This window comes from Melitaea cinxia, chromosome 14, assembly GCF_905220565.1.
Source record: "Melitaea cinxia chromosome 14, ilMelCinx1.1, whole genome shotgun sequence".
Lineage (NCBI taxonomy): Eukaryota > Metazoa > Arthropoda > Insecta > Lepidoptera > Nymphalidae > Melitaea > Melitaea cinxia.
This window is the reverse complement of record NC_059407.1, coordinates 9649683-9721771: the sequence shown is the minus strand read 5'-3', so window position 1 is coordinate 9721771 and position 72089 is coordinate 9649683. Positions and strand designations below refer to the sequence as shown.

The window sequence follows — 72089 nt, the reverse complement described above, 5'->3', positions numbered from 1 at the left end:
CAAGCTCGGCATATGTTTGGAGTTGCATCTTTTATTCTATGTTTTCAGTAGTTATTCGTCTTAATAACTTCGTCCATAATTGCACAGACAAAACCTTCGGTTTCTACAAAGAGGTTCGCGTGTTGTAACCAGGATATTGAGCTAGGCTGGTCTACATCTGGGTCTGTCAGAACTTTGTAGAACCGACCATCTATGTGCATATCGATTTTAATATTTAAGAAGTACTCTCTGAGATTATACACTTCACGATTGTGAGATTTGTACTGTTTAAAAAGCCACGACCTCCACATTTTCGTGTGATGTATAATCTCATCAGAGACGATCGATTATAATTATCATTATTAATATTTTAAATAAGCTTTTGAGATTTGTAACATAGTATTACAAATACTCTCTAATGTATGTGTACTGTTAATTCAGCTTAAAGTCTATTGATTGACAGAAAATAAATCAAGCCTTAATTTATTGATATAGGATATATCCTCTAACTTTATAACGTTAGAGGCTAGAGTTCTTTGTACAACAATCGGTGATAATTCCTTTTTTTTAATTTATCTTTTACATATGAAAGTTCGTATTTTTTTATACAACTCGACCGGCTAACAAGCGTAAGCTCACCTGATGGTAAGCGATCACCTGAGCTACACCAGAAGCCTGCAAGACCAGGATCGCAAGCGTGTTGCCGATCCTACACCCAATCCAGGTCACCTGAGCTAGCGCGGTCAACAGTCGCGTACTCCTGGATCGTGATGGTCAGCGTGGTGGCTTGTCATCAAGTAGTCTCCATACCCTGGAGACACACGCGCGAGACACTCTGCAGGGGTCTTGGCTTCGGAGGAAACCTGTATGTTTGTTGCGAGACAAGACTCCAGCAGAGCAAAAGGGGAGTTCACGACCACCGACTCCTGCGGGGGAGTTCTGCATTTTGGGATACAGGGCCGCCGTGAACTACAAAGGGTCTTTAGACTGATCGATTCGTGTCGAAGAAGCGGAAAGTGAATGAATGGTCCTGGATCAGAAAGGCAGGCAATTATGCTATTTTTATATCATTAGTATATAAAACAATAGCATAGGATAAGGATAGGTTAAGGTTATACAATTAAGATCCGATTGAATAATAGTAGAACCTAAGATCAAAAATTGGAATAATTACTAAGTTAAACGTCCTTATCATTTAACTTAGTAATTATAAGTATTAAGTATTAATGTTAATATTAAGCTAAAATACATAGAATACCTCAAAATTGTTTAGACAGAATAAAGAAACCTATCAATGTTAGCATTAAGTTAGAATAAGACCCTGTCAAAGTAGATTAAGACCCTTTATAGTATTAAGGATGAAATAAGATTTGTGGTTATAAAATAGAATATAGAAAAATTGTAATAATAATAATAATAATGAATATCATTAAGACACTATTTAGCAGTATTTATTAAGAATTAAGAAAAAAAATCATTGTAAAACAAAACTGTTACAAAGCCAAATGTGTAAAATTATTTACCCAACCACATAAATAAGCTAAGATAGCCAAAGCAGACAATTAGGACTCAAAGTAGAGGGAACCCACCCCGTGTGCGAAAGGCGATGAATGCAAGAAAGATTAAGTATGAGGCATGAAAGTACGCATAAAAGCGAGAAGTGATATGAAAGAGAAACTAGAAAACACAGACTCGCATCATTTGCGGGGACGAGAAAAAAAAAAAGAAAAAATAAATCCATGTCACCTTATTCACCACAAGAACAAAACACTGCTTGAAAACAAGTATTATTTAGCTGTGATCTTCTGTAAGGTCGAGGTACTTCCTTAGTCGGGCTGCTCAAGATTTTGAACAGGAAATTTCCTGCTGTGTCCTATCTCAGTTAAAATGGATGCATGCATGCATTCAGCCTGTATCATCATTCCACTGCTTGGCATACACCTCTTTCTGCACGTAGGAGAATGATTAGAGCTTAATCCACCACTCTGCTCACTGCGGGTTGGCGAATATATTCCCTACTATGAGTAACGATCGTTATTATGTATTTATGATAACAACCGGGACTGACTGCGCGTAGCGTGCTCTCTGAGGCACGGTGGGGAAACCCACAAGAACATACATCCAAACCGGAAAAGAATATTTGTACAAATACAAATATTCATCCCAAGCGGGAATCGGGAATCGGGATTCCAGTCCGCAAACCGTCGATGTTTTAGGCGACTACTCGCACCACTACACCACAGCTATTGTTGTTGTTCTTGTGGGTAGGAATGGAAAGATTTAAAAAGTTCATCATCAGTTGTTTCATTAAATAAGAAAAAAAAAAAAAAAAAATAAATAAAAAAAAAATCTGATTCTGTCTATACGAAGTGTAAATCAATATATTTAGAGTAAGCAGTTAGAAAATGTACAAAATAGTAAATAGCTTTACAAATTAAAATTTAAAAAAAAATCTTTTCATACCTACTAAAAAAAAAGCTTTTACAAAAAATGTCAAAATCTCCAAACCTGCTCCTCTAATTTTTTAACCGACTTCAAAAAAAGGAGGAGGTTACTCCTCAATTCGACCGTATCTAATATATAAAAATCTCGTGTCGCGGTGTTTGTAGTTAAACTCCTCCGAAACGGCTTGACCGATTCTCATAAAATTTTGCGACAGCATCTATTTTTCATCCCCCTAAATGCTAAGGGTAGTCCACCCCTATTTTTTTTAATTTTTAGATAAAATATTTATTTTTTATTTTATTATGATTTGGCGTTGAAAAATACATACAATCCTAAATTTTAAACCTTCTACCACCAACCCCTTTTTTTAAATAGCGTTTAGCAGCAAGACAACGTTTGCCGAGTCAGCTAGTATATACCTATATATATTTTTTATGTATGTTCGGGGATAACTTCGTCGTTTATAAAATGATTTTGAAAATTCTTTTTTTGTTGGAAAAGAGATATCCATAGTTTGGTACCATGATAAGGAAACCAGGATCTGATGATGGAATCCCAAAGAAATCGAAGGAAACTCTCGAAAATCCGCATAACTTTTTACTGGGTGTACCGATTTTGATGATTTTTTTATTTAATCGAAAGCCGATGTTTATCATGTGGTCACATTTAAATTTCATCGAGATCTGATTACAACTTTTGGAGTAATCTTTGATAATGCGTATTTACTTGACTATTTTTTCGTCTACCTACGTTAGATTACATGTCGATATAATTGAAAGTGGTTTTTCTTCGTTTACCTGCAAACACAATTATTTTTAATAGTCAATATTAATTATGTATACAGTTACAGTAGGTATAGCGAGCAATCCAGGTCTTTGGAGCCTGGGCCTCAGACTGAGCTCTGGGACCTAGGTTCCAAGGGGAGGAGTTGCTGGACTTCTACTAGGCGCGTCTCCTGGTTGGCGGATAGGGGAACGCCGCCTGCGGTTTAACGACTGCGGGTGGTAGGGGTCTTCGGACCCCCACGGACCAAAACCAGACGATGCGCTCCGGGTACCGCTCTGGTCATCAGAGTGGACTTGTGAGAGCGGGTGTGTTGGTGTGTTGGCGCGGAGGCGCGGCGGTGTGAGTGGCGCTGAGACGGCGCGGTGACGTGGAGGTCGGGTTTTTCCCTCTCCCCACGCGGCGGACGGGGTGGGCGGGTTCGCTCGCCCGCTCTAAGGCGCGCAAGCGCATGCTGCCGGGTAGGGCTGGGCGCCCTGCAGTTTCTGCGGGGCTGCTAGGGGCGGCCTGGTGGCCGAGGAAGGGCTTGACCTCACGGTCGCTCACGCTCAGGTGTTGGGGCAGTTCCTGGACCTCGTCTCCCTCCTGCAGACGGCGGTGGGATTGACTTGGAACGGTTGAGCGTCCCTTCCGACGGGGCCGAATGCCATCACTGGGGGCACGGTGGTAGTATGCGCAAGCGGTCACACTGCGTCCCACTAAGGTGCCGGCGGATAAAAGATGTGGGTTTTAGTCTCGCATTGGACCACAAGCCGGGAGCTCCACACTCCCGTCATTCTCGGGTGGCGGGGTCAGTGCGTAAATAGGTATGGCGAGCAAAATTCATAAGTTTGCGACAAAAAAAAATTTCGGCCCACAGTCTCCGGCAGCCCCGCTATTCTTGGCTAAGATTACCGGTTGAAGCTGGATGAGGATTGCGGAAAACCGGGATGTTTGGCGCGCACTTGGGGACTACAATGTCTAGCAGTAGACTGCGATAGGCTGAAGTAGTAAGTACATTAAAAAAAAAGTTCTCATGAGAAGTTTTCGGATCTCCTACTGGGCGCGTCGCCTAGGTGGCGGATGGGGGAATGCCACTCGACTGGTTCCAGCGAGTGGTAGGGGTCTTAGGTCCTGGACTCCCGTGGACCAAAAACCGGCGGACAGACGGGGCGGGTTGTTCGGTCGCCCGCCCTGTGGCGCAAAAGCGCGGTGTGCCGGCCGGGTTGCGCTGGCTCCCTGGAGCTTTGCTCGGTTAATGGGGCAATCTGGCAGACCTGATGTGTGGGGGCCGGGCTGTGCTGGCTCCCTGGAGCTTTTAGGCCAGTTGTCGGTACAGTCCGGTGGACCCGTAGGGTAGTTGCCGGATCGCGCTGGTCTCCCTGGAGCTTGCTCTGTGCGATCTTGCGTTGGAGGTTGGGGATTTGCCTAGCCTGGAGGGACAGGGCGGGTGGGTCCGGGGGGCTTAGCTCGCCCGCCCTGTAGCGCTAAGGCGCGGAGTGCTGGCTGGGTTGTACTGGCTTCCTGGAGCTTGCTCGGTTACTGGTGCAATCCGACAGATCAATTGCATGAGGGCCGGGGCATGCTGGCTTCCTGAAGCTTTTAGCTCGGTTGTCGGTGCAGTCCGGCGGACCCGTGGAGCGTCCCTTACGTGGGGTGGCCGGCTGAGGGTCGGGGGACCTTTGGCTGGCTTGAGACCCCACACGTCGTCGGGAGGGGTGGTCTTATGGGTGCCGCCCCTCTATGGGTGCCGAAGTTCGGATGTTTTCATTCGGGCTGGCCGCCGGGGCGAGGTGGTGCATGCTAGCGCGACCCAATCTCGCCCCACTTAGGCGGAGGTCTGCTCACACGTGGATGGTTTTTATTCAGTAAGAGTCTGACTCCCCTCCTCGCCGGAGGGTGTCGATGAGGATTTTCCCCACGTTAAAAAAAAAGGTAGGTATACGGTATTTTGACAGTATAAATCTGAGACAGCAGTGTAGACAATACATATAATTCAGGCAGAAGATTGTGCTTTTTATAGAATTATTACTTTTAACTTTTTAACCGACGTCAAAAAAGGAGAAGGTTCTCAATTCGAATGGATATTTATGTTTTATGTATGTTACCTCAGAACTTCATACTGGGTGGGCCGATTTCAGTGACTCTTTTTTTAATCGAAAGGAGGTGCTTGTCATGCGGTCCTATTTAAATTGAATCCCGAACTCAAAAGTACTTTTCGAGTTATATCTAATAATGCCTATTTACTAGACCACTTTTTCGTCGACCTACGTTATTTATAATTCTTGTTACGTCTACGTCGTTTTAGATGCTTGTCATAATCGAATGTTTGTCTTGTTTTGTTTGTTTTCATCAAATTCAAATGGGACCCCATTTGAATTTGATGGAGTTCTTACAACTATTTTTTGAGTAATTTTTGATAACGCATATTTACTTGACTATTTTTTCGTCTACCTACGTTGAATTACTTCGAAATTACTTGACTATTTTTTCGTCTACCTACGATGTAATTGAAATCGGTTTTTTTCGTTTGCGAGCAAAGACAATTATTTTGGACCACAAGACATTTCGTAGAAATGTGAATTGCTAAAATTTTATAAGAACTGCATACATTGAGTATAATCATCATCATAATAATATTCTAGACAGTATGCATTGAGCGTACGGAAAATGTTATATATTTTTATACTTTACTAGCGACCCGCCCCGGCTTCGCACGGTTGCGATGCTGATACTAAATATACTACAGAATGTCTTTATTTATAGTGTGAAGCTAGCTTATAGCATGGTTATTAACATAACTGTGCTTCACTATCGAATTGGGCAGTACCTGTAATGATAGTTGTAAGTTATGATTGAAATAATAACAACAACATTCAAATATGCATCGTTAGATTACACGTTACAGAATGCGTTGAAGAAATAAAGCTACATTGCTCGTTCCCCGTAGATGATAGCGTGATAATATGTAGCCTATATGTTGACACGACTTCTTAATAATATTCGTGCCAAATTTGAAGTAAATCCATGCAGTACACTTTTTGAGCTTATCCCGGAAATACATACAGTCAATGAGACAAAAATTCTAAAAACTATATTTTTGGTTTCGGTATCGATTGTAGATCACACCAAGTATTCTTTTAAAAAAATATTCAATGTACAGTTTTGACTTTCCTACCATTTTATTATACGTATATAGATATTGAAAACTTATTTGCTGTGCATATTTTGGTAAAAAATAATAAAATATAAGATGACAACAAAATAAATTAAGATAAGTTCGTTTTTTTTGTCTGGGGTTTATGGCACTTGATCGATGTTCATAAAATTAGGCGTAACGATACTTTAAGACGCTGAGATGAAAATAGGTATGATAAGTAGCACGAATTCCATGCGAGGTTTCAATACAGCTACATGAATTTGTCTATGAACCTAAAATAGTCTAACCCTAATGTTTAGTTATAAAAATATTCAAATAGATAATAATAAACGTTAATGAGTACTATTTTGATTTTACTAGATAGACTAAGAAGTCTCTTAAGTATTCTTGCGACGTCTGCAAATGAACTATAAATTACTGGGATCTAGTTCCTAGAATCTCTTCATAGTTCGTTCGATTCTTTTAACCAAAGAAAGAATACGGAGTGTGTAGCTTGCTTCTCTCTGGCATATGTAATGCGTTAATTTTTTTGGGATTGTGTGCAGTATTAATTAAAGTACACATCATCATATCAGAGATATTTGAAAAAAAAGAATGAATTATTTTTTTTCCTTTAAAAGGTTAATCTATCCCTGATACCAATTATAGATTTTATTCTTGTGTCTGTTTCAATCATATTTTTATTGGAAATGTAACGAGTTTCGATTTCTGAATCGTAATTATTGTAATCTAAATTAAATGTAATTAATGTTTAATTCAGAAGAAAATCGTGCTTGACTACTTTATCGACGAGCGATAACGAAATAGTTTTATTTGCTTGAAAATAACTATAAAAAGGTCTTATCAGTGAATTATGAAAAAGGCAATGACTGTACAATTTATATAATTAAGTATACTAGTGGTCGCCCACTGGTCGAAATTCGACCATAATTAATTAAAATTATAAGTTTGAACGTTAAACAAGAGTATAATATATGCGTGTGTATGATAAATAAATGGTAGTGTGCGCAACTTTTTTATTGATTTAATGTATTTTTTGCATAGTTTAAAAAAAATATTAGCATTCTGCACTCCTCTGTATAAACTACTAGCTGTACACTTATTGTACAAGTTATTTGGACCTTATATAAAAAGATACCTTATACGAAAAGTCACTTTTTTTACTTCAGTTATAAAATAGTTATAATAAATTAGCTGTACCCTGCACGCGTTGCTACGCTTTTTTTTTTATGGTCGTACCAACTCAGAAACCTTTGTGGGTCCATGCACAACACTTTGCTGAAGATCATGACATGATCAAATGCATAGTTTATGATTCTGTAAAGGACATACACACAAGCATTCATTTATATATATAGATAAGTGTGCGAAATTTCATACTCCTGCGTCCGCGCAATTTTTGTAAAAAGAGGTATCAAGTTTTGTTTCACGTATCATAAATATAAAATTCTCTACAGTACTCCTTCGAAACGGCTGGACCGATTTTTATGAAATTTATGTGCATATCGGGTAGGCCTGAGAATCGGCCAACATAAGGGGATTAAGGGGGTTAATAAAATATATGAAAAAACAACGTTTGCGGCGACAGCTACGTAATATACCTATAGATATAATTATAGTTCTAGTAATGTTCTTTTGTGTTAAAGATAAGTGGAAAATTTTGAGGTAATCATATTACATGTATCTAAACTTAAAAATATTGATAATAATAGGATTTATATAATCTATACATTTTTGATTTATAAATAAAGTTAAGTATTACTTATGAGGAGTTGTAGTTGTAGTAGTATGGGGAAGTTGAATTATTTATAAAGTGGGACAATTTTTTTTTTGGTATTTTCTTTGTTTGGATTTTTTTTTAATACTATATACCTACTTAGTCATCCCACTTGGTTTTTTCATAGTTACTGTTTTGGTACATTAAGACTTAAGTAATACAAACAACATTTTTTTTTTGGCTATGTTACTTCTGAATAATTTTATCTAATTTTTTTTTTTTTTAATGTTTAATATTACAATAGAGTTTTAGTTAATCTGGAATCATCTTATGAAACCACAGAGTTTAAAGCTGCTTTGAATGTACATTTGGTCTTGCATTTGAATGTGAAGGAGATTAATGATAATTTTTAAAGTTTTTTAACAAATATTGTAAGGTCAAATTAGAATTGTTGTCGTTGATAGAAGAATAGGATTTACTTCAGCAATAGAACACAATTATGTAGGTTTTAAAATACAGTTTTTAGGGTATTATATATACAAAGGTATAAAATCAAAGTACTCAAGTAAGTAGTTAAAAAAATCAGTTCTATCTGACTTTAATGTATATTATTATGTATATGATGAAATTTAAATGTTTATCATGGAGTTGTTGTAAGAGCTACATTTATTATTATTATATTTTAATAGTAATCATACTATTGCAATATTGTTAGTAACATTATTACGATGGACCACAACACTATCTTCTTTTTCATTTTTTTTTTACATCTAACTCTGTTAAATACAAATTTGTTACTGAAGTTCCTAGTTGCATTTATGGCTCTGACCCTAGGATATGTAGGTGACATTTTGTATAAAAAGTACTTATTTAGGACATTAGTAAGTAATAACTGACATTATGTAGATATTGATAAGTGATTACGATTAGTATATATAGATGAAATTATGATTCAGAGATAAATACAAAGGGATTACAATCTCATACCTATAGATGATTAGAAGATTCTACATTGTGAATAATTGAATATAAAGTTTTTCAACAATGTGGAGATTGAATATTTAAAGGTTACAAAATTCGAATAAACTATCTAATATTACCTATTCATTACAATATCATTGTAAATTTTTAATTTTTAGAAATTTTGTAATTTAAGTACATATGACTTTAATTACTTATATATTACTTTATTCCTTTTTATTTACTAAGAGCTTATTGCAATGGTTGCTGATAAAGCTATATGATATATAATGGTATCGTTGTATAATGGTATATATTATTTGTAAGATATTTTTATACGCAGTCCGTGAAAGTTGTGCTGTAGTGGTTATATTTTTCGTGAAACTCCCGATAGAGCCTTTCTGTAACTTATGTTCGAGATAAGCTGCATGAGTTATCAGTGAAACAAACACTATGACTTTTTCTAGAAGGTTGTTGATATATAACATCTGAGAACTAGTCCATATAACTGAGTTATATTACTTAGTAGAAAATAAAAATTCCACTAAGTCTAAAATTAAAGCATTAAACCCTACAACATACTACAAGTATGAAAATCTAAGCTAACTTAGCTTACACTAGCTTATTGTAAACTCTAGTTGTTATTGCATGCCAGGAATGGACAGACATATACATTTATACGTACATAATTATGTGTTGACACAAAACATGTTATTCTTTTTTATTTTAATACACAACAAGGCTATTTAGTGAGTTACCTTATTTTAAATGATGAGTAAAACTTATTTTAAATTGTGTTATTGATTGAGAAACAATAATATTCTACAGTTGTAACTAGGTACATTATAATTCGAAAAAGAAGTTTTCTTGTTTAGATTTGTATCTGAGACACAACATAGCTCTAAATATACATATATATAATTTATGTACAATTATTTGTTAATTTAGTTAGCAATGGTGGACTTATCTTTACTTTCATTTAATAATCTGATGCTCTGATATTATTTTAAGTAGCTGTTAGACATGTTGGAACCTAGTCTCTTATGTTTACATACACTTATTCCAAAAGACCAAAAGATATGTAAGGTTTATAGGAATTCTGTTTTTTTTTTGATGGCCCATTGGATGAAGATTCAACATTATTTTAAAAAATATTTTTTGAATATTTAGATCTTATAATTTTTTTTTTTTTTTTGATGGCCCATTGGATCAAGATTCAACATTATTTTAAAAAATAATTTGTGAATATTTCTTTTATCTTATAAATTGAATCAGTTTTAGAAATTACTTAAGTTCATCATCATCATCATTACAGCCTATACAGTCCACTGCTGGACATAGGCCTCCACAAGTTTACGCCAAAAATAATGTGAACTCATGTGTTTTGCCCATAGTCACCACGCTGGGTTACTTAAGTTACTGTTGCTTAAATAAAACAATGTATTAGGGTCTTTCGCTTTTATTTAGGACATTGTTTATATAAAATAAAAATTTATAAGTAGAGTATTAAGTGAAAAAAGAAATGAATTCTGGTAGATATGATTAAGAATAATGTATTTTTAAAACATTCAAAAATTTTATTACATTTATTGCTTTTTATTGTTAGCAAGATCATCAAACCCTTTTCTTTTATTTTTGAGTATACTAGAAATTGCTGATAAATTTCATATTTTGGAATATGTTTTAAATTGAAAATGTACCATTGATATAACTAATGATAATTGACATGCACATTTCTCATGAAGCGAATTGTAAATAATTGTACTATGTTGAATTAATTGAGACTATAACTTCAGTGCCTACACCTAGATTGGAAACAATTATGTACCATAGTTATTAATGTAAGGACAAAAAATCCCATAACATTATAGAAAAATCTTTTTTTTTACTGTAATATTAAAAACATGAATTTTCACCGTAATTAGGTTAATGAATTTATAGGACACTTTACTGAAAAAAAATTTTTTTTTAAAATACTATATTTATAATTTGAATGCTATGTATTTATGGACGTATGTTTGGTATAATAACAAAAAGCCTGGCTATTTCTACTTTTGTTCTTAATATTTTATTGCCTTAGCTAACTTGATCGCATCGATCATTCTCCTTCGTGTCTTCACCATTCTACTTGACATTGGCAAAATCGATTGTGCCATACTGGCACGACAGAAAATCATTAAACCCAATTGAATTGAATACAACGTAAATTCAATATAGCACAAGAAAGCAAATTTTATCGAGTTGGCATGTCACGACTATCGCGAGAGGTGATTACGGAACTGTCTGTCATGAAAATTTATTTAAATTCACACAAACAACGTCTGGGCGTGACGTCGCTATCGGCGCGGCTCTTATCACTTGGCACGCTCCCGCCGTCTCGCAGTCGCAGCCGTCCGACTCTCGGCGGCTTTGGCCCAACTCGCGTTTCGCAGTCAGTAATAATGCTAACATTTTATTTAACATCAGTAAAGCTTTAATTTTCTTAGAGTATGATTTATTTATGGTCACTATAAATCATTGAGGTGGAAATTTTTTAGATACACTTTATTGTATTTACTATGTGAGAAGAATATATCCATAGAGTTTTGTTAGAAACGTAAACAAGATGATGTATGCTTAACTTACTATTTGAATTAGTGTTGGCCACAATTGTGTACGTTTGAAGTACTGAGGATTGTGTTTCTTTAACTCCGATGACACGCTCTTGGTTTCACTTGTAGATAAATCGATCACACTACCATGGTTAGAACGAGCTTGTTTTTTATAACACTGCCACTCATTTTTGCAAATTTGTTTAAAAGATTAAAATATTTTAAACAAAACAATCACAGGACAATACACGGAGATTACAACACCCGTAAAATGCTTTTATAATAATTAACTATCATTCACTAATAAATAAAAATATGGTTTTTATTGTAATAATAACACTATAAAAATAAATATTTTATAAAACAAAGATAACGTATAAATTCCACTATCGCGAATTTTGTAACAGAGTTACTTAGCACTCTTTTTTTCATATTGGCAGGAAGACGCCTGCCATCGGGCGAGTCTTGTTGTTCAATGACGCGGACGCGGCCGCGCCGCGCCGCGGTGTTCGCAGTCGCGTAGCGGGGAGATCGGGCGGGTGACGGTGCACCGGCTGCCCCGTGTCGGCGCACACAAAGCAATAGTGTGTAGTGTTAATTTCGCACACATTCAAAGAATCTGTCTAGTTGCATTCGTGTGCTCATTCGAAGGCCCGATGATAAGATGATATGAGAGTGTGTGAGTTGTACCAACGATAGCGAGTGTATCACATAATATGTACAAAACGGAGCACACACGTATAGAAGACTCGATTGCTGCCAGTGCCACCGCCTCGCTTATGTATGCGCACCTATAATTGTAAGCGATGACGCGTTTTGTCGGCTCGTGAGACGAGACGGTTGGTATTGCTCAATGATTGAGCTGTACTCGGGAGTCGTACGTAACAACTAACAAACACTAACATAACAGAAAAAAATTAACATTAATCTCACACTGAATAGTATAAAAGGAGTGATAAGATTTACAAGATGGTGTAAAATGCTAAAGTAGGTAATCTTTTTCTTTTTCGGTCCATTTTTCAGAAAGATGCCAGAATTTACTTAGGTACTTATTGGTTATTACCGTAATCCGAATATAAGTTGTCACTACATTTTATACTATTTTTATCTGATTATATAATCCTTTTTTGGCCTAACGCGTTACAAATTGAACAAAAAATAGTGATAATAAATATCACTATTTTAAACGATTATTTTTATTTTCCAAAACATGACTACGATAACAAATACAACATCAGAAGTTTGATCGCAAAGTTTACTATCATGTATTTGCAGTCTTACCTCTTAGATTAAAGGTATTGAATATAATAATAATAAATCTTTTTGATTGGATGAATTCACTTATCCTATACTCGCGAAATAATTTTGTAATAAGTAGGTATAATTATATTAAGTACAAACGATTTACAAGGTGTTCCACTCTTAACTGTGTTCCTTCAAACTGGAGGTTCTGTAGGTGTAATAGGTCATATATCGCGTGAAAAAATTCCTAGTCTATTTTTAAATTTGACTGTAAATAAAAGACTACTACTTTGATAGAGCCATTCCGCATGATATCTTTCGTGAGCGCAAAAGCATGGCTATAATTTGCAATGTTTAACATTCGAACAGAAAAATAATTTTTTTCCATTCTTTAGTTGTATGCGGCAATTATTAATAATATTTCACTTTATCGACGTTTTTCGAGCTAAGAAAATAGTATTGGATGGTTATGCAGAAGTACTTTTCCATAGTAGCTCGTATCTATACATACAATAAAATGGTAGGAAAGTCAAAACTGTACATTGAATATTTTTTTAAAAGAATACTTGGGGTGTGATCTACAATCGATACCGAAGCCAAAAATATAGTTTTTAGAATTTTTGTATGTATGTCTGTATGTATGTCCGGGATAAACTCAAAAAGTACTGGCTGGATTTACTTCAACCTTTATTTCTTCAAGGCATTCTGTAACAACGTGTAATCTAACGACGCATATTTGAATGTTGTTATTATCTTAATAACCACGCTATAAGCTAGCTTCACACTATAAATAAAGACATTCTGTAGTATATTTAGTATCAGCATTGCACCCGTGCGAAACCGGGGCGGGTCGCTAGTATATATATATATATATATATATATATATATATATATATATATATATATAGATATATATATAGTTAGGCCATTGGTTCATCATGAAATCTCAAAAACCACTGGATGCATAAGAATGAAATTTAGCAGTGATATGGGGCAGGATTAAAGAGGTCTAAGGGGTCTTACAAGCTTGTAATTATTGGTAAACGTCTACTAAGAACTAATTTTGCTATAGGGCCGTATTAAAAGGTCTTAAGGCTTTCGAAAGAGTTTATAAAAGTTTCTAATAACAGATGTAGTTTATAGTCAGTAGAGGTCTCTTATGAGCGAATTTTGTGACAGAACCGGATTAAGGTGGTCTTAGGGCTCACGCAAGTTTGTATGAAAGTCCTTAATTTCTTGTGCTTTAAGCTTAAAATTTGGTAGACAGATAGTTCATATTTAGTAACGGTAATCTAACAACGGATCTCGTGACTAGTGCTGCATTAATAAGGGCTAAGGGCTGTCGAAATTTTTTATAAAGTCCTTCATTTTTGTGCTATGAGCTTCAAATTTGACAAAAAGGGTACTTAATAGTTTGTAGACGTCCACCAATAACGGATTTCGCGACAGGGTGGCGATAAAGTGGGTTAAGGGATATGGAGAATTTTTAACTACATTTTATTACTATAAGCTTTAAATTTGGCAGGGCAGTAAAAAATAGTTAGCAGACGCCCTCTAAGAAAGGATTTTGCGACTAGGGCCGTATTAAATAGGTAAAATTTGGCAGAAAGATTGTTAATAGTTAGGAGATATCCACTAAGAAGAACTAAAAGAAAAAAATATTGTCATAAAAAAGAAACTAAAAACACTATAGCTTACCATTTATTTTATTTGTAAACAAAATCCATTCCATCCATGCAGATTCTCCACCACTGCCGGTGCTAGCTCCAAACACCAGACACGGAAAACAAAATAGTTTATTGCTTTCTTGACATTCAAACAATCAAGGTGTTTTGAAATATTGTTCAGATTTGAAAAAACTTGCGTAAAAGATTAGTTTTGGTATAACATTTTTGAGTAAATGCAATTTTAGGACATGGTGACCCCTTAACTTTAAGTTCGAGGCGCATTTTGAAGGTCTCTTCACAGTCTTTAATAAAATACATTGTTCCATTTTTAACACAAAACGTCGTCAAAATAAACTATTTTTTAATACTTATTTAAAAGAAAAACTGCGAAATAACTGACGAAGCCGACGCGACGCGTCAGTGCAGCGCAGCATTGGCTGTTGCGCTGGCGGTTGTGGGTTCGATCCCCTCTCACGACAAACATTTGTACTGGTCATATAGATGTTTATCGTGGCCTGGGCGTTTGTGCTTGTATATTGTGTGTGTGTTTGCGGACACCGATACACCAAATAATCCTAGTAGGGGCCTCCGGTGCGTGTGAAGCGTTTATTTTATTTATTTATAAGGACGGCAAAAGCGCATAGGCAAGGTATTCCCGGGGCACGCGGCACGGCTGAAGTCGCGCGCGGTTTGGCAATGTCGAGCGTGAGTGGCGCTCTAGATTAGGCTAATTTCTTATACGAAATCTTTCGTTTCATGCGTCGGCCTGTTTTTCTTTCGCACTCATTGAATACAATCCTAGGAATCGTACTAAACTTCGTTTCATAGTAGCGTAATCGCTGACGCTTGACTATTGTATAGGCATATTAGAATTGAAAGAATGTAATGTAATGATAGTATGTGTTATAAAGAAATATAGATTTAAGATTACCTATGAAATTTTCGGGGGAGTGTACTGCACGGATGAGCCGCCTCTGGTTAAAACAATTAATACTTGTGTTTGCTTGCAGACGGAAAAGAAACGACTATAATTACATCCACCAGTGAACATAAACGTAGGTAGACGAAAGAATAGTCAAGTAAATACGTATATTAGAGATGACTCAAAAACTACTCAGGTCTCAATAAAATTTAAATGAAACCAGACGACAAGCACCAGTTATTGATTAAAAAAAGAATCATTGTAATCGGTTCAGCCTTTGTTAAAGTCGGTAACGGGGCGTTCAAGTATTACGTAACGCAAATTTTATATGATTTCGACCCCCCCCTCGTGTAACGTGCCGTAACGTTTTCCTATAAACCAAACGTTACGTAGCACCTAACTGATTATTTTTACCCAAATGTCACAACTATGTTTCATCTATGTTGTTTACTTTTGTTTTTGTTTTGAAAGTTAACGAAAAGGGTTGCCAATTTGGAAGATTTTAATACCCTAGTTTTTTTTTATTTAAATAAAAAACAATGTTCCGTAACGCGTTGTTCGAACGCCCTTCCCGCTCTTTAACGCATCGTAAGGTTTTACAAGACCCCCCCTTCCCCCAAATTATGTTACATAATACTTGATCGCCCCTTTAAAACGTAATAAACACTGATCGTTGGTACTGAAGTTTTGGTACCTACATGTTCTTTCAATTAATTGTGACCATTATTTAAGTACCTACTTATTTATTTTATTAAAATAGGAAAAATCTTCATCTTTTAGATGAAGTTAAGTAAGTATGATTAGTAAAATTCAGAAATTGATAAGTTATAATTTAACAGTAAAAATGCACTGTTGAAAATGAGAGACTTACGGGGTTTGCAGCCGCGGCTGCCGTGGCAGCGCGGCGGCGCAGATGCGGGCGAACCAGCGCGCCCGCGGCGCACAGCAGCGCAACGGCACCCACGCATGCGCCTCCCCACCACCACCCTGGAAGTTTCGTCAATTGTAAATTTAAATATCTGCCAACCCGCACTGGGGCAGTGTAGTGGACTGAGTTTTGCCCAGATTCCAAGAGTTGAATAAGGCCGTTTGATGGAAATTATCCTCTTAATCTCTTAATACTTACATACCTCTACTACATTTACATACCTCTATTTTTTTATTCAACTAGTTGACCCTTGAGTCTCGTGACCACTTCGCCGGGTGTAATTTTTTTTGCGCCTAGAGGTGGCCTAGCACACGTTCATCTTCCTATAGCCATCTCATGAATTAATGCGCCCAAACAAAATGTTATTTCAGGGAAATTCAATTTTCGTACAATGGTCTTGATAATGAAATAATTTCTATTAATAAGGATTAATATGCCATACGTAATAAATCACATTCCAAATTTAATGCATTATTACCCAGAATGCCATATCGTGAGTTTTTGACTGATCTGGTAAAGACGTGGTAGATATTTGGTGTCGCGGACTTTCTCTTAGATCTTATATACATTACTAACTGCATATATTTATAATACTGAGAGAGAAATTAATCTAAATAGTATATATCTTAGGTCATTTTTAAAATTAAACAGGGAAGAGTCTTATGATCTACCTAATCGTAATATGTCTTTTGGTGAGATTTCATCATCTAATGGCAAAGAGTTTTGTAACTTGTTTAACCTGCGGCGACATCTATCACGAGACTACGAACTACGTAACTAATGAAAAGCTGACGTATGCTACATCGCGCTATCAGAGTTTTCAAAGTGTTTGAGTATATATACAATAACCCGACAAAAACCCTTCTATGGCGGACGAGGAACTGAACACCCTGTTCCTCATACACCTCCTCCAAAAACCCATACTTTGAGTCTGCTTTCGAATCGGAGGTGAGCGTGAATGGACTTTTTACCCGACAGTCAACCCTGTGTGGATTTATGTTCAATCGCAAAGGCCTATCGTTTGCTTGGATTCATTATAACACCTTCCACAGTTAATCTTCTTTACAACTTGTACGTTTGCTGCATTTGAGTATGCCTCTACGTTCTGGAATCCTCGACGCCGTTCTGTTAGATACCAAATATTTTTCATATTTAAATTTATATTTTTCGGGTGCTTATCACGTTTATTGTTTTGATGAGATCCTTATATTTCGACAATATTTCAATCGTCATGATCGCGGAGGACTTATACTTTTATTTAAAATTGGTAATAACAACACAGATTCTCCATTTTCACTTGGTATTCTACTATTGAACTGCCAACGATCTGGTTCACGTATCTGATGTGTTTTCAAACTCCAACTTATACCTTCTGTAACGCTAATTTATTTGTGATCAGAGCTTGTGATTACAATAAACCTTTTTGGGAGTTTTGATTTATTTAATTTATCTTTGATAAATAATAAATAAATAAATATTTACACAATACATACACGGTCGTCTGTTCCCAAAGTAAGCAACTTAATGCTTGTGTTATAGGTTACAGCCGACTGGTATATAGCTACATATATTTTTTTGATAAACATACTTATAAATAATACATATATAAATATATAAATAAATATTTATATTACACCCAGACTCGCGATGGGAATCGAACCCACAACCCTCGGAGCAGTAAGCAGGGTCACTACAAACTGCGCCAACGGGCTAGTCAAATCAATCAATAATCAATAAAAATCAATCAATTATTTACAAGAAAAGCAGTTTTACATATGATATATATACAGTTACAGAGCATCTCAGACATTTCAGCTATATATTATTTAGCTGAATATATAAATTCGATTGAAATAATTTATTTAATGTTGATTGGTTTTTATTTGTGATTTGCATTTATTTTAATTTATTTTGATATTAATTAATTTGTTATAGCTTATCATTGCTTTAGGGTGTATCTGTTTCTGTTCTGTTGTCTTGTTAGTGTTTTGTGTATAGGTATATATGTTTGTTTCCTAATTATAAATAAAAAAATATACACTTGTAGCGACATCTATCTCGCGACATACAAATTAGAGAAAATTAACTTATCCTATATCGCGATATCAAAGTTATCCGAAGATTTAACATATATATAAGAACCCGACAACAACCGTCGGACACCAGACACAACACCCGTCTGGTCTGAGGATCCTCCCTTTGCGATGGTGGACGAGGAACTTTACACCCTGTTCGCACACCTCCAAACACTTTTTTATTAATGTTCGTTTTTTACAATAGCTATTGTAGTATTTACATTGTATTAACATAACCCTATTGCCTAACCATACGCAAAAAGAGAGTTCTTAGTCGTTTTTTAAATGTAAAATATCTCTTTATTACGGAAATTATTGCCTATGATACTCACTGATTTTTACTCATGAAACAATTTTCAAAATCAGTTCAGTAGTCCTAGAGATTCGCTCCTGGCCGACAAACAGACAAACTTCTCGAGAACATTAATTCTAAAACAAATAAAGTTTTCACTTTAAGACTGTATCCTGAGTCATTTGTTTTTATAAGAAACATTTCAGCAAGTTTTTCTTTTTTTTGACACTGCGTGAGAAGGATATAAAAATGTGAAAATACCAGCAAACGTAACGATTAGTTCACATATATTATAAGAATATAGTCACCCCCTCTCTTCCCGTGGGTGTCGTAAGACGCGACTAAGGGATAACACAGTTCCACTACCACTTTGGAACTTAAAAAGCCGATCGATGGCGGGATAACCATCCAATTGCTGGCCGGAGACGGGCAGCAGCGTCTTAGGTGCGACAAAGCCAGCGCTGCGGTCACCAACCAGCCTGCCCAGCGTGGTTGACTATGGGCAACACACATGAGTTCGCGCCATTTTTGGCGCGAACTTGTGGAGGCCTATGTCCAACAGTGGACTGCAATAGGCTGAAATGATGGTGAAGATGATGATTATAATGTAATATTTATTATACTACTAGCTGCCCGAAAAGACTTCGTTCTGTCAAAGCTTAATAGTTTTTTTTTTTGTATTAAAACCTTACGTTGGCCTTTAGGAACATACAAAAAAAAAAAAAATAGCCAAATTGGTTGAGCCATTCTCGAGTTATGCGCTTAGCAACATTCATTTTTTTTATATATAAAGGAATGCTATAAAATGTTAAACTTAATGATTAATATTAATTGCTGACATATATAACGAATCTTTAGCAAATGTCATATTAGGGTCACATTCACAGTCAGTGATAACTATTACAAAAAAGGTAAACTGTAGGCAAAATGTCATCATAACTACGTAGATTTCACCTTAGATATGACCATTACTATATTAAGTCTATTTTTTTTGGAACTGTCTTATTTAATAAATAAACCCCTGTCAATACGTAATTCACGTTTTTTCCGCATTTACATTCACTTTCACAACATATTAGCTTACAGACATTTGTATAATTGTGTTTGCAGGCAAACGAAAAAAAAATCGACTTCAATTATATCGACAAGTAATAAAAAGTAGGTAGACGAAATAATAGTTAAGTAAATACGCATCACCTATCAAAGATTACTCAAAAAGTTGTAATCAGATCTCGATGAAATTAAAATGTGACCACATGATAAACATCGGCTTTTAATTAAATTAAAAATCATCAAAATCGGTACACCCATTAAAAAGTTATGCTGATTTTCGAGAGTTTCCCTCGATTTCTCTGGAATCCCATCATCAGATCCTGGTTTCCTATCATGGTACCGAACTAGGGATATCTCCTTTCCAACAAAAAAAGAATTATCAAAATCGGTACATCCAGTAGAAAGTTATGCGGTATAATACAACGTATGTCGACGAAAAAAGCGTCATGTAAAAACGCATTATTAGATATAACTCGAAAAGTAGATATAAATTTAATCGAGATCTGATAACTACTTTTGAGTAATCTTTGATAACGCGTTAGTTACTTGACTATTTTTTCGTCGATCTACGTTGTATTACTCGTCGATGTAATTGAAGTCGGTTTTTTTTTCGTTTGCGAGCAAACACAATTATTTTTTCTTTTTTTTATGTTGAGCGCAAAAAATGCTTAGAAAATATTACAAATGTCAATCTTTTATAGTAATTTAGTAAAGTGTTTATTGTAAAGGTTTTATTTTATAATTAAATAAATAAATAGCACATAGCACTGGCATAAAAGTTGACTGTAGATCACAGGAAAATTTTGTGGGACCTTAGCATAAGACTTAGGATTATCTAATGAGAGCTTCGTTAAAAAACAATGTTATTAGTTCTTTTGTTTAGATGTTAGAGAAAGAGAGTGTGCCGCCGGCGCAAGTTTTTTTATTTATACTAAATACAAATAAGTAATGTGACAATAACACTAATAGGGTCGACTTTTTTTTCTAGACATAGGCCTATTGTGTTGTAAATTTTATTTGTGACGTCTTGTTAGCGATCTTTTAACATAAACGAAATATAAATTTTTTGTCATTTATAAAGATCCTCGATTAATATATTTTTTTAGTTTTGAAATAATTTTAGCAATATTGTATCGTTAAATATTTGAACATAAAATGAATTTTACTTTCGTCTATGGCTTATTAATATTGTTCATTCATTTGCTCTTTGCGTCAGTTTAATAAACTTACAATAATACTTTGTCTGTGGTCGGAAGTACGCCATATTTGTATCTATACATATAATAAAATGGTAGGAAAGTCAAAACTGTACATTGAATATTTTTTTTAAAGAATACTTGGGGTGTAATCTACAACCGATACCGAAGCCAAAAATATGATTTTTAGAATTTTTGTCTGTTTGTCTTTATGTATGTCCGGGATAAACTCAAATAGTACTACATGGATTTACTTCAAATTTGGCACAAATATTATTATGAACTCGGGTCAACATATAGGATAGATATTATCACGCTATCACTTACGGGAACGAGCAGTAAACCTTTATTTCTTCAACGCATTCTGTAACAACGTGTAATCTAACGACGCATAGGTGTTTAAATGTTGTTGTTATTATGTTAATAACCATGCTATAAGCTAGCTTCACACTATAAATAAAGACATTCTGTAGTATATTTAGTATCAGCATTGCATTGTGAAATACTTTCTGGGTATGAGTTGAGTAAGTGATGTGTGTCCTAGAGGGACATTACATTATTAATCTGTTTTTTTTTTTGAGAGGAACTAAATTTTTTTTTTAAAGTGAATGAGTCCATTTAAAACTAGCAGAGAAACAAAAATGGATTCTCAACAGTAAAGTCTTCAAAAACTGTATTCAAATATTTATAGGAGCTTATCAGTTGAAAATCCTTGTAAAATTATTTATTTTATTTCGTACTATAAATAAATGAAGTTTAAACAATTACTATAATTTCCCTATATAATAATACGTGAAGCAGAAACTTTGTACCCCTTTTTAAGATAATTCCGTAGATGGAGGAGTATATAATTTCGTAAACTTATAGTTTATATAGAGAAGGAGTGCAGAATGTTAATATATTTTTGAAATTACGCATACAAATACATTAAATCATTAAAAAAAAAAAACCATTACACACACTACCATGCGTATTATATTCTTTGTTTGTGTGTTTGTTTATATTGTTTAATTTTATAGAAGTACTAGCCGGGCGCCCCGGCTTCGCACGTTCGTAAAAACTATCAGTGTTCCTCTACTATTTTATGCATGCATTATACATATAAATCTTCCTCTGAGATCACTCTATTTACAAAAAAAAACCATATCAAAATCCTTTACGTAGTTTTAAAGATCTAAGCATACAGACAGCGGTAAGCGACTTTGTCTTATACTATGTAATGATGGTTCTGATAACAGAACCTTAATAATGTTTAAATTTATAACATAGATTAATTATGGTCACATTTCGACCACTGAGCGACAACTAGTTTAAATAATTACCTTTCATAATGTAATAGATTTTTTGGCATTAACGGTCAAAATATTATTCTCATTTACTCTAACATTACACAAAATAATACGTGTATTGTTTTGTGCATTTTCGTTTATATGAAATGCAATAAATATTTTTTGCTATAGACAAATTTTTAATATGAAATAAAAATAATTCATTTGCACTATCAGATTTAGTAAAACTAATTATGTCTTTTTTGGAAGAATTTTTATTTATTGTATGAGTACAAAACTAAATAATGAACATGTCGATATTCACCTGAATTGTAAAGATAAATTATTCAGATTCTGAATGTTGTAGTTTAGACAAGTGTATTCAACGCCAATTGTATTTTTATTTAGATGAGATGCATACTTCATGTTAAACGGGATTTGAGGAAAAAAATTTACACGTGTCTGTGTCATTCAACTTTAGTTAGGTATCTACTGTCAACATTGGGGAACAAGAAGTCTTTTGTATTCTAAAAGTGTTTTGATATCTGTAGGCCATAACAGGCAGAGATAATTTTGACTATTGTGAATTATATACTCCTTAAGTGCGTTAGTTTGCGAGAATGAATAGATGGATGTTTGTTTCATTTTCATTTAAAAAATTACTTAAAAGATTATGAAACTTAATAAGTGTATCAAGATATAAAATAAAATTTAGATTATATTTTCTTAAAAACGAGCTTTGTCAAATTTGTATTATTGTTTGGACTGTGCCGTTTTACTCGCGGTTAACGTTACTGAGCGTTAACACATTAGTTAATCTGTAGTTAGCACTGTAGATCCGCCAACCCGCGTTGTAGCAGCGTGGTGGATAAAGCTCTGATCCTTCTCCTACATGGGAAAAGAGGCCTTTGCCCAGTAGTGGGATATTACAGGCTGAAGCGTAACTTTACTGCTCCCGTAGTTTTTATCGTGATATTTTAAAGGTATCCCTCCTCTCTTCTCTCCGTTGTTTGTTTTCGAGTTTAAGAATTTCAAGTTAGATTTCTAGATAAACAGGCTTTTTAACACAAGCATAAATACTATTGGTTTAGCATATTAGTAGAAAAGTACTTATATATTACTTAAGCAATCATACATGGTTTATTATTTATTAAAAATGTCTATTTTAATCGATTGTAGAGCGAAAACTTTATAAAGAGGGTAAAATATATATATTTTTTACTACAACAGCAATGGATTTGTTTCTGAAAGTAGGTACGTTTGTATTGATAAGCGACTATATATAATATGTCACGCACACGTCATGCAATATCGGCGAAAACAAGATCTACGTGAACCGGATACTAAATGAGATCAGAGAGCTACAGTCCCGCGGTCGAAGGTTGCGGCCAGTCTCTTACGCCAAAACAAACGGCATGTGGACGCGTGTACTCGACAAAAATTCGACATCGTTCGCCCAAGAATGCATACTGCGGTTATTTTTAGAGGTTAGGAGAGCGCGGGGGCGGCGGCGACGTCTGGTGTCGGTCTGCCGGGGCCTGCCACCGATCACGAAAATAACTTCTCCAGCTGGCAGTACCTGGCCACGTGGCAAGTCCCCGCTGCTGCTTACCTGTCACTGTGCAGTTCAGTCACCAATTCCGGTAAATTGTTTTGTATTTTGAATGAATATTTTAGCGTTAGTACGACATTTCAATTAAGCAAACATCTATGTCACCGATACGTCTTGGCAGACCATTCGATTGAATCATGAGCTCAAAATTAAAGAGCAAAAAGAACTCAAGCTTTTTTGCAGTCTTTACATTTAAAGTAATAACTACCATAATTTTATCCGAAATTTATTTAAAAATAATTTACGTTAGTAAATTATAACGTAACGTAAATTATATTTCTAAGGGGACAAACTAAAACTGAAATTTATTAAAATTTTATAAAACGTTATATAATTTCATAAGCATTGAAATATAAATAAATAAACTATTAATTAACTGAGGTTGGGTAAACTAGAAAATATCCTGCTTAAAATCTGGAGCAACCCAACTGTGGAAGTTATAGATGATCATAGCTAAATAATATCACATCTAATAATTCCTGTAGTGAGTAATGTGAACAGAGCTCCTGGGGAGATTGTGATAAGGTCGGCAACGCGCTTGCGACGCTTCTTGCGGCGTCCATAAACTACGGTAGTCGCTTACCATCAGGTGAGCCTTGCGCTTGTTTGTCGATCTAGTTGTATAAAAAAATATTTGAATGACAATAAATTTACAATCAAATAAATAAAATCAATGACTTCGTACGATCATTCGTTTATTGATAGAGCTAGTAATTTAGAGACACGCTTCAGATCCATCGAAGGATTTTTTACTCAAGATTTGAATAGGGAAACCGATTCATAGTATTCTAAGGTCTTGATTTACCAGTTGTGTATGAAGTTTGCCTCCAAATAAGTTACGATTAGACTTTGACAGTAGGAGGTAGGAATAGGTCAGTAGAACCTTTTTCATCTCAATTATTAAACTACATTCATTCCATCCCATCTAATTCGATTCGAAAAGGCGTCAAAAATTTTTAGCTGTCGGAAATTATCATTCATCAAATAGCGCTAACAGTTATACCTTACACACAGTTGTAGATACTTTGTTCATACGTCAATGTCTTTGGAATAGAGAGGTAGGTAGAGATTATAAAAAAACCTACTGATTATACAGTAAAATAACGTTTCCGCGTAAACAGGGATTTACAATGATAAGATTTTCGCCTTTGCATTCTGTTCATTACATTTGTGCTTTATTTTTTATGTACTTCTTTTGTGTGAGATAAGATATCAAATAAATAAATAATAAAGTCATACGATCCCTGATATTATGAAATATGTATGTAGGTACATGAAGATGACCTTGGTATTTTAAAACTTTTTTGATTCAAGTCATTTTGGTAATAAATTGCTAATTTACTTAAATAATTTATTAATATCTCTAGTATTTTAAATGATTACTTATTTAATATAACCGAGAGATATGGTTAAAAATTAATAGATTGGAATCAATATTCTTTTCCACAGTTAGTGGCCCCTATGCCATTCTCAAAATGTTTTGAATTTAGCACTTAATAAATGTTTTTTTTTTTAGTTTGCCAACAAATTAATATTTTAAGGATGAAAAAAAACAAACTACAAAAGTAACAGACATTAAACAAGGATTTTTTTAAAAATTAAGGTTATGTGGTTATCTACTTATCCGACAACCTGCAGTGGAGCAGCGTGGTGGATTAAGCTCCAATTCTTCTCCTACGTGGAGAAAGAGGCCTAATAAGCAATGCGATGTATGATACAGACTGAATATTAATTGCATTAGTTATACTACATTTGTATATTTATTTTTGTATTTTAAATATTGTTTTTGCCTTTTCATAATTATGATGTTTGTAGTTATTATTTGTGTATTATAGGTCTAATAAATAATAAAAAAAACAAAGTTTATCAACCATTGAATATTCATTAAGTTACTAAATCTTAAAACGTACTAATGGGAAATATTGAGGTAGGGCATAGTAGAAAATATCCCCCCGCCCGAAGACGGGCAGCAGCGTCTTCGGTGCGACAAAGTCAGCCCTGCGGACACCAACCCGCCTGCCCAGCGTGGTGACTATGGGCAACACACATGAGTTTTCGCCATTTTTGACACGAACTTGTGGGGACCTATGTCCAGCAGTGGACTGCGATAGACTTGAGTGATGAGTGATGAGAAAATATCCTGCTCAAAATCTGAAGCTATTGCTTGGACTGGGCGAGTACTTCAACCATACAGAAGATCACAGTTAAATAACACTGTTGCAGTCAAGCAGTGTTGTGTTCCTATGGTGAGTAAGGTGGCTAGAGCTTCTAGTTAGGATCGAGGGTAAGGTCGGCAACGCGTTTGTAATGTTTCTGGTTTGTTGCAGGCGTCTATAAGCGGCCATCCATAAATTGCGTCACATGTTGAGGGGGGTAAGGGGTCGACGAAGTGTGAAATTGTGTGACAAGGGGGGGGGGGGGGTCTAACATTTTAAAATATAGTATATATAATTGTTAGTTAAATTAAAAAATAATAATGACGATACTGATGTTTTAATTTAATAATTAATGGTAGACCAGAGTTTGTTCAACTTCATCCGTCACTGTGTGTATCCGTAATGGTAAAAATGATATGTAGTTAAAGTTGTTATTTATTCTAAAATAAGTATTAATGTATATAAAATTAAAACAATTTACCGACAAGAAAAGTTAAGTCATTTACAGGCACTGGCACTGGTCACATTAAACACTTCCTTTCCATACATTTGGTTATTAGTATTAGAAGTTTGAACTTAAGATATGTAGTTAATTTCATCTATTAGGTAGCCCATGGCTGTCTTACACACCTACCTATTATCTGATGTCATCTAGACTCTTCTAGAGTAATTAACTTTTGTATGTCACTTTTAGTTTGATAATTAAGAGTGAATAAATAATACTTTTTAATATTCATCAAGTGAAATCTGATGTTTTGGTCGGATTAAGTGTTGCAAGAAGCATTGGTTTGCACGAGACGACAATTGCGGATTACGTTAGTTTTGAATTTCGATACTTATCTGATTGGTTGGCAGGTACAGTTAATACTCAGCCAGTTAGACGTTTTATGATTCGTAGTGTGGTATTTTTAGCCTAATTATTCTCAATAAATCTATCTTTCAAATTGGAGTTGTAGTGCCTGAGGTTATTGGTTGCTGTTAAGACGGAATGTCATAATGGTAATCAATTTATTTATTATTACGTACGTACATGCACGTGGCAATCCGTTTATCAAATGATATGGGGTGGTCAGAGGGGGAGGAGATGTCAGGCGAGATGCTGCGATGTCTGTCTAGACGGAGTGTAATTAGGAAGGTGAGCGTAGGCAGTGGCAGCCGGCTAAGCGCCTCACTTGCGTCATGTATTCTAATTAATTGTATAACAGGTAAATTGTCTCCACTGCATCTTAAGAAATAAAAAAAAAAACACAATAAACAAAAGAAGATTGGATAACATTATAACAACAAAATTTATAACTTTCTCGTACGTTCGAATAATAGAATGAATAATAACATTAGCGAAGAATCTTTCCTTCTTCTTCTTTCTTCTTTATTAACTTAACTTAATCTTTGTTTCTTTATTAACTGACTCCAAAAAAGTGGGAAGATCTCGATTGGATTGTATTTTTTTATTTTTTTTTATGTATGTCACCTCAGAACTTTTGACTGGGTGGACTGATTTCGATGATTTTTGTTTTATTCAAAAGCTAAGCTTGTAATCCAGTTTAAATTTGATTGAGATTTGTTCACTGCTTATTCATAAGCTTAGTAATCTTTGATAACGCGTATTTAAGAGTATTTGACTATTTTTTCAGCTACTTGTTTTGTATTACTTGTCGATGTAATTGAAGATGTTCTTTTTCGTTTGCGAGTAAACACAATTATTTCATTCAAGCTCGTTTAAGAAAATTTAATATTACATCAGTTTTGTAAGGTGACGTTTACGTTTTACACACAGATAAATAAATAGTCTTTCAATAACACATGAGACACAACACAACACACTAACACTGTAATGAAAATTTTATTTTGATTAATCATAATGTGTTCTCTTAAAACAGTGTAACTAGTGAGTTCAGTGATGGGCGTGTCTCAAGCACGCACCAAGAATGGTGGAAGTTTGTGTTATACTTAGGGTTGTTTGTCAACGTCGAGTAGTGCTGATGTACGCTGTTACTCGCCTTCTATAAATAAGTAACATGCAGCCGTGCGCGTCAGCTCGCCTGCCGCAGCTGCACCGCATGCAATTGTTTACGATCAATGCTCCGGTACTTACTACTTATTGAATGATAGTTTATTGATTTACGTATATCCAATATATTAGTAAAATACTCGCAACTGCGTAAAGATTAAAACACGTATGATATCATCAAACATATTAAAGCTGCGGCACTGTGTAATAGAGTACAAATGGATGATTTTCATTACACATTTTATGCTGTTACAAATGTGATTTTTTTGTCACATGACATAGATTACTCGAAGAAATTTTTGTTTTATAAAATTATATTTAACGAAAACAAAATATACATATTTAATGTTTATTGTTCTATGTAAATTTTCTATTGAATACAACAGTTTATAATACAACAATAATAAAAATACGTTTAATTTACAACAATTTAATTAAAAATAAAGGTATACAGTTATATGTTTTACTTTAAATTCCAACGTTCTTAGTCCGTAAAATAGCGTTTTAATCTAAAGTCTGTAACAAATTCATTTCTATTTTAAGCAACGATATGCCCTTAGGACACAATAACATTGTCCTGTAATAATAAATTAATACGAAAAACATAAATATGTTGTTTAAAATATTTGCAAAAAAAAAACTATGATTTTTTTGACATTTTATCGTTACTTAGCGACAAAAAGTTTATTCTTCTTTTTCTTCTTCTTCTTCAGGGTCAATGGCTTTCAAACATAAAGTTTAAAAATGATTAAAAACAAAAATTTTCTGGATGACAGTTTGACTTTTTTCTTTCGACTCTGAATTGGCCTTTTCAACGAGATTATGTGACATTGAAATAGCTTAGTTATATAGCTATAAGCTAAATAAATAAATAAATATAGCTATATAGCTAAGCTATTTCTAGCTTCAAAAAAAAGGTCTGAGAGAATTAGAAAATCAAAAGAGCTTCAAGATTTATGGTAAAGGCATTAATTAATACATGCTTAAAAATAGTATATACTGCTTGCCTTCCCAAAATAAATAGTATAAGATAAATACTAATTATAATAATTACTAACGATCTACGTAAGATTGTCTGTGTGGGTTGGATGAGGATTGCGGACAACCGGGATGTCAGGCGCGAACTTGGGGAGGCCTATATCCAGTGTGACTGCAATAGACTGAACTAACTGACTGAGACAAAAAATACTTGCTTTTTGTTTACATTTATATACTTACGATAAGGCCACAAACTTCGAAATAATACTTTCGTGAAAATAATTGAAATGATAATTTTCTACCAGTATATCATTTTAATTTCATCATCATCATCATTCCAGCCTATTGCAGTCCACTGCTGGACATAGGCCTCCACAAGTTCGCGCCAAAAATGCGTGAACTCATGTGTGTTGCCCATAATCACCACGCTGGGCAGGCGGGTTTGTGACCGTAGGACTGGCTTTTTCGCACCTAAGACGCTGCTGCCCGTCTTCGGCCTGTTTTTTCAAAGCCAGCAGTTAGATGGTTATCCCGCCATCGGTCGGCTTCTTAAGTTCCAAGGTGGTAGCGGAACCTTGTTATCCCTTAGTCGCCTTTTACGACACCCACGGGAAGAGAGGGGGTGGCTATATTCTTCTTTGGTGCTGTAGCCACACAACACGCTGTAGCCACACAGCACGGCATAATAGATTTTATTTATTTATTTGTACTTTATTGTACACCACAAATATATTACAAACAAAGCATAAAGATAGTTACAGACAGTGAAGTAAAATGGGCGGACGTATGGCTAATTAGCCATCTCTTCCAGACATAGATAATAGATTCTTAGCCAAAATATATTGACGTAATCTTTCTTTAATGATCTAAAGAAAGTATGTGAATTAAAATTAAATTATTTCGATTTGATGACTTAAACTCAATAAACTTAATAATTCACGTGGTTAATTTTACTATACGATTCAGCCTGTAACATCCCACTGCTGGGCATAGGCCTTTATTCTCCGTGTGTGATTGAAATGTGATTTAAATTAAACGAATTGTACATTACTGTTGTATGACTTAAGTAAAGCTATAAGCCAACGGTCACGTCAGATCTTAAAACTCAATAGTATGTGTACCGATAAGTTTTAGAAGTTTTAGTTTAAAAATAAAATTGTTTAGAATCTTCATTATATAATGCGCACACAGGTGAAGGATAACATCTCTAAGTAATCTGCTGCAGAGAAGTAGGTCTAAGTAGGCTTCTAATTGATAAATCGTCTTATTTGTAATTTGTAGTATCAACACAATGTAATCAGTACAATATTCGTGCATTTTCATTTGAAAGTTCGGCATTCAATTCTCAGTTATAGTTAGTTAGTGGTCTATTTAAAAAAACATGCTTTACTTAGATCCCATGAGGCGCACATGCCAGACATTTCTTGAACGAATATACTTATATAATATATTAGCTGTGCTCGCGGCGTCGCCCGCGTTGAAATCAGTTTGTCACAAAGTTTTCCCGGCAAACTTCCAGTGAAACTCTCATCAAAATCGGCTTAGCCGTTCCGTAAACCTTCCTCTTCAAGTCCTCTCTCCATTGGTGAAACCACATGAAAATCCGTTCAGTAGATTTTGAGGGAATCGATCACATACGCTTTTGGGGACTTTGTTTTATAATACACTAACTGTTGCCCGCGACTACGTCCGCGTGGTTATGAAGATATGCATTACTATTAAGATGCTTAACGAAAATTATTTTTTTATTTCAGTCAGGTACAATTTAGTATAATTTAATAGTTATTTTTATAAAACCTCTCTATACACCACATTTTTAGTTTTATTTTCAGGCTGTATATGTTTCATACAAACTATTAACCCCAATTAAACCCCCTTAGCGGTGGAATAACGTAAAATCTTCTTTCTGTGTTCTTAGTGGACATTTACTAACTATAATCTACCTCTCTGCGAAATTTCATCTTTGTCCAACCTGGATGGATAGACCATCCAGCGGTTTTTGAGTTCTCGTGATGAGTGAGTTAGTGACCTTTCTCTTTTATATATATAGATTACGATGCATTATTTGGACACCTCCTCACCATCTATAGACCATATATCTTAAATTTCAAGTCTCTTACTTCAAAAACGTAAGACTTTCATACAAACTTCCGACCCCCGTTTTATCCCTTTAGGGGTCAAGTTTCGTAAAATAAGCTTAGCTCTTAGCAAATGTTTACGCCCTATAAGAAACCTACCTGCAAAATTTCAAGTTTGTAGCTGTTATAGTTCCGGAGATTTCGTGATGAGTGACCTTTCGCTTTTATATAATATAATATATATATAGGTATATATATATATATATATATATATATATATATATATATATATATATATATATTTACGAATTATTTATGGGACTTGTCTATGAAGATACACGAACACATAAACAATTAGTTTACAATACTTACTGGAATTGATTGATGCTTGATGGAAATGTAGATTTCAAATACACATTTTCTTTAAATTTGTTTTCCATATAAATTTCAGTCTTATAATTATAAAAAATAATAATAATAAATGTGGTGCCGTCTGTTTCTTTGTCTGTCGTTTGTTGTGTCTTGTTTGTTTGAAAATGCTTATAGCTAAATAACTGAGTGTTGGTTAAAATTTAAAAAAAAATTAACAATCTGCTATCGTAAAATCTGCTGTGGCCTCGTCTTATGATTTAAACGCTTCAACTCTATTTTATAAGTTATTATAAATTTAATTCGGTATGTTAAAAAACATTGTTGTAAGGCGAAGAGTAGATACTCGTATAAGTCAGTCTAAAACCGTAGTGAAGTTTTAACATTCGAAATTCGACTATAATAAAAAAAATTAATATAAGAAAAATAAAAAAAATATATGTAAATAAAGACCTTTTTTTAAAATTTCAATGTGGCTAGACAATCAACAAAAGAGAATAATACGCGTGTGTGTGTCAAATACATGGTAGTGTTGTTTTTTTAATTGATTTTATATATTTTCATGCATAATTAAAAAAAAAAATAATAGCATTCTGCACTCCTTCTCTATAAAACCTATAAATGTGCGAAATTTCATACTCCTCCGTCCATGCAATTTTAGTAAAAAAGGGTACAAAGTTTTTGCTTCACGTATTAATATATAGATTTTCTAACTAAAATATTTATTCATGAATGAAAAGGTTAATACAGTGTAGGTAATTAGTATTAAAAATAGGATCAAATAATTCTATACAACATTAGGTAAGTAGTAAGTTAATCTTGATATTTTTTATGAAATAAGTTAATAATTTAAAACATAAGTAAATTATTTAAACTAGAAAATTTAATTTTTTGATAATAGATACACTTAATGTTATTATTACATGCACTCTTCATCTAGTAATCTAGTTTAATTAAGGCAAAACCGTTAAAGACTGCGAACTTATTGGTATTGCTCGTACTAAAATACCTTGCGTTCAACAGCTTGTAAGATACATTAATAGCTCTCACGACGCCGCTCGAGTGTATAAATAAGAAGTTGTAAACAAATATTAATGAAGCCTTATACATAGCCTCGTTCACATAGCTTCATTACCCTTTCACACTTTAAAATTTGCACAAAAAGTTTCGTATTAATATAATGAGTTCATAGCATTGTTGTGGTCATAACAGAGTAAGTTGTTCTTCAAAGTGGACCACCTCTTGAAACCTGTGCGTGCTGTGCTACTTTCACTGTGCTCCGGACGGTGAACTAGCACTATCCGTGCATATTTCCTTGTCATTTTTGCGCGCGCGTGAGGGCGCAAGCGCGGTCTCAATTGTTTTCGTCGTGTTTCGCGGGTTATTTTGGTCGCGTGCGGCGACGCAGCGGTGCAAGCCATTCGCGAATGTCCCACTGTCCACAAACGTTACCACTACACCTTGATATTCGATCATCTCTTCTACTAAAATCACTTTTAGTACCAATGAATTGCATAGTTGAAAAACTTTTTTTTCTCATTATTCGATACGTCAAAATTTTTAATTAATTTAATTAAATTTTATTTACTCTTTATTGTACACACAATAATTGTGTTTGCTCGCAAACGAAAAAAAAAAAAACCGACTTCAATTACATCGAAGAGTAATACAACGTAGATCGACGAAAAAATAGTCAAGTAACTACGCGTTATCAAAGATTACTCAAAAAGTAGTTATCAGATCTCGATAAAATTTATATGTGACCACATGATAAACATCAGCTTTTGATTAAATTAAAAATTATCAAAATCGGTACACCCAGTAAAAAGTTATTGCGAATTTTCGAGAGTTTCCCTCGATTTCTCTGGGATTCCATCATCAGATCCTGGTTTCCTTATCATGGTACCAAACTAGGGATATCCCCTTTTCAACAAAAAAAGAATTATCAAAATCGGTACATCCAGTAAAAAGTTATGCGGTATAATGCAACGTAGGTCGACGAAAAAAGCGTCAAGTAAAAACGCATTATTAGATATAACTCGAAAAGTAGTTGTTAGATCTCAAATAAATTTAAATGGGACCAATTGGCACACACCACCTTTTGATTAAAACAAAATTTGTCGAAATCGGTCTACCCGGTCAAAAGTTCTGATGTAACATACATAAAAAAAAATAAAAAAATACAGTCGAATTGAGAACCTCCTTTTTTGGAAGTCGGTTAAAAAGAAGTTTACCATTTATTACACAATTCACAAAAAGAAATGTACAACAGGCGGTCTTATCGCTAAATAGCGATCTCTTGCTTGGAGGAGATAATGTGAAAAAAGTGGAAAAGGTGTACAGAATTAAAATGGAAGAAAACAGGAAGAAAACCAAATATACATACATACATGCATACAAACATAGACATATTATAAACTATATTAACTATACAAAAATTATTACATAACGTATTACATAATAAGATGTAAATACACTACGAATATAAATACATACAAACATATACACACCCACACCCACATACATACATACATACATACATACATACATACATACATACATACATAGATACATACATAGATACATACATAGATACATACATACATACATACATACATACATACATACATACATACATACATACATACATACATACATACATACATACATACATACATACATACATACACACGCTTCAGCCTGTAATATCCCACTACCGGGCATAGGCCTCTTTCCTCATGTAGGAGAAGGATCAGAGCTTAATCCACCACGCTGCTCCAATGCGGGTTGGCGGATATAATTATATTCCCTACTATGAGTAACGATCGCTATCAGGTGTACATGATAACAACCGGGACCGACGGCTTAATGTGCTCTCCGAGGCACGGTGGGGAGACCCACAAGGACTGTACAAACACCCAGACCACGGCAAACACCTGTATGGCCAATACAATTAATGTTTGTCATGTGCGGGGATCGAACCCGCAACCACCAGCGCAACAGATACAATCCATGGCTGTAACCGTTACGCCAACGCGGCGTCTACATACACACATATATTTTTTTTTTTTATGTCACTAGGTCGGCAAACAAGCGTACGGCTCACCTGATGGTAAGCGATTACCGTAGCTTATAGACGCCTGCAACACCAGAAGCATCGCAAGCACGTTGCCGACCCAATCCCCAATCCCCCCAGGAGCTCTGGTCACCTTACTCACCAACAGGAACACAATACTGCTTGAAAACAGTATTATTTTGCTGTGATCTTCTGTAAGGTCGAGGTACTACCCCAGTCGGGCTGCTCCATATTTTGAGCAGGAAATTCCTGATGTGCCCTACCTCAGTTAACATATATACATAATTACATATAACTAAAATACTATTAAGCAACGGTCGTAGAACAAGATTATATAAATATATATAAACAGCAGTGACTAACAAATAAGTGGACGACAGTAATTTCAGAGTCTTAAGTAGTGTTTCTTAATCATCTTTTTAAAATATTCCAGTGATGTTGCACGTCTAATGTGTAATGGTAAAGTATTCCATAACCATGCAGCCTCAATGCTAAAAGACTTGCTGTAGAAGGCTGTAGAAGGCAGTAGAGTGATTACTGATTTTCAAAGTTAAGTTCTTAATTTGAATCAACGAACTATTACTTTGTAAGAAGAAATTATAATATTACTAGCTGACCTGGCGAACTTCGTATCACCTTATTTTTTTCTGAAATATAATAATAACATAATATATCAAAATAAAATATAGCCTATCTTTTAAGTTGGATCGAACTGCATGTGGTGTGCGAATTTTATTATAATCGGTTAAGTGGTTTAGGAGTCCATTGAGGACAAACATTGTGACACGAGATTTATATATATTAAGATATTTCAATTTTAATTTGATCACGTAATGTGTTTATTATTAATTATTTGATATTTTTTAAGAGGACATGAATAAGTTTATACAAAGTATCATCCTCATTTACATTTTTAAAGCAATTAACTAAAATAATGTTTTATAAATTTAGGATTAAAAACCCTTATTCCCTGAAAATGTACGCGGAAGAAGGAAAGGGAAGGCTATTGGCCATTCATATGCCTATCTGGGACAATTTAGGATTGAAGATCGTACCTTATCATATAAATGAATAAATAAACATTTTTAACATTTACTCACGGTCGTCTTTTCTTAATTTTAGCAATTTATTATTTACATACAAATAATGCAGCAGCAGAAAGCAGTCCTGGAGCAGGGTCACTACAAGCGGGCTAGTCAATCGAGATATACTTTACATTTATGTGTTAGTTACTAAAATGGATCAGTTTGTATAAAAAAAGTAGTCATAGAATGAAATCAATTGTAGCAACAAAATAAAAACTAAAATGAAATTATACCCATGTACTATGAAATTTAAAGAATTTTACTACACTATTCTAAATCTATGCCTTTTATTATCATTGTTATATTGTATGCAGATCCTTGTAGTTGGTTCCAAGGTTGGAAAAAATTGGTGCAAATTGAACTTTCACATCAAGGTTTCTGCTCTACTTGTTACATTAAAATATATGTACTTCAAAATAAATTTTACATTTTACTTAAAAACATGTTGTCACGTAATATCACATCTTTCTTTCTACACAAACCACAAAATATTTTTTAGCCGAATCACTCTAAGACCATAAAATCTACAGTTTACTTGTTATTAACAATGATAAAATATTATACAATAAATTTTTAAATTTGCGTGAAATGTTGTATTCGAAACTATAAACAATTGCCAAAAATATTAACGAAAATCGCGAGACTCACTTTGATAGCCTTTAGCAGTAGACTAGAATCGATTTGAGTGGACAATTTATACTATTGGTGTACCTCAAGTAACGACCTGTCGTCGTAGTCGTCCATCTAAGCTTTAGATTCGAAGTTATTCATATCTCATTTTTTTTACAAACTCTATCATCTTTATAATTTGGTCTGTTAATATTTTCTGGATTATACCATCTCAACACTTAATACTTACTTACTTTTTTACTAATTCCATTTTTGAACTTGGTCAATAACCTTTGAAAAAAGTTTTAATTTGATGTTTTTATTCGAATTTTACAAACCTTTCGTTTGCCATCCCGATAACATTTTTTATCAAACTTTAATATCTCAGATTTTTTTTTATAATTTTCATTCCGGTGTACGCTTTAAAAACTTTTCCACCAACTTAAAGCAATAGAGGAAAGGTTGTTACAATAGTATATTTAAATAACCTTCACTTCAGCCTTTTTTCTTTTTTTTACGTGGGGAAAATCCTTCATGGATACCATGGATTTCAGACTCTTACTGACTAAAAAACCATCACCTGTGAGCAGTCGTCCGCCTGGGTAGGGCGAGATGGGGACGCGCTAGCATTTGCCACTTCGCCTCGGCGGTAAGCTCGGACAAAGCCTCCAGGCCCCGGCACAATGGGGGGGGTGGCCTCGCTCACAACAAGGCCAATCCTCAGACGTGTGGGGTCGTGTAGCCCGGCCGGCCGAAGTCGCCACAATCTTCACTTCAGCCTATCGCAGCTTTTAACTAGGCCTCCCCAAGTTCGCACCAGACATCCCGGTTTTCCGCAATCCTCATTCAACCTACACCGGCAATCTTACGTAGATCGTCGGTCCAGCGGACTGGAGGACATCCCATACTGCATTTGCCAAGACGCGGTCTCAACTCCAAGACACGTCTGCTCCAACAGCCATCGGTCCCGCGACACAGGTGGCCAGCCCACTGCCACTTCAACTTGCTGATTCTGTGGGCTATGTCAATATATCTGTGACTGTATGACAGTCTCATTTCTAATTCTGTCTTTGAGAGAAACCCCAAGCATAGCCCGTTCCATTGTACGTTGAGCGGCTTTGAGCTTGTTGTCCAGACCCTTCGTTAGTGTCTACGTCTCGGCTCCGTATGTTAACACAGGCAGGACGCATTGCTCGAAGACTTTTGTCTTCAGCCTGCCAAACGCCACCCAGCCTAACCAGATTCCCCTATCGACCTCATTCTCGAAGTTGTCACGGCCAAGTTGGGTTATATGGTCTAGGTAAATATAATCCTGAACAGCTTCGAGAAGGGATACCATCGATCGATACCGGTCTCGGCATGACTTAGTTGCATAGGCCGTCCAGCATTAGGCCTAGCTCATCTAACGATCCAAGATGACGATATCGTTAGCGAAGGTGCGACATGTATCCGCCATTGACGTGGATGCCTCGTTCTCCCCAATCCAAGGTCTTAAAGACATCCTCCAGCGCAGTGGCAAACAATTTCGGTGTAATTTCTACCTGTCTTACCCCGCGTCGAAGGAAACCTATATATCATATATAAACATACCTATGTATAATGGAACTTTTACCTGAGCCTCAAAAATTTCAAAACACCCTAGAATGCGTTTTTACGTACGATCTGCGTAAATTACACAACACTTAAATACACACCTAATACTTACTTACTTTTTTACCAATACCATTTTTGAGCTTGGTCAATGACCTTTGAAAAAAGTTTTAATTTTGTGTTTTTATTCGAATTTTACAATCCTTTCGTTTGCCATCCCGATTACATTTTTTATCAAACGTTAATATCTCAGATTTTTTTTTAATAATTTAGAATACGTTTTATGTACGATCTGCGTAAATAAGACTTTATACTGTCGTAACTTTAAAAGACCATTAGAGAACGAAGAAGTCAGTTTGCTCTTGAAACCAGTTTGCCCTAATTTCCAACTTATTTTAGTTTTTCCTTTTCTTAAATCAAGCCTAAATTTATTGTATTTTCGACAATACTTAAATATCAGATCTGTCATATTATGTCTATCCCGGCAATCCGAAGAGGTCACAAAATGTTTAATGAAGATAACAATTAAGTTAGGTAGCGTAATTTTGGTCGGCGGACTCACGTCTGCATTAGGGATACTTTCTCGATGTATAAGTTGCAGTTGTGTAAGTACCAAGTAACGACTATTAACAAAAATAAAAATTGGAATAACAAAAGCACGGGCATTATAAGCCTATGGACATATCTTTTATATATAAAAAAATAAATAAAGTCTATATTTCTCAATTTTTATTCTGCTTTTCTTTGAATTACGCTTATTTTAAGAACAGTGAAGTTTTGTGTGCGTATTATTTGAGGACCATCCATAAATGATGTCAATAAAGTGAATCAGTTTCATCAAGTCTAAAAAAAAAAACTTAATTCAAAAGAAGTTTGTATATATAATTGCTGCTTTAATGTAATATTTACAAAATAATAATAAGAAAATAATATTTATAAAATATGACATCACTTATAACTAACCTGAGGGTAAAGCAAGATTTAAGAAATTCCTAAAATGATGAAATATCGTGTGAAATAATTTATAAATCAGCTAAATGCAACTAAAATACTCTTTCCTATTGATTTACTTTTGGATACCCTGGGTTGCAGAAATACATATCTAGAATATTACGTTTAACATATCAGATAAAAAAGGTAAACTTTTTATATCAAACATTTTCGTAACAGCGGTATGTAAAGTATTCCATAATATAATACATCGACTTCTACTATTATAATATACTAGCTGTGCACCGCGGTTTCACCCGCGTTAATTTGAGGAAAGTAGTTGCCTATAACCTTCATCACTATATCTCTATATCTTCTAATGATTGATAAGGATTAATATCATGTTTATAAAAACATCTTCGCAAATAATGCATTACTTTAGAACAAACTTGGTTAGCATAAAAAAAGGTTACAGTGAGTCAACCTTAAAAGATAGATATATGCTGTCGCGGACTTTTTTTTAGAACTTTTAAAGAGGATCAATTCTGTCATACATGATTTTTGCGAAACTTTAACTGTTTTCACAGCGCACGCAGCGGAAGCTCTCAAAAGGAAAAAAGAAACCCCCATTTTGAAACATTCTTCATTGGTGCTCCGCTCCTTTTAGTCTTAGCGTGATGATATATAGCAAATAACCTTCCTTGATAAATGGGCTATCTAACACAAAAAGAATTTTTCAAATTGGACCAGTAGTTTCTGAGATTAGCGCGTTCAAACAAACAAACAAACAAACTCTTCAGCTTTATTACATTAGTATAGATACCTTTTTGAATAATATATAAAATCAGTACAAAATGCAATTTATTTAGCTACTATATCAGGTTTTGTGACGAGTAGTACCTATGTGACGATTATGGTAGAAGCTAGCCTTATATACATATAAATTTACAGAAACACAACAAACACAGACTATACAATGTTCTGACTGAACAAAGCATGATTATTGGTAAAATTAAAGCAGAAAAATCACAAGTGAAAAGAAGCAAATAACATTGAGTCATTGACAATACACGAGTGATAAAAGAAGATAAAGAACGTTAATGTCAATGTACCTTTATATTATTATCAGACAATTGTAACAATTTTCTTTCTTACACAAAGAAATGACTTGGTACATATAAGTCTAAGTACATTATGTAGCAATAAGATTTTGTGACGATTTTCTAGCATAATATAGAATTGGCGCAGGGGTAGCGAAGCGGTTCAGTCGGCTGGCGGTAAGGCCGAGCTCGGGCGATGGCCTCGCGACCTATTTCCCCCGCCCCCTCCCTGCTAGGCCTGCCCTCCCTCATCCTTTATCAGCCCGATAATAACCGTACCTAGACACACGGTCGATACTTCTTTCTTGTGTTAATTTAATTTAATCTTATTATTTGTATTATTACATAACATGTATTTGCAATGATATGACCTAACTCGATGAAAAATAATATTTTTCATACAAACTGAGTTAATAAACACCTTTAATAAAATTCAATTGTTATGTCTAAATTTGCGAAGAATTTCTTTTGCATGACGTCGATTTGAATAGCACATTGTTGCGATGACCCCGATGTTTTGTTAATGAGACATGTGTTAGACATTCGATATAAATTAAGAAGACATACTACTATATCAAATTATATTAGAATGTAGGTAGACGGTACGAAATAATGAAAAATATGGCGTTGTTTAAATGTATAAAATGATTCTGTATGATCATACTAAAAATAGGATGATGTATCGACAATCACATGCGAAAAAAATTTGGATAGAGCCCGACGTATATGTTATTGCAGTAGGTACGATCAGTATGTATGTGTTTATCTCAATAAGCTCGAATGGGAGATCGGGACAAAGGCTATGGTCACGGGTCTGTCGTCCTTTGGGCGACGCGCGGTAGGCGGCGGCTGCGTCTGCCGGCGGCAGCGGCGCGCCGCGTACGACGACCTGCCGTCTCAAGGCCGCTCTTACACGTGCCACCGGCCGCTTCCTGCCGCCGCCATAACAAACCTCTCCCCTCTTCACCACCCCGTTTAATTTAATGCCGAGGCTCTAAAATGTAGATACCTAATCCCTGATTTTAGAAATCCGCTTTCAGAGGATTCAAATTTTTTTTCATATGTTTAATAAGAAGCATTAAAAAATTAATTCAAGCAACTTTAAAAAAAGGCTCTATAGTGTTTAAGTGTTTTAGTTATACATACATGTATATATGGGCATTTCCATTAATTTGGTTTTAATATTTCGTTACTTGAACTTTCTGCTAAAAATTTGATTTGTTGTATTGCCACATCAGGTTTTAAATCGACGTATATGCTATTACAACAGACATGAGTATTTTTCTTTAAATGTAACTAATAAAACAGAAAAAAAAAAATCATAGGACGACGGTCAAAGCTTAGTAATCCAGATATTTGTCATAATATGCCAATAAAATGTCTCACTAGCATTTAAAGTGATTATTCAACCTATAGCCTAGCTAGAAGATATGCATCGACATTTAAATATGTATGTAACAATTTGTAAGAATGTATTTTTAGAACTCGAAGATTTTTTGCTTATGAATATGAAAATTATATTCAAAACTTAAATAGCTGAGTTTATGTGAAGGTGAAATAAATACTCGTTAGACTTTTTTGTATACACCTAACCAAAAATTTTAACTATTTATGTTGCTACACCAACATCTATCCTGAGGGATGCAGAATATTATCGTAGATATATTCGTAACTTTTCAATTAAAAATCAACTTAATTTATGATTTTATATGTAAGCTTTACTGAGCCCATATATTTATTGTTACTATATACAGAATATTTGACTCCTAACTGTGTTCCTTCAAATGGGACGTTCTGTAGGTTTTATAATCATTGCTTCTATATGACTATGCTATTTAATTATAATACATTAAAGCAAGAGCATGACTTTTTACGGTTACAAAATAGTATTGATAGTTATATCTACTTATACAACAAGATAGAGTGAATTATTAAAAGCTCAAATTTTAATATTGTAAGGATTTTTATTAAAACACATACACATGTCATATGTAAGGCATATAATACCAAGTCAAGTTTTTTATGACTGCTGATTTAAATTTCAAAACAAAGTTCAAAGTCTTATGAACATATGTCGCTCAGCAGAGCACTACTTGTCGTCATCCCACAAATCAAAATTCATACTAGACACGTGGTATATACTCGTATGTACATATTGGGTTGGCGAGGAAGTAATTTTGTTTTTTAGTGTATAATAAAAATTGATTTTCTCTATACAACAAATAAAGTTTAATCAGCCAGTTATATAACCTTTTGCCACTTTTCTAGTAGCTTGATGATTCCGCGCTCATACAATGTATGGTACTTAACAGCAAAAAATTCAACCATTTGTAATTTGAGTTTATCGTTATTACTGAAATTTTTACCATTTAACAAGTTTTGTAAACATCGAAATAATGTTACTCCGATGGTGCACGGTCGCGGCTGTTTGGCTCCAATAGTTTCGTACATGCTGCTAAAGGTGTGTGATGCCTCGCGTTATTGTAGTGGAACACGATTCATCTGCGTTTGCTAATTATGACCATTTATTTTTGTTTTCTTCCTCTAATTTTACAATTTGATGACTTTAAACGTCCGAGTTGATTGTTTGTTTGGAAGCAGCTCGAAATACACAACAACTTTTGTTATCCGAATATTGATAAGATATTTTTCTGATACAAATAAGCTTGTGATATGGTTTGTGCTGGTTCTTCATGCTTGGTTCATATTTTGTTATGTTAAGGGAATTTCTTTTAATTCGTGCGGAACCCAAATTTCGATTTTCTTCATAAGCCCTAGTTGTTTGTGATACATTAAACTATTTTGCAACCTCTCGCAGAGCTATATGATGATTCAATACAATATTATATAGTCAAACTTTCCCCTTAGACAAAAGGGTTTTTAAAAACTATTTATATTTTATATTAAGAAATATAAAATAATAATTGTGTTTGCTGGCAAACGAAAAAAACTGACTTCAATTAAATCGACAAGCAATACAACGTAGGTAGACGAAAAAATAGTCAAGCAAATACGCATTATCAAAGATTACTCCAAAAGTTGTAATCAGATTTCGATAAAATTTAAATGTGAGCACATGATAAACATTGGCTTTCGATTAAGTTAAAAATCATCAAAATCGGTACAACCAGTAAAAAGTTGTGCAGATTTTCAAGGGGTTCTTCGATTTCTCTGGGATCCCATCATCAGGTTCTTGTTTTCTTATCATGGTACCACACTTAGGATATATCCTTTCCAACAAAAAAAAGAATTATCAAAATCGGTTCATAAACGACGAAGTTATCCCCGAACATACATAATATATATATATATATATATATATATATATATATATATATATATATACGGTCGAATTGAGTAACCTCCTCCTGTTTTGAAGTCGGTTAAAAACGAGAAATATGTTCCCGTTTTGGAGGCTGTTATATCTGACTCTATAAAGTATATTATTACATTCATCTCTCTTCAAAACAAGTCCAAGAATTAATTGATATCTATGTTTTTGTCTCCGTACTTAATTCTATGAACTGTCCGGTGAAAATGCTAAGTCAGCGAAACAGTCACGTACTAATAATCTAAGACGGAGGTCTGGGGTGCATGCATAACTCATCCCTCCCCAAGAGCGAAAATATCGGATTGTTTGTTTTTAACAACTTTGCGATGATTTCGCTTATATGTGAAAATTCTATTTCGTAACACACATAATAAGAATAAAATAATACAAGGTAAAACTACAAATAATGTAGTATAAACTATAGCTACACTGACGTTAGAGTCCTTTTCATTAAAACTTTCACTCACTAATTCACTTTGCCTTAAAAACTAGCCATATATGTTTCACTTGTTTTCTTTTAAGATAATTTCTATTTAAGATAGAGGGATGATCAAGGCTCATTGCTCATTGATGTTTATGACGTAAGTAACGAAGACAGGATGCTTACTTATTTCATCGATGCAGGTCGTTGTAAGGGTAGTTTTCATAGTTATTATATAATCGCGGGAGTTATTAAATTCATTATATTTATTTACTACAAAACTTAAGATGCCTCTTATCACCACCGAAATAGGCGATAAGCCCTAATATTTCAATTTGAATATGGATAACTAGTACTAGTGCTCTGGTAAAAGAACATTGCTCGGTCCCCGCTCCATTTTAAAAGATCAATCTATATACGAGTACGAGATTTAAACTAATCATTGAAGTTTCTAATGACTATTAATGGCATGACAGTTAAAATCCTAATGTAAAGTACACAACAAAATAGACAGGAATACAATAAAGTTACGTATGATAAAATAGTAAAACAATATAAAATTATAACTTCTATGTACGACACATGAATAAAATTGATCGATTCGAAGATACTCTCTCTTTAAAAACATTAAATGAAATACTATATAAATTCTTAATAACTAATCTGGCATTTAATAGAGGTATATACTAAATCACCAGTCACGTTTTTATGAGAGATGTTCAATCCCACGAATATCAAAACTCAATTTAATTTTAGAATACGTTAAAAACAAATCCTTTCAATAAAAAATACAGGAGTGGTAATATGGTAAAGACAGTAAAGAATTTTATTTACCAACCAGCCGATTCGATAGCAATATTCGATGTCCTTGGTAGAGCTCGACAAATTTTGTTGGTTCTTAGATCTCCTCACAGGTATTCGCGCCGCACTCACGTATTGCAGGCGAATTTGGAGACCCTAAATTATATAAAAGACGGCACAGCTTTATCGAAGAGGTCCTGCCGGCTACGTCAGTCAAACTTTCCCTTTAGAAAAAGGGTTTTTAAAAACTTTTAATATTTAAAATTAAGAAATAAAACGATAAATATGTTGCCCATTTGGAGGCTGTTATATTTCTAACTTTAACAAAGTATATTATTATATTCATGTCTCTTCAAAACAAGCGCAAGAATTAATTCATATCTTTGTACTTAATTCTACGAACTGTCCGGTGACTATGCTGAGTTAGCGGAACAGTCACATATCTACTAATCTAAGACGGGGGTCTGGGGTGCATGTATAGCTATATACTATTTTGTTTATTATTATAGAAGTATAGTGACAACAGAACCTTAATAATGTTCAAACTTATAATTTAAATTAATTTGAACGAAGTCAACCACTGGGCGACCACTTGTAAGATTAAATAGATGAATAATATAATAATATAAATGTATATGTAATATAATATAATAAATGTTTGTAGTTTGTAGTAAGGTTTTTACTTAATAATACCTACATAATTACTTTACTATGACTTATTAAATAAGCAAGTAATAATAATAATAATAATAATACACTTTATTGTACACCAAAAACAGAAATGATACATAGAAAGAAAAATATTAACAATATATTCATTCGGTACAAAGGGCGGCCTTATCGCTAAAGAGCGATCTCTTCCAGCCAACCTTAGGGCAAAGGAATTAAAAAAAAAGGAAATAAGTATAAAAAGGTTTGAGTTAAAGCTTAGAGCTCTTATAAAAAAATGAGGTTTATTGATAAAATATAGTTGAAATATATTCTTAAAACTTATTTAAATAAACGAGTGTGCTTTTTAGACCACTCGATTGAAGTAAAACTTTCTATCTTCATTAACTTATATCTCCCGCTCAATTTCCATTCGCTTCGTCCAACCACACTTTTCGTAACGCTCTCTTCACGTACCAGCTTACTCACCAAGCATACGTAAAGAAGTTTTACTTCCATTATTGTTTTGTAGTTCTGTTCATCCTGTGATGCAAAAATAAAAAAAATTGAATATATTGTATGATACATTGGTGTGGAGACGTAGCGTTGGAGAAGCAGTCACAGCAACGGCTGTTGCGCTAGTGGTTGCAGGTTCGATCCCCACACATAACAAATATTTGTAATGGCCATACCGATGTTTGTCGTGGTCTGGGCGTTTGTGGTGGTCTATAGTGTGTATTTGCAGACCCCTGACACAGGTAAAAATCCTACTGAGAGCTATTGAGTGTGAAGCGTTTATTTATATACATAATTGTGTCTGCTCACAAACGAAAAAAAAATCCGACATGAATTACATCGATAAGTAATAGAATAAAAAGTAACGAACAAATAGTCAAGTAAATACGCGTTATTATAGAATAGTCAAACAGTATTCATCAGATCTCAATATAATTTAAATGGGACTACAAGGCAAGCATCAGATTTTGATTAAAACAAAGATCATCAAAATCGGTAAACTCAGTAAAAAGTTATGCTGTAGTATATACAACGTAGGTCGACGAAAAAAGCGTCTAGTAAAAACGCATTATTAGATATAACTCGAAAACTAGTTGTTAGATCTCAAATAAATTTAAATGGGACCAATGACACACACCACCTTTCGATTAAAAGAAAATTTGTCGAAATCGCTCCACCCAGTCAAAAGTTCTGAAGTAACATACCTTAAAAAAAAAAGCAGTCGAATTGAGAACCTCCTCCTTTTTGGAAGTTGGTTAAAAAGTAAGTCTGTTCTGTAGTATTTATTTAGTTTTTACTCAATTCGTGTATCTTTCTCGACAAATATTTTTAAATTTTAAATAATTGCTTTGAACAAATGAGTTGTTATATTTGAATTTTGTTCTTCGGATTGTACTAGAAATATTTTATAATAATTATTTATCGTTGTGTCCATTTATTATAAATATTCTTTGACGATTAGCAGGAAAGTGGACATAGGGTGCCAATCAAACCACCAATTGCAAATTCATGCGACGTTTCGATCCTTTATTGGACCATCATCAGGCATCTATAAAATATAAAATCATTGAAGAAAGCTGTATACATAAACTAATCCACAACAACAACCAAACAAAAAGAAACCAAATCCTCAGTACCTTTACATACGGTAGTCAAAAGACATCTCCCCGTCAAAGTTCTTTAAGTAAGATTCTAAATTCCAATACATTATATATTATTTTTTTTAAGTTATATTCTAAACTGTAATCTCTAAATTTTGAAAATTTAAACTACAACATTTGAATTTAATAGGTAACAATATGCACACTTTTAAGTTATTAAGTTTTTGATTTTACAAAATTTTACAAATTTACAAAATCAAAAACTTAATAACTTAAAAGTGTGCATATTGTTACCTATTAAATTCAAATGTTGTAGTTTAAATTTTCAAAATTTAGAGATTACAGTTTAGAATATAACTTAAAAAAAATAATATATAATGTATTGGAATTTAGAATCTTACTTAAAGAACTTTGACGGGGAGATGTCTTTTGACTACCGTATGTAAAGGTACTGAGGATTTGGTTTCTTTTTGTTTGGTTGTTGTTGTGGATTAGTTTATGTATACAGCTTTCTTCAATGATTTTATATTTTATAGATGCCTGATGATGGTCCAATAAAGGATCGAAACGTCGCATGAATTTGCAATTGGTGGTTTGATTGGCACCCTATGTCCACTTTCCTGCTAATCGTCAAAGAATATTTTATAATAATCTTTTTTTTTAAGTATTTGGTATTTCTTAAGATTTTAACTCATAAAAACTCTTTTAATTGATAATAATGTCGCGAAAATACTCTAGCACTTGTTATGTAATAAATGTAAATATCACACAATTATGTATAATTAACACGGCACTTAATCTTTGTAGTGTAATTGTTGTTTTATTGTCTATTTGCAATATGGTCCGTGCTTTATTGGTGTTCTGTAAATATGTAAATAAAATGGTCTCTATATTTTATTGATTTATTGATCATTCAGTCTGTAACATCCTACTGCTGGGCATCGGCCTCTTTCTAAAGTAATATAAGTAGAGTATGACGAGCTTAATCCACCATGCTGCTCCTCTGTGGGTTATGAGTAACAATCGATATCAGGTATCTGTTATAACTACTGGGACCGTAAAGTCTAACGTGCTCTCCGAGGCACGTCGGGGAGAAACCCAGACTGGACCACAAGGACCGACACTCTCAGATTGAAAAGAAGTATTAATTTTTGTAAAAATACAAATATCCATCCCGAGCGGGAATCGAACCCGCAACACGGTGTTTAGGCACACATACCACTAAATCAGAGACAATGACATTTGTTACATACACGGACAAAAAGATTGTTTCGTTATTCTCATAATATCGACGACATAATATAAGCTTTTTTGCTAAGTCGATGAAAAAAGTTATTTAAATATAAATGTATATATATACTATGTCATTTTTATTATATATTTTTTGTAGATTTTGAATAAAACAGGTAAAATTTGGTAATTGGAATAATTTAACGCTTTCATAGTAATGTTTACATTTTACTTAACACGTTGAACGCCATGACGGACACCGTATGTCCGACAGCATACTTTCGCCTGGGGCCACACCAATAAATCGAGAATCGTCAAAAAATTGTTAAGGTGTTTTTCTGCAAATATTGTCAGCGAAAACCTCAAAAATAATGGGCGACTGACGGAAACAGTTATTTACCCATTATTTTCCAAGATCTCAAGTGGCAGACACCAGCTATAACATTTTTGGAAACAATTTGTTAAAAAGCCTATAAATTCAAAGTGTTTTCGATTTTTTTTTTTGTGCTATGTGGCCTTATTGCACTGTGAGGCCGCGCGGGTCACTTGCCTTAATAAAAACAGTCGAAACACTGTCTGTCGGCTCCCTAGAGGCTTCTGAAGTGATCGAGGGCATGCGGACACATGGTGTCCGACACGGCCTCTTGGACCCAATATAATGGCAGTCACATGGTGTCCGTCGCGGCCCACTGGACTAAACATGGTTTTTGGTCTGGCGTTCAACGTGTTAAGATTGCAACGACTGTATATATAATCATACATATACTGTAAACACACACGCGTTAAAACGTCTTTATCAAAAGTCTTTGCATACGACAAAATCTTTATTTGCCATAATTATTATGTAACCGATCCATCGCGGTTTTAGCAGCGTTCTCTTTAATGACTCAATTCTTATGAGTAGGAGCATGATATTTTATAGCCCAAGCCCCCAAAAAAAAACGAAAACGATATAAAAATTTTGTTTTTATCCAAATACTAGTCATTGAATAGAACTTCACTCGCTATGAACTTCTTACACGTATAGTTTTAATAAGAAATGCGTACCTACTTACTACTAGAATTCAAGATTCGTTTATTTATAAATTTCATTTCTGTCAACGCACCAGCGTTTGATTTTGTATCATAAAGAAATGAAAAGTTAGTCGTTAAATATGGCGTTCGTAAAAGTTAGTTGGTATATTTCCTTCTCAAATGACTATATTACCTACTCAAAAATGTTATTAGTTAGTAGATCGCAAAAGCGAAATAGAGAGAATATGGTTTTAATTTGTACATTTACATTGTTCCCCTTTATCAGAGCAGTTGAATGGTTATCGCAGCCGCTTAATTGTCACTGTGACCTGTCTACGCGATAATAAAACAAGAGTCGAATTCCGAGAAACGTAACTCAGCAATATTGTAAGTCTTAATATCAATATAGGCTCTGAGCTCTTGTGTTGGGAGCCTTGTTATCACTGGGATGTGTAGCAAGTTTTATGAGAGCGAAAAGGGAGCGAGACTTTTCAGGGAGGGTGGTTGTTTGTGTGGCGTGCGACAGAACCTTCGCTCTGATAACCCACTTTCGCGCACCCTTGCTGAAAACTATGTCGCACCTTTTATATAAATTGCCTTATCACTCAGTGTTGTGTCTTAAAATTGTTTTGTCTACGAACAGGTCGTTATCTACGTAATGTTTATTATAGTTTTATTAGGTGTAGAGTCAGTCTTGATAACCTCACCCAACGTGTGGGCGGTGACTGAGGTTCGTATTGATTTTTTTTGCAGTAGGGCGCGAGCTAACTGTAAAGTTAGTCTGACTGAACGATCATTTTAGACGTTATACCTATTTCATGATATAAGTGCCTAATATATAACGATATTTAAAAACAATCTTTTTAGAGATGAAACACGAATGAAATATTAGATTGGTTCTGGACTTAGAATGGTACAAGTCCGTTTTGTATACAAATGATATTTTTTAATAGACCATATCGTTAAAATCATTACACAAAAATAATTATACACATGATAATACAATTATTATTGATAGAGTATCCGGAACATATTAAAAATATCACGTACAAATTGATGAAAATGAGTAATTAGTAAAAAAATACAAAATATCAATTAACCAAAATAAAACTCTTCATTTGACATAAGTACTTTTAATATGGTAAATGTATTAAGATTTAAAAATATTTTTCCCGTTTTAAGAAAATACTTTAATGTGGTTTTTTTTCAGTTAGATTGATTAAGTTTATTATAAGATAATGATATCGATATCATATAGCATTGTAAGTAGACATAGGTACTGACCAGCGTGCGAAGGTGGATTGGCTGCGGGTGACAACGTCGGTGGTGGCGGTTCGGTAGCGTTGGTGGACGCACCAGCGCAGGCCGCGCATGCCGGCGCCGAGGGCGCATCTTCCGCGGCGGGGTCTGGGGGGGGCGGTGGCGGCGCGCCGACACCGATCGAGCCGGGGGGAGGCGCGCAGAGCGCGACCAGCCGCAGCAGCGCCACGCACCACCACCAGAGCACGGCGGCCAGCGCGCGGGCAGCGCGCCCGACGCGGCCCGGGGCCTCCTCGCGACCGAAATACGCGCACCGTGGAGCCGTGCAGTACGGTTGTATCTTCGCTCCGGCGGGAGGACGCGCGTGCGCTGACGCAGACGGCTGCTAGGACGCGACGCGGGTGCGCGCACGCTGCCACACGGCGACTGGGGCGCCGCTTCCGACGGAGCACGACCGCGCCCGAACACTATTTCGGGAGCGACGCTCCGCGCCGTCGTCGCCCGCCCGCCGCGCGCTGCCAATTTTACGTGAAATTGCGGGCGGGCGGTGATGCGATATGTAGCGCGGCCGCACGTATCGACGACTAAACCACGGATGTCGACGTACTCCTGCAGGGTGATCTTTTTATCATTAAAAGAGCCTGACTGCCGATGGACTCCCGAAGGACCCACGACGCAACGCATTCACCGTGCGACACGTGTGACGCTCCTTCACTTAAAATAGTCGTCGGCGAACGAGGTTCGGTCCGTGTCAATAGATACAATGTCGCAGCAATTGGCAAGGAAACAGAGACTCGCACTATCTCACTGTCTCGCGCACTGTGTTGTGAATTCTTATGCATGGTTTATATTTAGACGTAAAATTATTTCTGATATAGATAGGTGTTTGACATTACGTTGAACTCTCATACGTCGGGAACCTCCACCTGTGTAATTATTTTGTAGTAGTAGGTAAAAAAAATTACAGTTATATAAATTAATATGAAATATTACATGTACTATAAAATTATTTTTAGTCATCTATATGTAAATTTGGCTGAGGTACAATAAAAATATATAAGTAAAAATAAAAACAACATGGTTATCTTAATTTTAGATAACATAGACCATAAAAAGTAACAAATAATACCAAGTACAATAAATTGATACTTTAGAAAGAGTTTTCCAATCTGAGTGAATAGAATTAAAAGAAATTTTCAATTCCAGGCAAGTGCGGTGCTGGATAATGATAGCCATTTTTATTACAAACGCTTCATTTTTCTTCTTCACTTTCTATATCAGTCCTCTGCCCAAAGGTTGCCTGAAAGAAATCGCTGCATTAGCGATAAGGCCGCCTGTTGGAATTGATGTAACTGTGTTACTTACAATTGTAATTCTGTATTTTATCAATTACGTATTGGTGTGCAAAAAGTATAAATAAATAAAATAAATTAATGTTATCGAACATTTCATTTAGTCTTGATTTATAAATTCAAATTAAACATTTAACACCTTATTACAATATGGCATATCAATTGAATGATAGGAGTTATGATGTCATGTACCCATATGATAATATTTCAGCTCATCACTCATTTTTTTTTGTTTCACTAAATTTAATTACGCAATTAAATTTAGTGAAACAATTTTAACACACGATATTAGCTTTAAAAATTTCTATGTATTTTGGTGTACAATAAAGAATATTATTATTATTAATGGTTAATTGGTGTATTTAGAGTTACTGCCTGTCTTTATATGCATTTTTATGTCGTAGTGTGTTGATTGTTTAACAAAAAAAAATTGAAATCTGCTTACGTTGTCATTTTTTTACGTTTATACGTGACGTATATTACGTGATATTAAAAAAAACCGGCCAAGTGCGAGTCGGACTCGCGCACCGAGGGTTCCGTATAAACATAATTATTAAAACTATTTTTAAACATTTTTTTAATATCATATCAAAAATCGACCGTTTCAGCGTGGATCGAACCTGCATCTCCGACTGACCACGTCGGTGTTCTAGCCAATTAAGCTATGGAACCATGTACTATCTCTACATCGAAATTTTTGATATGATGATTTTATATTTGGTCTAAGCGACCATGGCGCCGTCTATAGTGAGGAGACAGAAGGCGACACCAGGCTATTTTTAATTTGTACGATTTTTTATATTTGTGTTACCCACACATTAGGAAATTCTAAACATTTTATAATTTGATGATATGATATTAAATAATTGTGTTTGCAGGCAAACGAAAAAAAACCGCCTTCAATTATATCGACAAGTAATACAACGTAGGTAGACAAAAAAATAGTCAAGTAAATACGCATTATCAAAGATATATCCAAATTTCCAATATTTTTCCATCCAATCCAATATTTTTATTATATGATGTAACTAAAAATTTATGCTTTTCGCAATTTTTCCTTTATCTGTGCTGTAAGAAGTTCCTTCGTATCAAATTTCAAGATTCTGAGTTCACGGGAAGTACCGTGTAGTACAGTACAGAAGTACAGTGTCGAAAATTTGCAGCATAAACGGCTAGATCTTTTGATTGAGTTTGAATTTTTCACAAAAGGACAAGGGAAACAATTCTAAGGGACAGAAGACATGAGTATTTGATATGAATTTCAGCTTGATACCTCCACGCATTCTTGAGAAAAAGGGTCTTTACAGACAGATAGTAGTTTGAATGCGAAAAGCTTCAAATCATCCATATAAAGTAGGTGAGATATTATTATTATTATTATTATTAAATTTAGAGAAACAATTTTAACACACGAAATTAGCTTTAAAACTTTCTATCGCGATTAAGCAAAAATTATTCTTTACCTACAATTTTTAATCAAATTAGTGTTTTTATTTATTTTTTCTTAATGGGGTAAATTGAGTGTTATAGTTAGTAAAAAAAGTTAGTACATCATGGACAGTATAAAAGAATACTTGAAGAAATACTGATTCCGTTTAGTTTGGATTAATAGAAAAATAAAACGGTAATTTGATCATAGTTCAAGGTCAACGAGCTACAATAACATGGTATTTTTTATATAACTAAGTCGGCAAACAAGTGTACGGCTCACCTGATGGTAAGCGATTACCGTAGCCTATAGACGCTTGCAACACTACAAGCATTACAAGCGTGTTACCGACCCTACGCCGAATCCCTCAAGAAGCTCTGATCACCTTACTCACAACAGGAACATAACACTGCTTGAAAGCAATGTTATTTGGCGGTGATCGCCTGTAAGGTCGAGATACTTCTCCAATGAGGCTGCTCTACATATTTCCTGCTGTGCCCTACCTCAGTTATCAGGTATACCTAATAATCTAATAGTTACAGTAAAAGTTTTCTGCAAGTGCTGTTCAATTTCTTGTGGTGGCAAGTCGCAGTTGCTGTAGTCGATGAATTTCACCTGAAATTCTGTCTCTCAACTTCAGTTTTGTTTTGTTGCGGAGAAGAGGTTAAAATGCTTATCTATACAAATAAATAAAATTTGAGTGTCTGTTTGTAATATTAAAATAACTAATAATACTAAAATAATATTTTTTATGATTTTTATCTGTCTGTTTGTGCCGGCTCATCTCTGAGCGGCTGCGCGAATTAAATAAAACTACTTCAGTGAATATCGATCAAAGGACGTGTTACGTGGCCACATCGCCCACGTCTACGTAGTAAGCTGTATTAGCTAAGGTAGGTCGTTATTCTTAATAAATAACTAACTGTGCCTACGACTTCGTTCGCGTATATCGAATCGCGTATATCGCGAATATGAATTTAGGCAGCATTTATTGGATATCTCTTTTAGTTTATTTTGGACATCAGAATCGCTCTAATATTTTGTCTTTGATAAGACATTTGTATAAGCCTTACATATTTTCATACAAAATTTCATGCTGTATTTCCTATTCTTATTTTATACTCTTGAGGGTAAAGATTTTACAAACTTTGAATGTCATATTTATTTATATCAAATCAACAGCCTGAAAAATGTATATATATACATTTGTTATGTTCTGGTATTTTAGTACTGTGTGGCTACGGTACTAAAGAATATAACCACCTCTCTTCCCGTGGGTGTCGTAAGAGGCGACTAAGGGATAACACAGTTCCGCTACCACCTTGGAACTTAAAAAGCCGACCGGTGGCGGGATAACCATCCAACTGCTGGCTTTGAAATACACAGGCCGAAGACGGGCAGCAGCGTCTTCGGTGCGACAAAGCCAGTACTGCGGTCACCAACCCGCCTGCCCAGCATGGTGACTATGGGCAAAACACATGAGTTCACGTTATTTTTGGCGTTAACTTGTGGAGGTCTATGTCCAGCAGTGGACCGTATACTACAGTAATGTAAGGCTGTAATAATGGTATTTTTTATTTTTTATGTAATATTACTATGGGAAAAAGTGAAAGGAATTCGTAAATTAACTTACCTATTATTATTATTATTTATTATTATTATTGTTATTTTCAGTCTTATTCTTGTTTAAATGTCTTTGTTCGCTACCTTTTTTAAATTGTTTTTGATTGAGATACAACTTTGCTTTTTTCTTTGTAAATTGTATTATTATTGTTATTATTTTCTTTTTTGGCCAGCAGAGTGTGCAATAAAGGCGTATAATTGAAATACATTCAGGGAAAATACCATTATATTTATTATATTAAATTATATTGATTTTACTCCCAATATTATACTTTTTACATTATATTATATTATATTTTGTTATATTTTGCTATACTATATTGTATTATATATATTTTATTATTATGTATTATATAATCACTTCATAGTATAAAACAATGTCGCTTTCTCTGTCCCTATGTATGCTTAAATCTTTAAAACTACGCAACGGATTTTGATGCGATTTTTTTAAATAGATAGAGTGATTGAAGAGGAAGGTTTATATGTATAATACATGCTTAATATAGTAGAGGAATACTGGTAGTTTTTGCAACCGTGTGAAGTTGGGGCGGGTCGCTAGTACATTACGCCTGGGGGTGGCCTTGTTGTGAGCGAGGCCACCCCACTATCATGCCGGGGCCCGGAAGCTTTGTCCGGGCCTACCGCTGAGGCGAGGTGGCGAATGCTAGCGCGACCCCTCTCGCCCCACCCAGGCGGATGACTGCTAACACGTGGTGGTTTTTAGTCAGTAGGAGTCTGACATAACCCTCTGGCGCCCCCGCGCTGGAGGGTATCCATGATGGATTTTCCCCACGTAAAAAAAAAAAAAAAAAGGGTCGCTAGTACATTATATTATGTTACGCTATATTGTATTATTTTATATTATTATATTATATTATTAGTATTATTTTATGATATGTAATGTTACATTGTTTGTTTTTAAACGGTTTTATTTAGCTCACCCCGTTTGTTTTATTTATTTTTTATTATTTATTCTTGGGTCAAATTTAGTAATTCAAATTTCACCCTCTTCCTGTCAACCGATTAATCTGAAATTTTGTATACACTTTGGATTTTGGTGACAATACAATTATGTTTATTCATTATCATTATAAATTCAAGATGGCCGCCGCTACAAAATGGCGGATAATTTATGTTTTATTAATCCCATCAATATGGGTATCAAATGAAAGGGCTCAACAAGCAGAATACAATATACTATAAAAAATTGAAATCCAAGATGGCGGCCGCTACAAAATGGCGGATAACGTAGGTTTTATCAATCGCATCAATATGGGTATCAAATGAAAGGGCTCAACAAGCAGAATACAATATACTATAAAAAATTGAAATACAAGATGGCGGCCGCTACAAAATGGCGGATAACGTAGGTTTTATCGATCCCATCAATATGGGTATCAAATGAAAGTGCTCAACCAGTATAATCAATGTACTATATAAAATTAAAATCCAAGATGGCGGCCTCTACAAAATGGCGGATAACTTAGGTTTTATCAATCCTATCAACATGGGTATCAAATGAAAGGTCTCAACAAGTAGAATACAATTTACTATGCAAAATTGAAATCTAAGCTGGCCGCCGCTACCAAATGTCTGATAACAATTTTTTATCAATCCCACCAATATGGGTATCAAATAAAAGGGCTTGACAAGAAGAATACAGTGCACTATACAACCTCAATATTTAAGATGGGCCTTGCAATAATGAAGCCCTAAATGAATTAAACAGAATGCGAAATAAAAACTAAAAACTAGAAAATAAAAATAGGTAAAAAAACTTTTTAACGGTTTTATGTTAAACATACATTGCAATGTTTAAGATAAATGTACTAAAAACCAAAAAATAATAAAATAGATACAGTCGTGGGAATTATAAACATATGCATAGACTAGACTAAAATAAAACCGTGGGGCACGTCAATTGTCTACAAATTATCGACTTAATGTGCGATAGAAGAATCGTTTAATTCGTCGTTAAAATAGGCAGTTGGCCCGCAGATGGTGAGGAAATTACTTACTATTTTCTTGCTCATGGAAATTCCAATAGTTATACACTCCATGTAAATAAAAGAGATGTTTCAACTAGTTTATCGTTGGACATTCACACTGCTGGCTGGCGAGGAATCGTTTCACTGCTCGTAGTTTGTCTTTAATCGACAAAACATATGATAAAAGTACTACTCGCTCACCACTATGAAACCCTAAAACTCGCTTATAATCGAGCTTGCTAGCTTGTTTCCACATTCTAGCCCTACTTATCACACGTCCATCTTTGTCGGTTAAACAACTGCCTAATTATAGTGTAACATTACAAAACAAACATTTTAATCAACGATTGTAGACAATTGACGTGCCCCACGGTTTTATTTTAGTCTAGTCTATGCATATGTTTATAATTCCCACGACTGTATCTATTTTATTATTTTTTGGTTTTTAGTACATTTATCTTAAACATTGCAATGTATGTTTAACATAAAACCGTTTAACTTAAAAAGTTTTTTTTTTTAATTATTATTGTACACCTACACACTATACTTTCTTGCGCATACTAAGGTTGGATAGTAGAAAATGCATTAGCGTTAAGCCCGCCTTTTGTACACACTGGTATTAGTGTATTTATTGTATAATGAAGTATTTAAATAAATAAATAAATTTTTTTTAAAGCTTTTAGCTCTAAAAATGACTATACTTCCATACAAATTTTCATCCCCACCTTTCAACCACTTACACCCCTTTTTTTCGCATTAAAAAGTATTTTATATAATGTTATTTTTAGCTAATGTTCTTTCTCAGGCTCTAGACTATCTGTGTATCAAATTTCATTTAAATCGGGCCAGTAGTTTTGCCGTGAAAGCGCGACAGATAGACAGAGTTACTTTCGCATTTATATTAATAGTAAGAATTTTTTTCTTCATAGATAATACAATATGTTTGTATTTGCTCGCAAAAAAACCCACGTCAATTACATCGACAAGCAATGCAAATTTGATAGAAGAAAAAATAGTCAAGTAAACACACTTTATCAAAGATTACTCAAAAAGTAGTCGTCAATTCTCAATCTAATTTTAATAAAATCAAAATAAGAATTTTCAAAATCGGTACAGTTACTGCGTATCCAAGTGACGAGATTGTTTCAAATTCATTGGGTTAATTAGGGAATATCTTAAGAGGAAAAAACCCCGATTATGAAACATTCTTCATTGGTGCTCTGCTCCTGTTGATCTTAGCGTGATGATATATAGCCTACAGCCTTCCTCGATAAATAGGCTATCTAACAATGAAATAATTTTTCAAATCAGACCAGGCGTTCCTAAGATTAGCGCGTTCAAACAAACAAACGTACAAACAAACAAACAAACAAACTCTTCAGCTTTATAATATTAATTATAGAAAATCAAAATAAAAAAGAACCGAAAGCACCGAAGGAACCAGGAAATACCGGTTCCGTTAAGACAAAGTACTGAAAATCCCGGTTCTCAAAAACAGACACACTTCGGGAACCCTAGTAAAGAGGTTATATAACCGACTTAATTATAAAACTCATGTGACTCGGTCATTTACGCGACACTAAGGTACACACGTAATTTTATATTTGATGATTCTAATATCGCAGTTAAATGGAAGGACGCTAGTCTTATAACACGTTGTGTACTTGCAGTGGGGATAAAAGTATTCTGAACTATTGCGACAAATTGCTAAAGTTAATTATAATGGTGTGTCAGAGGTAGTAGAGGCATTATTCTTGATGGATCATTTACATCTATATAAATAGAAACGAATCGAACTACGAATCGACTGCGCCATATTAGATAATTCCTTTCTTTGTTGAAAAATTAAAAAAAAAAAGAAATGTATGAAAACAAAATTTGTATGACGTTACAAAGTTCGTTGAATCAGTTAATTTATAATAAAAAAATATTTTAAATCTTCATAAGAACTTTTTACCTGTGAACGTTTTAATATATCTACTTTACCTAATTTCGTTTAACTTCGGAAATACAAAAATTCTTTTTTTCATATTTTGGACGTAAATATTGTTACACTACAAGCTATATCTATTTGTGAAATTGAGTAGGATAAATAATATTTTACTAGCTGACACCATTAAACCTAGGTGTATAACAAATAGTCTACGACCTTTTCTCAGACGGACCACATATACACAAAAAAAAAAAATCATAACACAAATAATCACAATCACGTAGATTATTATTAAAATGTATTTTTTATAGTTTATACTTTGTAATTGTACTAACACTAGATTATAAGAAAAATTATTACTAACACTATATGGGCTAGTCCCGAAATAAATATATTATTATTATTATTATTATTATAAATGTCAGTCTATTTATAAATATTAGATTTATGTAACGAACTGTTGTGACAAATATTTTATATATATATAAAATAGTTTATATTTAGGGACATAGATGTGGTTTGTGGCATAGGCTACAAGCTGCACTAGAGGGTCAGTGCACTGAGGTCGCGATGCACCGGAGTATGTGGCCACTGCCCCCGCCCTCTCGCCACGGCAAGGCCTTTCACGATATCTGACTCAATTCATAAGCGACGAATTAAATTTATTAAGATTTTTAAAAAAGAACAATTTATAAAAAAAAAGCACCAGATTGTACACTTTGGTAGCTTTTCAAACGTTTTTAAAAAAATAAAATAAATTTAACATTTAAAGTTGAGACAAAGTTTTAAATCATATTTTGTTATATTATTAAAAATATATATGTATATATATATATATAAAAGATATTTCTGTTTACATCCATAACAATACTTTCCATGGATATTACTTTCAGTTATACATTGTAGAGGGTTAAATAAATAGTGAGTACTAGAATATACTTACCCAGGTGAATTTATAGTTTTTAAGTTCGGTAACAGTGAGTGCCCGCACCGGTTACTTTAAATTTTCATTAGCACGGATGCTCGACGCGTCGCCGCCGCTCGCCGCCAGCGTCTGCAATTACATTTTGCAATTTACGAATTGTCTTTTTATTTATTACGCTTTTACTGTTACTTGCATTGTATGAATATCAGATTACGTGAGGGCTTAATTTTTTTCTTTAATTAAAACAAAGTTGTGAATAATTGTGTAAATAACAATGAAAGCTTTATGTATTAAACTAATGTTGTACTGTTTTATTTTAAAAGAAATCGACAATGAGATATTGAGACATTATATAAATGCGGGTACTATCAAATCAATATATGCTATTACAGAATAGTAAGCATCGATTAGTTATAAAAAACATAGCTTTGAAATTATGTAATACTTATTGAATATTACATTGCGTAGCTTAAACATTGATTTTTAAGTCAAAAAATTTTGCAATGTCGACTCGTTGATGTCTTTTATACGACAGGTGGTATTTGAACTTAAACATGTTCACGACCAATAAACAACTATGAATACGAAATAAGAAATAAAAAACAGTTCTTTGTTAATATTATTGATATTTGTTTAACAAACAACAACGTAAAACACTAATGTAGGTTAAAGGGAAAATAATACAAAACGTTATCTTTATAATAAGTTGTTTACGACCTAACTGTTATATATTACAAGCCTGTGAGCGTCTACTAGTGGATTGAGTTTAATAAAGTACGTTGTTCCACTCTGAGTTGGAAGACATGTGTGTCTGTTTTTTTTTAAAATAACAGTTAATTTTTCAAGATTTCTTTGTCACCGCGCGCAAAATCAATTTAACAACTAATTTAGCTCTTCTCTAGGGATTGCAATTCGGTATAATGTTCAATCCGTCCGTATCCGGACCGGATTGATCAAATCATAATAACCTAACTTTTTATTTTCAAACCAACATAACTTACCGTTAATAAAACATTAAAAATAGTTCATATTAATGAAGTTTTTTTAATACTAATTTAAGACAAATTTTAAAAAGAGAAAATAATGAAGATTATATATTTAAAACAAATTCAAAGCTAAAAACAACATTTATAATTCGAACACGTCGTGGTAACACGTAGTGAGACGAACTAAAGAGCTGGATTGTTCATTTTAAATTTTCCAGTAATGTTCTATTTATTTATTGATCGTAGACCTTCGACTCTACTTTTTTTTCACGAGTTTTTCGTCTTTGTCGTATTATTATTTGGTTAAATATTGTAAAAAAAATTTAACCCTAGTCGCACGTTTTTTCTTTTACATAGTAAATACATAAGCATCGCGGTTTTAATCAGAGATATTACGGTTGTGATGTTTCGTATACGGATTTTGAGACGAAATTTTTATGGATATGATAAAACGGTTAAACATATAAAATTATTTCGAATTATACTTTAGTTTCAGTTATTGATATTCGAATGTAAAGACCAAACTATTCACTACTTACTTCACTTACTATAAGGAGTTAATATTATTATTATTATTAAAGGAGTTTATATTATTAACATTTATTGTAGGTATTAGTTACTGTTACAAATTTTGAATACTCTATTAAAACAGCGATGAATCCCATAATGATTTAGTTCACCGGACTCACGCGGCTAGGGTTATTTGACCGGGAAAATGTAAAAAAATTGAAATTATCCAAAACTTTTATATTTATTTATTTACTATTTGGCACAATTACATGATATAAATCATGACATTTGTTATACAAATAAATTACAAAGGAAAATAGATAAATTTGCATCTCTATAATAACTATGCACAACATATATCGGATAGTGTTACAATTGCAGATATATTTTTACTTCGGATATCCGATAGTTTTGGTTACGGCTGCGAGACTCCTAGCATTCCTAGTTTAAATTACAATATTTCTTGGTATTCTGCAAGTGCGTGTACAATGCGAAGTTATTTAATTCTCGCACAATAAGTCAAGCATCTTCAGTTTAGTTTTAGCTGTAAATAGAGTTGAATACTTTCACCATAATGCAGCTATAGCCTATAGCTAATTTAAATGTTTGAAAACTTTATAGATAAATAAATATTTATAAATTTAAAAACAAATATCATAAAGATAAATAAACTTTTTAGAGAAATAGCTTGGTCGTTACCAAGTTATTTGTCTCTGCGTCAAAGGACAGACACGAACAACGTTCTAGAGCAGTTATTTCCTCCAAAAATGTTATCACAATGGCAATTCGCACCGAATCCGGTACGTGTAAAATGATGTCAGATCCGCCGAATTTTTTATTATTATTATTTTTTGTTACGTGGGGAAAATCCATCATGGATACCCTCCGGCGCAGGGGCGCCAGAGGGTTATGTCAGACTCCCACTGACTAAAAAACCACCACGTGTGAGCAGTCGTCCGCCTGGGTGGGGTGAGATGGGGTCGCGCTAACATTCGCCACCTCGCCCCGGATCCTGGATATGAACCTACAACAGCTGCAAGAACTTAAAATCCGATTTACTTGTTGCGTTCAAATATAGAATTTCTGCCATAAGAAATTAGAAAATTATATTAAATAAAACAGTTTGTGTATATATATTAAAACGAGGAGCAAAAACTTTGTAACCCTTTTTACGTAAATTGCGCGGACGAAGGAGTATGACGCAGACTTATACATATCGTTTATACAAAGGAAGAGTGCAGAAATATACTCATTTGGTTATTATTATAGAAGTATAAATAATATACTAATAAGCAATAGTTTTTGACAACAGAACGTTAATAATGTTCAACCTTATAATTTAAACTAATTATGGTCGAATTTCGACCACTAGTTGTAACTTAATTGTGTTTGCTGGCAAACGAAAAAAAAAACCGACTTCAATTACATCGACAAGTAATACAATGTAGGTAGACGAAAAATTAGTCAAAAAAAAAAATACGCATTATCAAAGATTACTCCAAACGTTGTAATCGGATTTCTTACTCTCTACTTACTCTCTAACTCAATTGAAAGCCAATGTTTATCATGTGGTCACATTTAAATTTCATCGAGATCTGATTTGCCTGCAAACACAGTTATTAGTAGGTAGTGACTGGATGGCGAAAGTGGGAGATTGGGGCTTGCGACAAATTCTGGAGGAGGGTTACGTCCAGCAGTGGATCGTGATAGGCTGATGATGATGATGATGATAAAAAACATTTTTGCTGGTATATAAGGCAATAATAATATGGATATTTTTTATTGTGTCAATATTTTTTGGCATATTTAAGTAAGAATGCGAGACTTAACATCATACCACCTGTAGTGCCTTTATACACACACACAAGAGGACGATAAATATTGAAAAAAAAGTAAATCAATACAGGTTAAGGCTTAGGGATAGAAAATAAGAAATACATTTTTTTTACATTTTTTAGTATGTTCAAAATTGTGATATGAATACAAACAGTAATTATTCAACAACTATTATTTATTTATTCGCAACAGGTATCACAACATGCCTTATTTTTTGCTTTGACAAAAAATATGTGCAGTAAAAGGTTCGAAATTACACAATGCATAATAATAACGATGGAGGTGTTCATAAATTATTTATTGACTTAATGTATGTATGAATAATTCAAATTGTACCATCAACAATCAAAAACTTTATCGTTTTTTAAAAGGTACTTTAGCTAATGTTTTTATTTTCCATATGAATACTCGTAACGCATCATAAAAATGAATTAAATCTGACAACGTAAACACAATATTAAAAAATACCAGTTCTTGTTTTTCTTTGAACTGTCTGACATTTACATTAATATTGTTCATAATGCTATTCATTCGTAATTGGAGTACCTACATATTCATAAAATGCTATTTTATTTGATACCAATAAAATACAGTCAATTGGGGTAACTTTGACAGAACATTACTATATTTTTTAGCTAACTTTGACAATGCTTAATGTGAGACACAAGAGCTTTGATGTAATATGTGCTCTCAGGTTGGTTTTCATACTCTCATGTTATTTAACATCTATAAAAATCATAATATGTGTCAAAAACTGGCAATTTTGTTGTGTGTCAAAGTTATAAGCCCTTTAAGGGTAACTTTGACACACTTAAAATACTAAAATAGACATATTAAAGGTTCTTCTTCTTCTTCTTTAGGGTTAATGGCTTTCAATAGTGGCAAATGAGCACAGATGATTTCGCCAATGTCACGTAGAAAATATTAAAGGTTGTATTATGTTTTTACATATCTTGATAGCAGCAAAATGTTCAAGTTATCTAAAAAGTTTACCCTCTGAAAAAAATACAAAAATTGCTCGCGCACTTTTAGCAGTTTTTGACATCAACTTTGTTTGAGAGCTTATTTTTTTCAGATAGTTCATCTAAGAAGTTTGTTTAGTAAATTTTTTTTAAAAATTTAATTTTACGCACTAAATGTGGACCACGTACAAAATAAAAAATAATTTTGCGACTTGACTATCAAAGTTACTTTGTCAATCAAAGTTACCCCGAGTGACCGTAAATAATTTAATTTTTGTATTATGAATTTATGACGCGGAAGCGGAAACTCTTCGTTATTTTATATTTGAATCTGATTCGTTCTAATATAATGAAAAATAAAAAAACCCCAGTTTCAAGTACGTAGTAAAGAGATGTTTAATGTGTTGTGTTTGTTTTTTAAAATATATATTCGTCATTGCATCGTGATGACTCCATTTCGTATACTTACTGCTACATATAATCTAAAATATACGATACGGTACATACATAAACTGATTACTATAGAGCTACATTTCGTATTACAAATGAGAAAAATAAAATCAAACTTAATATTCTGCTCAAAATCTGGAGCAACCGGAGTGGGGAAGTACCTCAACCTTACAGAAGTATACAACTAAATAATACTGCTTTCAAGCAGTTTGTATTTCTGTGGTGAGTAAGGTGACCAGAGCTCCTGGGGGGATTGAGGATAGGGTCGGTAACGCGCTGGCGATGCTTGTAGTGTTGCAGGCGTCTATAGGCTATGACGATAATTGTGTTTGCTCGCAAACGAAAAAAAACCGACTTCAATTACATCGACGAGTAATACAACGTAGATCGACGAAAAAATAGTCAAGTAACTACGCGTTATCAAAGATTACTCAAAAAGTAGTTATCAGATCTCGATAAAATTTATATGTGAGCACATGATAAACATCAGCTTTTGATTAAATTAAAAATTATCAAAATCGGTACACCCAGTAAAAAGTTATTGCGGATCTTCGAGAGTTTCCCTCGATTTCTCTGGGATTCCATCATCAGATCCTGGTTTCCTTATCATGGTATAAAACTAGGGATATTCTCTTTCCAACAAAAAAAGAATTATCAAAATCGGTACATCCAGTAGAAAGTTATGCGGTATAATACAACGTAGGTCGACGAAAAAAGCGTTCAAGTAAAAACGCATTATTAGATATAGCTCGAAAAGTAGTTGTTAGATCTCAAATAAATTTAAATGGGACCAATTGGCACACACCACCTTTCGATTAAAAGAAAATTTGTCGAAATCGCTCCACCCAGTCAAAAGTTCTGATGTAACATACATAAAAAAAAAAAAAAAAAAAAAAAAAAAAACAGTCGAATTGAGAACCTCCTCCTTTTTTGGAAGTCGGTTAAAAACTACTTACCATCAGGTGAACCGCACGCCTGTTTGCCGACGTATTTGTTTACAAAAAAGAAAAATACAAAAAATTATCTTTGTGCAGAGCATCGACCCGGTCGACGCCGGTACATATTGCAGCACCTCAGTATTATCGTCCTGTTTTCTGATTTTGAAGTATTTTATTGAGGTTTCGTGATACTAAAAATATATGTTTTCTTATGGCTTACGCATTTTTAAATAGTATAGATGTAGTATGCACAACATTTTCTTTTTCATTAAATTAAAAAAAAATGCTTTTGCATTTTATTTTATTTATTAAAAAAGAAAATCTTGACTGAGTAAGCACTAATACTATTATGACTTCTTCTACTACTATAAAAGTCTCACTCATAGGGTATTTATCAATGCTAGAAGCGACTTTTGCCTGGTTAATTAAGATTTGTCAATAAATTTCTACCGATAAAATCAGAATTCCTCAAAACATTTCTTTTTATCATAAATAATTAATATAAGTTAACAATCGAATACTCAGCCTTAATAGTCCGAATTCGACCTTGTTATACATCAAATCGTGAGTACTATTTCCACGGTTGTTACATTTTAAAGAACGCAAATGCCTATTAACATAGATGTGTAAGTAATGGTCGGCGATTATGTTTTATATATTTCAAGCTATTAATACATATGTGTTCAGATTATACCGCATTCCAAATGCAAGCCACAATGAAAAAAGTATAACCAGCCAGACTTCCTGTTCAGATTCCAGCGTAGTCCCGGCGTTGCAATGTGATACATCCAGTTACGTACCAAAAATTATACGTAATTATGCTCTTATAATTTTACACAACATAAAGCAGTGGAGATTATGCATGTCATAAAAAAGTCTCACAATATCTATTAAGTTATTTTATTTTCCATTTAGAATATAAAATATCATTTCGTCTGTCAAGGTCAAGACCTATTTTTAAGCAAAATACAATAAATAAATTAGTATTAATATAAAAACTTCTTACGTCTTTGAGGATAAAAAAAAACAAGCGTCTATTTACGTAAGTTGTTTGTGAAGCCTTAAAAGAAAATATTATATCATCTTAACAAAGAAGTCTGTGTTATTGTAAAAATATTTAGAAATAAACCTGTTTCTTAAGTTATTGAATAATCATAGCTGTTTACACTCTACATAGTCAAAAAAATGCGTTGTTAATACAAAAATATGTGGTATTTTTGACGTTAAAAATTCAACCAAATCAAATATATTCAATCAAATTTGTTTCGACAAAGATAAAAATTGAATTAAAATATTAAATTAAATACTTTTAATCGATTCTAGATGCATTGTACTTTGAGTGCTAGAGGTCATTGCGGTGTCGTTGTGTGTTACTGTTTAACATTGCCGGCGATGCAGCGCGCGAGTGTGTGAGTGAGAGCCGGGCGCGGCGCAGCCTCCGTGCGTCTGCGGCCTGTCTAGACGACCCCCTCCCCGCGCCACACCGCTTCGATCCCAGCATACTAACCTCACCTTCCTCGCCGGCAACTCCGCTTTCCCCGCAGTCGCTCCTTTCACTGCAACGACCATCTGCTGTTAGTCCTGGGAAACAATTTTGTTATTTTGATCGTAGTCCAATGGTGGTCCAGTGACATTTATGACGTATGTTTGTGAGTATTTTTTGTTATTTTAATACCCCATCACCAATTAATGACATAATATATGATACGTTTGACTTAGTAAACTAAACCTGCCAGCAACATTTACTATAAAGCTACTAAATGACCCGATAAACTTTGTTTTGCCATATAAATTATAAATAAAGGTTTATTGCAAGAAATAGAAAAAAATTAACTGTGTGCTTTCATGAAACCACGATGCAAGTAAAACTTTTTTTCGCTATGTAGGCATTTAAATACCGAGGAAAAACTTGCACGAATATGTGAGAATATAAATGCTACACGGTCAGCTGATGCGAGCTATGGGCGCCGCCATATTGGCCTTGGCTGCTCTGCCATGTGCCATTCTTTTATTTCTACTCCGCGGCCATCTGTGGTGCGACATGTGACATGTGATAGATGAACGAAAAAATTTGGGGTGATAGAATAAAATTGTCACTTTAATAAATCTGGATAAGTACACCCTAATCATCTAGCGGTGTGAAATATACTTTACGACCTATTCTCATATGTATCTAATGTACACAAAAATTTATAAAAATCAGTCGAGCCGTTTTGAAAAGAGTACGACCGCACACAACGAGGCAAGATTTTTATCTATTAGATTGAATGATCATTGATCTAACATTGCAATACTAGGTTTGCACCAAAATTAAGCCCTGTTCATTGGTCACAGTGATAGATGAGCGTATGTTTCCTAAATATTTTAGGTTACGTTCACATCAACTTATCTTATATAATTCCACAGTCAAAGTTAATGAACATCTCGAAGGTTGCAGAATGCGCGGCTTCGTCCGCATGGAATAGGAACAATTCTGTCATACATAATTTTTGCGAAACTTTAACTAAGTATTTCTTTTGAGAGCTTCCGCAGCGCACGCAGCGGAAGCTCTCAAAAGGAAAAAGAAAACCCCCATTTTGAAACATTTTTCATTGGTGCTCCGCTCCTATTAGTCTTAACGTGATGATATATAGCCCATATATAGCCTTCCTTGATAAAAAGGCTATCTAACACTGAAAGAATTTTATCAAATCGGACCAGGTACTTTCTGAGATTAGCGCATTCAAACAAACAAACAAACTTTTCAGCTTTATAACATTAGTATAGATATGTATATAATATATATGTCAAACCTAATATTTTACTTCATTATGATCTTACAATAGAATTTAATATTTACCAAATAATCGACGGCAGGATTTAAAACAAAATGGGCTGACAAAATTTAGAATTGAGAAAATGCAAAGCTGATGATAATATGACTTTAATTTATACGATTACGACTTACAGACGCTAGCACAAGTAGCGCAATAAATAAAACAAGTCCGTGAGCACAACATTGTGTGAGGCTATAAATAAGTTGCAAGTTAGTACGGGTAGAACCGTCCACCTGCCGAAGGCGCTCAGCGGATAGATTCCAACCAGGTAACTATGAACAGTTGCTTGGGTTAAACTATACTCAAATTCAAGTGTTTTAAGTACTTATAATAGTATATTTTCAATTTTAATATTTAGAATACGTAATCTTATCACCCATCATTACATCTTATATCTTATGGAGTGATTGACTAATTTTTAGTACTTTTTAGTATACAATTTGATATTAGGATAGGTAAATTTCAGAAAACTACGTTTGAAATATATAATTATATTAATTTACTGCTGTGCTATTTAGTTTTATATATATATATATATATATATATATATATATATATATATATATATATATATATATATAAATGAATGTTTGTCTGTATGTCCTTTATAGAATCATAAACTATGCATTTGATCATGTCATGATCTTCAGCAAAGTGTTGTGCATGAGCCCACCAAGGTTTCTGAGGAGGTACGACCAAAAAAAAAGCGTAGCACCGCGGGCAATGTACAGCTAGTTTATATAAAAATCTTTTTACTGAAGTACGCTGCAAGTGTTTTAATTACTTCAACAAAACGCATTAATTTAACACCACGCTGTGCGTCGTACTGTTTTGATACAGTGTAGAAAATAGTTTAGGGCGAGGTAAGCATTACACGTTCTTTATCAATCATGTCATGATATATTAGGTCATAAAATGTTAAATTTGTCCAAACACGTAAAAGCGGATGGCCTATGACCTCTAGGAATAGACGTCTAGACACATAGTCATAGTCTAGAAACGCGGTTAGTAAATAGGTGGGCTTTCCCCTACCGCCGGTCACCGCGACCGTAATAGTCGATACATATTATTAGCGATAACTAAAAGTATTGGTCAGATCTCAATTAAATTTAAATGGGGCCATATGACACTCACCATCTTCCGATTAAAAACATTATCAAATCGGTCCAGTCAGTCAAAAGTTCTGAGGTAACATACATAAAAAATACAATCGAATTGAGAACCCCCCTTTTTTGAAGTCGGTTAAAAAGCTGAACTACGTACCTATAAATTAGCGCATAGTCATCGCCGGTACAGCCGTAGCTTTTGATATTTACAAAAAACTCGTAGGTAGCTTTATACGTATTGTTATTTGTTAATATGCATTAATAATTCTATGAAACGTTGTATTCGTATTTTTTTTAATAACATTCACACACGGTCAATTGTCCTATGTATGTTTTTTTAAAGCAGACAATATACAACATAGCGTATATATACGTTTTATGTCTAATAATAATAATATACTCTTTATTGTACACCAAAATATAAACAAACAGTAGTAAATACAACAAAAAGATGTACAAAGGCGATCTTATCGCTGAAGAGCGATTTCTTCCAGATATCGTCAGATATCAGATCAGTCTATTTATTGTCGAGTATATTGTGTACCCTTTTTTAATATGTATGGACATTTAAAATTAAAAATATAATTATTGTTTTTGCAGGCAAACGAAGAAAAACCGACTTCAATTATATCGACAAGTAAATACAACGTAGGTAGACAAAAAAATAGTCAAGTAAATACGCATTATCAAAGATTACTCCAAAATTTGTAATCAGATCTCGATGAACAGTAAAAAGTTATGCGGATTTTCGAGGGTTTCCCTCGATTTCTCTGGGATCCCATAATCAGATCCTGGTTTCCTGATCATGATACCACACTTAAAATATCTCCTTTCCAACAAAAAAAGAATTATCAAAATCGGTTCATAAACGACAGAGTTATCCCCGAACATACATAAATATATATATATATATATATATATATATATATATATATATATATATATATATATATATATATATATATATATATATACGGTCGAATTGAGTAACCTCCTCCTTTTTTTGAAGTCGGTTAAAAAGTACTATTTCATAAGAATGTACCTTTTTAAATCGATTCACTCCAATAACGTAATTCTAACTGAGGTCCCCAGTAGAAATTTTTTCGTGTTCCTTAGAAGGACCAGACCGGGCATGCCTGATCTGGACCAGATAAGGTATGTAACGCAGAAGATTTGTCTGGACCTGATCAGGATGAGATGAGATTTCCTGATCAGGTCCAGATCAGGAAATCTCATCTCATTCTGATCAGCCGGTTCGGTCCGGTACTTTTAAAAAACACAAATATATATTCTTAAAAAAAATGTGTAATAAAAAAAAGCGAATTGATATTATAAAATATGTTACTTAACATAATTATTTTGATAATTATTTCCGTTTATTTTTTCCATTGTATTATTTATTTATGTTTTTACTTTAAATATTAATTATTTTTATTCATATTTATATTATTAATTAATTAATATTAATTAAATTTTATTTATTAACTTCTAATAAATAACTAATAATTAACTACGTCCTACTATTTGCTCCACTGTATAGAAATGGACTCCCTGTTAGACTGTCCTGTTAGACTGTCCTGATAACTTTATATATACTAAATGCGCTTAAAAACATTGATAGCGCGATTCAGGCTCAGTTCGTGTAATTTCTTTCAGGCTATCCTGATCTGGACCGGACCGGGTCCTGATCCACTATGCCTTCACATCATCACATCATCATCATTTCAGCCTATCGCAGTCCACTGCTGGACATAGGCCTCCCCAAGTTCGCGCCAGACATCCCGGTCTTCCGCAATCCTCATCCAGCCGACACCGGCAATCTTACGTATATCGTCGGTCCAACGGGCCGGAGGACGTCCCACACTGCGTTTGCCAAGACGCGGTCTCCACTCTAGGACCCGTCTACTCCAACGGCCATCGGTCCTGCGACACAAATGACCAGCCCACTGCCACTTCAACTTGCTAATTCTGTAGGCTACGTCGGTTACTTTCGTTCTCTCGCGGATAGTCTCATTTCTAATCTTATCTTTAAGAGAAACCCCAAGCATAGCCCGTTCCATTGCACGTTGAGCGACCCTAAACTTGTGGACCAGTCCCTTCGTCAGTGTCCACGTCTCGGCTGCGTATGTTAACACAGGCAGGACGCATTGTTCGAAGACTTTTGTTTTCAAGCATTGCGGAATCTTTGAAGTGAAGACTCGACGAAGCCTGCCAACTTGCCTATGCCTTATGACTATGCCTTTGACTATGCCTTACCATACTTGATTATATTTTTCATCAGGCTATCCTGATCTGGACCGGACCGGGTCCTGATCCAGTATGCCTTACCATACTTGATTATATTTTACATCAGGCTATCCTTATCTGGACCGGACCGGGTCCTGATAGAGCTTGCCGGATCTGGTATGCCTCATTCTATCCTGATCCAGTCCAGATACACGATCTGGTTGAGCCTGACCTTTTTTCTAGTCGGAGTAGGGCACAGCAGGAAATTTCCTGTTCAAAATATGAAGCAGCCCGACTGGGGCAGTACCTCGACCTTACAGAAGATCACAGCTAAATAATACTGTGTTCTAGCAGTGTTGCTGAGTAAGATGACCATAGCTCCTGAGCTCCCTTCAGGATTGGGGATAGGGTCGGCAACAACAACGAAAAAAAACGACAAATTACTTTTAATTCAACTTCAATGTCGAATAACTTTGAAAGGAGTGAATTTAATAAAAAAATTAAAGAAACTTTTTTGTAGAGTATTAAATTTCCTTTGAGAGTAAGTATTTTAAAACCATTAAAATGTTAATATTTCTGGTAGTTACAAAAATCCAAAATCGAAACGAAAAAATAAAAAAATAAATCAATGTTTAAGTTACGATTACAAGGAAATGGCTTGTTTTACATTAATTTACTAAAACAGCTTTTTTCTAGAAAATTTGATTTCTTTGAAGAATACGCATGGTTCAATTTTTTTCAGATTGATATGTGACTACTTTTGAGTAAAAAAAATGCGATTACTGTTAAAAAACCTATAGTCGTAATGATACACCCCTTAATATTGTTATTAAGGGC

The 72089-nt window shown here is 34.2% G+C and overlaps 1 long non-coding RNA gene across 1 annotated transcript; it reads right to left on the bottom strand.

Annotated features, from left to right (window-relative positions):
* Window positions 1–24547: 24547 nt before the first annotated feature.
* LOC123659713 lies at window positions 24548–50356 on the bottom strand. Its single transcript, XR_006744073.1, has 2 exons — window positions 50197–50356; window positions 24548–24694 (listed from the first exon to the last, which is right to left on the bottom strand). It is a non-coding gene; the product is annotated as an uncharacterized LOC123659713 (long non-coding RNA).
* Window positions 50357–72089: the final 21733 nt, after the last annotated feature.